The sequence below is a fragment of the Mobula birostris genome, chromosome 4 (genome assembly GCF_030028105.1).
Source record: "Mobula birostris isolate sMobBir1 chromosome 4, sMobBir1.hap1, whole genome shotgun sequence".
NCBI lineage: Eukaryota > Metazoa > Chordata > Chondrichthyes > Myliobatiformes > Myliobatidae > Mobula > Mobula birostris.
In genome coordinates, this window is record NC_092373.1 from 79,411,825 (window position 1) to 79,483,913 (window position 72,089).

The following is a 72,089-nucleotide window of genomic DNA, read 5'->3' on the forward strand; positions in this document are numbered from 1 at the left end:
TCCGCGGATAAAGCTGAGTAAGCTTCTTGGGCTTTCCTTTTCAGTACACTCTGAAGCCAAACAGCCCGCTTATCTCTCGGCCAGTCCTGACTTACAGCCACTTTTTCGAAATGAAGAAAGTACCGATCCACGTCGGTATCGTGAAATGGGGGAACCAGCCCAACCTCCTGGGTCACCCAGTACCCTCCACCTTGGTTCGACACAAGCCCCTGCTCTGCCCTTATCTTTAACTTCTCCAGCTTGAATTCCCTTTCCCTCTGTTTCTCCTCTTGCTCCAGCTGTCTCTCTCTCTCTCTCTCCTGCCTTTCTAACTCTCTCTCTTTCTCCCGCCTTTCTAACTGCTTTTCTTCGTGTTCTAACTGCCGTACCCGGAATTCGTGCTCGAGTCTCAGTTTTTCAAGCTGCACCTGTACCGTGTCTCCAGCAGGTTTTTCAATAGACACCACCTCCAGCTCGCCTTGGGGAAACACACCTTTAGATACATAGTGCTCTACGATAGCTCTGTGTATCTCCTCTCTCTTCATTGTCGACTTCCCCTTAGCAAGATTCAACCGTTTGGCCACAGCTACCAATTCTGATTTCCTGGCATCCTCTAATGCCTCCAAGGTCGGCGCCTTTATAATTTCCTCAGCCTCCATTTCTGCTGTTTGTCTTTTCTTTCTTTTGGGAATTTTGACCCACTCAATTTACTCCGTCCCAAATTTAGTGTTCAAAATCGCGGATGAGAACCCCACTTATGTTACGTACCCCGTAGCTGGGTTGCCAAACCAGCAGAAATGGATCACTCAGTTGGAGTCTGGATTACTAGAATTAAGAAAGTTTTATTAAAGAAACAAGCAACACAGTACTCTAATCAAAAGGATAATAAATGCAACAGCTCAGCAATGAGAAACATACATGTACACAGAATTAAGATAACAGGATCAATCAAGCTCTATCGTTGTCTAGGGGTAAATGACCAGTTTCAAAGTGACGCAAGGTTCAGTTCAATTTAGTTCAGTTCAGTTTGCAGTAATCGCTGCCGTGGCGATGGACAGTGGGGGGAAGGAGAGAGAGAGCAAAACGAATGAATATTCAAAACGACTTCCACACAGACCTTCGCAGTCAGCTTTCGGGCGAGTCCTTTGTGATGTCATCTGAGGTCACCGACCGTGACCCTTCTGTTTCCAGATACGAATCGTTTCCCTGCGGTGAACCTGGCACCCAGGCAAGGGTGGACACACACCAGGTTCCCGCCGATCGTGCCTTTCAAAACTTCCCACCGACTTGTGAGAGACGCACCGCTTCCAGGGTCTCGTTACCTCGGATGTCGTGTGTGTGCTGCCTTAGCGAACCTGTCCCTTTTTATCCCCCTGCTGGGGTATCGCCTGTCCATCACTTCAAACAGTTCAGGATTCAAAGGGGGAACCGATCTTGACAGCTCTCCTTCCTTCATTAACATCTCCAAATGCTGCTCCATTGTTTTCCTTATCTCTCTCTCCTGAAGACAGGTGGCAGACCAACTGCTGATTCCACTGGTGCCAGCCCAGGCCAGCTACATCTTAATCTATGTGTATTCTTGTCACACCAAATACCCTAGCATGTTTTAATGCTGTACACTTGTCTTTTCACACTCTAAGCCCTTCTCCTTGGTCAACACTGAAGCAAGTACTCATTTAGGACCTTTTTTGCACCTGACTACATGTTCCCTCCTTTATCCCTGAGTGGTTCCGCCTGATCCCTAGCTATCCTCTCGCTCTGTATGTATAGAGTGCTTTAGGATTCTCTTCAATCCCCCTAGCCAAGGGTCTTTCATGACCCCCACCTGGCTGACCTAATTTTCTTCTTGTGATTTTTTTCTAGTTTCTTGATAATCCTCAAGGTCTCTGCTTAATTTTAGCTTCCTAAACCTTACAAATAATTCCTTTTTCTCCTTGACTAATTTCACTACCTCTCTCATTATCCAAGATTCCCTTACCTTGCCATCCTTATTCTACCTTTTTACTGGAACATACTTGTCCTGAACTTTGTGCAGCTGGTCTTTAAACACCTTGCACATATCAGATGCCCAATAGCAGTAGTTCCCAATTATCTTTCCCTAGTTACTGCCTAATAATCTAATCTTTTGCCCTGCTCAACTAAATACCCTCCTTCAAGATCTGTAATTAACCTTATCTAAAGCTATCTTAAAACTTAAAAAGTTGTGGTCAGTATTCCCTACTGTCCTGCTACTGGAAGGTCAATCACCCGGGCAGGCTCATTACCTAAAAGCAAGTCAAGTATATATCCTGCTCTTGTTGCACTATCTACATATTGATTTAAGAAACCTTCCTGGATACCCTAATAAATTCTGCCCCATCGAAAAGACCACAAGACCATAAGATATAGGAGCAGAAGTAGGCCATTCGGCACATCGAGTCTGCTCCGCCATTTAATCATGGACTGATCCAATTCTTCCAGTCATCTCCCTATACCCTTTGATGCCCTGGCTAATCCAGAACCTATCTATCTCTGCCTTAAACGCATCCAATGACCTGGCCTCCACAGCTGCTCATGGCAACAAATTCCACAGATTTTCCACCTTCTGACTGAAGTAATTTCTCCACATCTCAGTTCTAAATGGACGTTCTTCACTCCTGAGGTTGTGCCCTCTTGTCCTAGACTCCCTTACCATGGGAAATAACTTTGCCATATCTAATCTGTTCAGGTACTTAACATTCGGAATGTTTCTAAGAGATCCCTCTCAATCTCCTGAGCTCAAGGGAATACAGCCCAAGAGCTGGCAGACGTTCCTCTTATGGTAACCCTTTTGCATTAAGGAGTTCCCAGTCTATATTAGGGGAGTTGAAGTCACACTTCAAGAACGCTGCTGTTTTCACACTTTTCTCTAATCTGCCTGAATATCTCTTTCTCCTTGTCCCAGAGGCTGTGGGGAGGGGGGAGCTGTAGTATGATCAATGTTTGTACGGATTTTTTTTACATTTTCTTTAAACTGGAAAGCAATGTGGTCTATATAAGCATAAGTATAACATTAAAAGCTCTGTAATACATAATGTGTCCATAATATATCATTATTTTAATATATCAGAATTTTGCTCTAAGGTGATATTTAAATTCTTAAGAATTCTTAGTTGATAGAAAGTCATGGCATTAGTGGAATAGTCTGTATCTGCCTTTAAAGTACAGGTTTAAACAAGTTTTCCCTGTCGTGATTGAGCTCTTACCAATGAATCCTGTGTAATACAAATAGTATTCCCTCATCTCTACCATGTTATAACATGTATTAGGTAACGTTATAACAGAGCTTTCTGTTCTCGACACTCCTGCTGAGTTTGGTCTGCCTGTTTTCGGTAAAGATGTTCTGTCGCTAGTTCTGCCAAGTCTGAGTACAACAACATCCAGGAAACTTGTAAGAGTTAATGCACAAACAAAGAGGAAGGATAGGTACATCTGGCTAGGGGGAAGAAGAGGAGAGAGAGAGAGACAGGAATAACAGTAAAAAGGAGAGAAGACAGACACTTGGAAGAACAGCAGGGGTTAGAAGTAGGGTGATAAAGACATGCAGAACAGACAGGACAATGGGAACAGAAAGAAACATGTGAAGACTTGTAGAGCACGAGGCATGTGTAAATCTGTCAGGACAGTGAGAGGGCAAAGAGGGAAAGCAATGGCAAGGGAGATTACAGGAAACATAAAGCAAATTCAGCAGTTGGATGAACTGTAAACTGTCTTAAAATCAGTCCTCTGAAATAATTGTTTGTTTTGAGACACTGGTACGCACTGAGCAATTCATGGCATTTAATGGTGTCAACTGAAAATGGATAGCCCCGAGTGATTACTTGGGTCCTCTAAACAAAGTGCATCCTCTCGCAGGCAATGTGATCCACTAGTCTCACTGCATCCCCCCTTCACTAAATCAGGATATGCCCACCTGGCCTCTGCAATAATAGTATTGCCACTGGCAAATAACCAACACTCTCCAGTAACTGAAAGAGTGCTGAGGCTGTTGTATATTAATACATTTACTGATGGTTTGAGAAGGTCACAGCTGCATTGCTAAGTGTCACTAACTGCAGTAATTTGAAAAGAGCTTCACAGTAATTTCAGTTGCTTTAAAATCAGCCTGGAGGTTACACAAGTGGCCACAGAAGGAGGATTTTAAATCATACAGTAAGCCACTGTCATCTTTAAAGAACTATTCAAAACACCATGAAGGCGGAACTTAAAGACAGTGCTAAAGCCATAAAGTAGGCGGTGAGTGAATTTTAAGCTGTCTTTAAGTATCTGCAAATGTAAAGGTCACCCCATCCACTTTCTGTGATTGTATTTACTCCCTAAAATGATAAATTACCAGTAGTCCAGTCATCATGGAGAGCAGTGGATAAATCCCTTCCTCAGGTTTTAACTGCTTGTTTTCCTTTAAACAAGACCATGAGAAAAGGTTGTTGCATTGTTGGAGATGCTTCTAACATGTCACTATTGGACACTGGGTGACTGTAAAATTCCCACTTGTTCAGTAATGACTACAAGAAATTTATAACCATTCCTTCCAACCCCAGCTGCAGAATATTGAACCCTTGCATTTGAAGATTTTACAGCAGAGCAAAGTAAGACAGACCACGTAGAGATCTGTAACTCCTGCTGAATTTTGATTACATATGTGGTAAACCATGTATATATGTTGTAACTCGGTTACCTGTCTGGACACACCCCTCTGCTGACTGCCCCTGTGGCTCCTCCCACAGAGTCCTGTATAACTGTGTTCGCCTTGCCCCTCCCCCTCAGTCCGGGGGCAGACACTCACTGTGGAGGTCGTATTGTACAGCGAATAAAAGCCTTTCAGTATTTTACCAAACCTCAGTCTTTTGGAGTAATTGAAGGTGCTTCAACATAATTCCTAATTAGTTAGCAGTGTCATTCCTTGAAGCCAGAAGCCTCCCTATAGCCTGAAGAGTTCTCAAAGCACAAACTTTTAAGAACTGCTTTGAATCATGATGACTCCCAGTAATTTGCATCTGTATTATATTTCAAGCATTTTGTTTTTCATTAGAAGCCCATTAGTAAGTGGAAGTAAAGTCCACGGACAATGAAGCTAAAATATAAATGCAATAAAGGTGATTAAACACAATGAAATCCAAGGGCAAAATCCAAGGTTGAAGTGAATCTTCAACCATCCACATTTAAGGCATGTTAATATTTCTAATCAAGATTAGGAAGAAGCAGAGCCCAGGTATAGGAGCCAAGCATGGGAGTTTATAGAAAGCAATGATAACTGCCTCTGCCCCTGTCCAAAAGACATATCTTTTAGAAAAAAGCACCATCAGTTTATAGGTAGACTGTACTTTCTTGTGCAAGTGTTTCAAGTGATCTTTTCCAATACTCCTGTTCAACCTGCAAATGCAAAAAAAACCTTGTGCAATTTCTCAATTTATGTAACCAGGTGATTGTTGAATGTAATTTTTAATTGTTAAAGTGCATTTGTGTATTCACCCTTATAATGCTAAAATAGATGCCTGTGCCTTTAAGCGAAAACAATAATATCATTGCGTATGTGTGGAATAGAAAGAAGTGTTGTAATGTTCTAGAATGACATCGAGTACTAGTCATATGGTGAGGAAAGATTTTCATGAATAAGGTTTCAGTGCTGGGTAGCGCGGTTGTGCTAAATTCCTTATCGGCCTAGTAGTGTGAGCAAGGAGAGCTCATTTCAGGGTCTATCCTATATGTGTTTGGAAGTTAATCATGTGCGAGCCAAAAATTGCCACTACCGTATTGGTTTCAAATATTTTGTTTCATTTATTTTCATACTGCATACATAACAAGGGTGTGGGCCAAAATTAAACTGAGATTGAAACAGCAGAGACTGTTTTTTTTTTAAATTCATTTTGTTGTTTTTATTTTGATATCCACTTTCTGCATTAAAACATCTAAAACCGATAAAGAAGTTAAAGACCTGAAATAATATTTGTTGTCCTGCGTGTGTATTTTCCCAGGTGACATATAGATCCAACAAAAGAGGAAGTTATTTACACATATCTGGTGCTTTTTGTAATATTCTAGAAGTGTATTCAGGAAATGGGGGGGAAACTGGTTTCTGTACAGTGAACACTTTCAGCTAGCAATGTAATAATGACCTGATCATTTGTGTTAACAATATTAGCTGAGATTAGATATTGGGCAAGACGTGCTCCCCTGTTCTTGTTTGAAATTAGAATATTCTGCAGCTGCCTTGGTGGACAAGTAGGGCTTCAGGGTAATGAATCACTCAAAGGATAGCATATCCAATGAAATAGCATACTCTCGGTGCAGTTCTTGCTCAAACTGTAATTTGAATTTGAATTCTTTTCGCGTGATTTTTTGTCTGAAACCTAAGTCAATGGAAAACAAACGGTGCCACCTGCTTATTATTCGCACTGAGATTCTGTGTCCAAGTTGGTTTGCCTTTGAGATGCAGGCAGAAGATGAAGCTCATCTCTGTGGGGATTGATAAAGAAATCGTTAGCAAAAATGACTTGCTAGAGTTAATTTTAGACGACTGAGATACAGCATTTGCAACATTTTTTAAAGAGCATTAATATTGCTGGTGTGAGCTCTGCTGGCAAAGCCAGATTTTTTTGCATGTCCTTGTTCTGTTTGCCCTGGTATAGGAAGTATGTCTTTAAACTGGAAAAGGTGCAAAAGATATTTAAGTGTGTTACCTGGACTAGAGGTAATAAGTTATAAGGAGAGGCTGTATTTGACTATTTTTCCCCCAAAGCAACAGAGGCTGAGGGGTGACTATATAAAGCTGTATAAAATCATGAGGAGCCTAGATAAGGAGAATGGACACAGACTTTTCCCCTGGAGGGGGGAATTCAAAATGAGAAGGCATAGGTTTAAATTGAATTGGGAAAGATTTGAATGGGTCACAAGGGACAACCATTCCATACAGAAGGTGGCATGATGCATGGGACAATTTATCAGGGGAAGTGGTAAATTACAATATTTGAAAACACATTTGGACAGATACGTAAATAGGAAAGATTTAGAGGGATATGATCCATGCTGTACAAGTCTATTACTGTAATTTTGCTGAATTTCCTTTCCATCATTGGAGGTATGTCATGGACCAACATCTTTGACAAACCCACTGTCTCCTATAGCTACCTTAACTTCAACAGCAATTCCAGTAACGAGCACGATTCAATCTTCTGACTCCTCCATCTCTGACCCAATGGTACTGATGTTGCCACCTTCCATACCAATACTTCAATCACCATGTTTCTCTTTCAAGTATTTCACTCCAAGTTGTACATGTCCCATTTCTCCAAAGCTTCTCCCAGCACCATAAGTGAGCTCCCCTTGCCCATCCTTCAGCCTGTCCAGTTCCATATTCAACAGGGAATTCTCTGCCTTTTCTGACAGCCCAACTCTGATCCAACACATACACATATACACACCCGTATCTTCCTCCACTCTCCTTTCAACATTCCAAAGGTATTATTCCTTTAACAAAACTTTGGTTTATGCCCAGTCACAAATGATTACTCCCTCCCTCAAATTGCTATGATGTCTACTTGCCCCTTAATTTTGTTCTAAACAGATCACAATAAGTAAAACATTGATTAATTTGTACTTATGTCAGCTTAGTAGACTCTTGAGGTAATCTTTTGTGGTTAAGACAGAGAATACTCAGCTGGTCATTCTCCATCGACAACAGGTTGGGCCTTACAACAGAAGGAGGAAATGTTTTAAGATACAAGGAAAGGTGGGAAGGCACAGAGAACTAACGAGGAGGTCGCTAATAGAATGGAGATGAGAACATGTAGCAAAAGGCCAATGAGCAACAAAAATATTTAGGAGAGGAGATTAAATAAATCTGAAATTACCAGTAGAGGAGAAAATCTGCTACATTAAGTTTCTTTCTTCTCCTCCTATCTTTTCCTGACATACCATTTCTTATTCACCAACCTTTACCATCATCTTTCAAACAGTGCCACCTTTACTTCTATTCTTCAGTCTCTCCTGGTCACAAGAAATCTCTTCTTGTATTATTAGTATAGGAGAAGAGTTACCTTATAACATCAAGTTGATGTAAATGTTTAGTTCCAGAAATAAACAGGATGATTCTGTTTGTTCCCCTCACATGTATAATACTAAACAGGCATTTTAATTTACCACTCTGTCATTGCTCTCAAAATCTGTTAATAACCCATAGAAGTTTGAGTTGCAGTAGTTAATCCTTTGACACATTGAGCTCAACAATTTTGGGGACTGGGTCAGATTGCCCACTATAACTGGGTTATTTTTGAGCAACATAAGATTGTGTTGAAAGTCTATCTCCTACTCAGCAGAGTGCCGACTTCAGGGCATCTGTGCTGTGCCTCTAGATTCCAACAATGCCAACGTCTTAGTTCTCAGGCTTCAGACATTTGTCCCAAGGTAGATGCAGGAGAAATTAGTAGTTGAGGGAAGGTAGTTAGTATTTCAAATTTGATTTAATTAAATCTTTTTTAATATGTGTACCATTTTAGTCATTTATTTTTTTCTCTAACAATTTTAAGCGTTTTTGAAGTTATTTCTTAACCAGGTTCTGAATTATTTCTTAACTGAGTTCTGAATGATGTCAGTGGAATTGGCATTCAATAACTAACAGCTCTTGCAGGTCACTCATGAGAGTGAGACTCACCATCTCTGAAAGTCGCCCCATGAACGTTGGCAACCATTTAAGGTTGTGGGCTGAACCTGGAACTATACTGAGAATAACAAGATGGTTCGGGCTCATACAAACAATGATCCCAATGATGCCTTAATGATTCCATTGTTACCCCAATTATAACAAATTAGATCTATCATTTCTTTACACAGACAAGAGAAAATCTGCAGATGCTGGGTATCTAAGCAACACACACAAAATGCTGAAGGAACCCAGCAGGCCAGGCAGCACCTATGGAAAAAAGTACAGTTGGCGTTTCAGGCTGAAACTCTTCGGCAGGACATTTTTTTAAACATATTTTCCTATAGTCATTGTGCTTTTAGCTTGCACCACCACCTCTTTTGTCATTGTATCTAATTCTGCCTTTACAGATCTTTGATTCTTCTCTCTCATCTCCTCCATCTTGTTCTGCATCTTAACATCTGTATTACCTTTAAAAACTTTGCCACTAGTAATGAACCTTCACTTACTTGAAATGTTAACAATGTTCCTCTCTCTCGATGTTGCATGAATTATTGAGAATTCCCATAATTTTATTTCAAAATGAACTTTTCATACTAATTCTAAACATACACTTTCAATATTAATTGTATTACTGCCTTTGTTCAGCTTGGTTAATAAGGGCACCAGTGATAGGTATAGAGTATAAGTCACCTACAGCCATTGTATCTGTGATTACCCTTTATGTTGAACATTGAGCCCACCCACAAAGGTCAATTATAATATTGATGAATGCCAATGAAAACATTGCACATTGCATTCTGGAATTTAGTTTACCTCATCCATCTTGTACGAGACAGGAGCATCTGGACAGGCTTCATATGCACATTTTTATTTTTTTACATCAGTACCACAAAATAACTGTGATAATTACATCACTCCCTCCAAAGCAAGTCCCAAAAAAGGAAACCAATCTGTTCAACTACCAATAAAAGCATCTTTAACCTGGAATTCATATCAAGATTTAAAACAGAATAAGCAGCATTTGAAATAAATAATTCTCCAGATAAAATATGGTAACAGCCACAGGTAACTTTAAATTCAGGTCATTCAGGAATTTGTGTGAACGCTCTGCATTCACATAGAATGATATTTCAATTCAACTTCCCTACCTTTCAGACAAGATGATTTACATTTTGATTGGCGTTCTATTGTTTCTGGCAGCTTTTACACATTATCATGTTGTATTGCAGATTTGTTTGTTGGTTGCTTTGTTAAATGCATCTATTGTGATTCTTATTGTGATTTTGCACCACATTTGATATTGACAGAGACTAGCTTGGTTATGCATTCCTGATTGAGTGAGGAGCTTGGGTTATTGGAAATTGGATTTTCATTGTGAAGTTCACATACTTGACAGTGAGTGTCATTACTAGACTCCTTGTTTTATATGAAACGCGTTCACTAGGCAACAGAAATGACTCCATAGCTGAAAATTAGAACTCGTTGCAGAGTTTCTACTTTATTCCTAAAAATAAAGGTTGGCAAGTTATTCATTTCATTCATTGATCCTTTATTTACCCTCTCTCTGTATCGTCTCCGTACCTATGGCTACTCTTGCTTCTTTCAACTTACTCTAAACTTAATTCACCAACAAAACCAGTTCCATGGATGGACTAAATAGTATTTCAAGAGCAATTGTATCTTGTTCCTCCAAGGTCAAAAAAAACAACAACTCATGACTGACTGTGGATCATTCTGTTTATCTCCAGAGCTAAACATTTACATTAACTTGAACTTGTAAGGTAACTTGTTGTGGCAAAACTAATCCAAAATCAAAACAAAACAAAATAATTTCTGCTAGCCTGCAACTGCCGCGGGGTTGTTATACTTGCATAATACACCCTCACCTCCAATGAAATGATTGTTCCAAAGAGTCGAAACCCTTTTTTAGCAAAGATACAATCTTGAAGTGATACTAAGTTGGGATATGACCTCCGCCAGTTCCAAACCACGAGCTGCCATGAAATAAGCAAGAATACGTAACTTATCCCCTTTGGTTTTGCCTTGTCCCCACTCATGATCACTTACCATAACAAACATAATAAGCCCTGCAGCACAGAATAAAAAGCAGATAGAGAACAGATACATAGCTCCTACATAACTCTTCATCTCGACTCGTAATGCAGGGAGATTCCTAACTTCATTCCACTTAGCTATTTAGATTACTATGCCTGCTATTCGATTGAGTGAGAATTAGAAGTAAACCACTGCCTACATTAGCTAAATCCTTTGCCTACACAGCGCTGTAGAACTTGTGGAAAAAGTATCAACTTGCTAATTACTCTTATTGTTTGGAAAATGTTTTAAGGGGACCAAAATCTCCCAGCAACCAATACCCAAGTTATTTTTAAACTTTTTTTTATATATTAAGTTACAGAAAACTGCTAAAATTTAAAGTTGGGGAAAGATAGATTCCCTACATACACAACACTGGTGAGGAGTAAAGGAAAATGAACTGCCTTTACTCAGCTATTGTAAATCCAGTCTTGAGAAAGGAGGGCAGCCTAGCTGTAATCACCAAATTCAAAATAAGCTCCACACATGGTAGTCAGTTCAACCTTTAGATTTTGACCACTGGGAGAAGGTTTATGTTTCCCTTACCATGCTTGATTACTTTGTATTAAGGAAACAGCCATATTATCAAACAGACTAACATAAGCATTTTGAAATCATTTCATTCTGGGGGTCATGGATCAAGGGTTATTTGAATGGTGTGTTATATTCTTACGCATCAAGGGATCAAATGCTAATTCACAACAAAGAATCTCCAGTGCCAGGATTTGTGTTACATGTCCCCACTGAGATATGGGCATTCTCTTGTCATCAACATATCATAGTGTAATACAAAACCCATGACCAAAGATATTGGACACATCCACTCAATTTTCACCTAAATTTTATAATGCAGACAACAGCACTAAAATACAACAGGAGAGAATTCAGAAGAAAAAAGGTGCCCAATGAAAATCTTCATTTAAATAGAAGTTTGATTACACTGTCATCAAAACTGTTAATTACTAGTATTGTAATGAAAATTACAATAAGTGCTGATATGATTGAAGAGGCTGGGAATATTGTGTTCTGCAGAAAATACAACTAGATAGTTTGCAAAATAAATAGATCCTCTAACAGTGCAGCTTGCTATGTTCAAAGTGAAACAATGCCACTGATTAACTGTTGTTCTGGTTTGGACTTTTTGGCAGCAATTATTGCAGGCCCATTGATGTTAAATTTAGACACTTCTGCACCTGCCACTGTACTTTAGCTGATGAAGAATTCTGTCATAATTTGCAACAGTCTCAAGTAACTCTGCTTCAGTATCTCATTTAGAGTAATCAAAGAAAAACATTTGCCCCAAAAGTAGTTAAATCAATTTCAAGTTTAATTACCATGCAACCATACATGATTACCCATGAATACAGCCAAACAAAACAGTGTTCCTCTGGGGCCAAGGTACAAAACACAGTGCCAAAAGTCATACATACTACAATGCATATAAAGCTCATACAAGGTAGCAATAAATGTACAGTCACTGTCATAGTCCAGTCCATGAAGTCCACATTCCGGTTCACTGTCCGGTCTGTGGACTCAGGACTCCGGATCTTCCAGCTGTCCCTTGTTTGAGTTAATCATAGACACCTGTTTCCCATCTTGGGGCTTGGAATATAAGTAGCCTTGGGGTTGAGTGTGAGCTGCTGGCTTGTTTTTGTCAAGATCCCCTGAAAGCAACCTGCTGGTGGAAGGCTAGTGTGGCCACTTGCCATCTTTAGGCTGTGTTGGAGTACCATTGCTTCATGGAGCCTTGCTGTTGGTAGTCAGAGCTATCTTTGTGGTATGGATTTGGCTGTTTTCCTGGGCCAGCTGAGTGGCTGCCAGCCACTCTGAGCTAGGTAGGGATCTGGCTGTTTCCATAGCCAGCTGAGGTTGCTGGCTGAACTGAGACTTGGAGCTTCCCTGGATCAGAGATGGAACTGTCTGTTGTTCTTCGGTGTCTGTTTGTTCTTGTCCTTGCCTCTGTGGGGTAAGCCAGGCTGTTTTGCCGTTGCCCTGCGGTGGGATCTGTCTTGTCTTGTCCTTGCCTCTGTTGGGTAAGTCCAGCTGTTCTGCTGTTACCTGACAGAAGGACCTGTCTCACCTTGGTGTGGAGATGAAGTTGAGTCCTGGCTTGTCGAAGGATAAGTCCTGGCTCTATGTTGATGTTTGGTTCCTGTTCTGTCTCTGAGCTCCAAGAACCCAAGCTCAAGGCCCAAGACCCCAGCCCGCAGCCAAGCTCAAGACCCCAGCCCGCAGCCAAGCTCAAGGCCCAAGACCCCAGCCCGCAGCCAAGCTCAAGGCCCAAAACCCCAGCCACATCCTGTCCTGAAGCCATGTCATGTCCTTGCCTGGTTCTGAGGTCCGAGCCGGATGCAAGACCCAGGTTCTGGGTCCTTGTCCAGTCTCGGGCTCGGAGTCGAAGCCCTGTCTCCTAATCCATGGTTTCTAGTCCTGGTCCCGCTTTCCCTTGCCCAAGTCTGCATTCTTGTCCCTGCTCCTTGCCTGTATCCTGTCACGTCCCTACTCTAGTCAAGTCCTGTTCCTGTACTTCAGTGTCTGTGTCTCGCATTTGGGTCTGTTCCCAGTGTCCTTTTGTGATAGTCACACAAAAAAAAAACTATGTACACAAGTCCCTCAGTGACATGTCCTGTAAATTGATGGTGCATGCATGCTGCTGGCGAGAACAAGCAGTCGTTAGCAGTCCACAGATGAATGCACGCACAGATGCACAGAATACAGTGTGTTTTCCATTGAGTAAACACTGGAGGGCAACACTGATAGACGCAGCCAGCTCCTAATCTAGAATGGATGATGTGCCACACTGCTATGACGTCTCCCCTCCTGGACTACTGCAACAGGCAGGCCCACAGCCTGAGGCCTAACCTTCACTACAACTGAGGGTAAGCAGCTGTCTTGTCAATAAGCCAGTGAATTGGGCTTGCAGTATTTTATATTACTGATGTCGACTGGGATCTTGAATTGCAAGAAAAGTGTCCAAAACAATCATTTGCTGTTTGACTGCACACTGTCTTCCTGCACCGATGCTTTTCTGTAAAATGATCCTCACCAAGTCCATTTCCTCTGCCAACCAGTAACTTGCTAATGGGGTCGACCTGCAGTACGTGAAGTTCTTAATGTTTAGCATTGTCTTGTGATTGCAAAAAATGTTTAAAAAAAGACAAAAAAAAAACATTCCACATTAAGCAGGTATCATCATTCAACAACCAGAAAACTATTTTAAGAAACCTGAAAGAAATTGATGGTTCAGATTTAGAATGCAGCTCATTCATTTGACTCAGTGAACTTCCTGTAACATATAATTGTTGCCAAGTCTTCAGCTGTCTCACGTTACAGGTAGAGCTTTCTCTGTAAACGTCAATGTCAAGCAGGCAGTTCCTTCAGCTTCTATTTTAATTTACTCCTTTGCTTCATTTGCAATTCAGTCAGCTGCCTAACAGTGAAATATAGTACTGGCAAACAAGAATGCATCATGGAAAAAAAAATGTTCTCTTGTAATCTATTAAGGTTTTATTTCTAAACCTTCACTTTCTCATTGCTGTTTTTTTTCCATGACAAAACTTACTGTCAGTTTTCTGCTCCTTTCAAGATGCTCATTCACTGTTGACTTCAGTTCAATGGAAATCATTGGAATAGTTCTCATTCAACTTGACACAATTAATACATAATTATTAATATGGGGCACCAGTGAGATAATTAAAATATGGAATATTACAACTGACCTTTGGGGTTGCATATTCTTCACAACTCAAACTGGCATAATTGGACACTAAGAGGGAAATTTTGGCCAACCCTGCAGAACGTCTGGCTGTAGCAGTTCAGCTGAACAAACTCATCCCAGGCCAGCAATCATACCATAAACCTTCCTTTGTTATAGTAGCCACTTGTCCATTGAGCATGGCAAGCTATTAGCTAAACTTCTTTTTAATAGTATTATGATATTACCAATAGTCTCATCAATGGTGCTGAATGAGGCGTAAATGTCACCTGATATTATAGTAGATTCACAAATATGTTTTCATTCAATGATATTGAAGATAATATACGTTCATTGAAGGAAATACAACTTCTGCACTTGACTGCTTTCTTTTGAGTCTGCTGCCATATACACCACCCAATTATGAATCTCATTACTGTCAGGTCTGTGCATAATGGAGAAGGTACAAGAGACTGCAGAACCTGAAATCTGGAGCAATAAACAATCTGCTGGCAGAAGTTATGAGGACTGGTCAACCCATCATTTGATATCACCCTATAGGTCCTTTGAACGAGCAGTAAATTACTCATGTTCCCATTCACAATTCCTGCACGAGAAAGATCATGCATAAAAAATGGATGAGGACAGCAACATATGCAGATGTGGTGAACTTGCCACCCCTACCCCACAAGTCCTGAGGAAATAATCTGCAAAAATTCATGCGGAGCCAAAAACAGAAGCTCATGGGCAAAGGAAGGCATGACTTTCCTCTGAGGAATCTCCTTATCTGTTGATGCCAAATGGGAATGCTCTTCACTGGCTGCAGTGCACCTTCTCCAACCTCCAGGTGTCAGTGAAGCATGGACACATCTGCTTGCCTTTGAGCTTATAGAAACACAATGCGTATAAATCCTTCAGGCAGGCATCTCATTCATCAGAGGAGCCCTGCAGCCTGCTATGAAAAATTGTGCAAATGATCAAACATTGAATGAGAAAGCATTTTGTTTATTTTAACTGCCTACAAATCTGTCTCATAGTAGGAGGATAGATCTAACTTCAGCCTCTTGATGACAACAGTCCTGCTTTTTTCCACAACAAATGAACAGAGACTGCCCCGGTCATTATCAGAATTGCTTACAGCATAGCTTGTCATCACCACATAACAGAAAAATAATTACAAAGGAAGATTCTCCACATCACCAGCTCATCCTGTTTCATTTAAATGTGGACATGTGGGGCTCTCCTTGTACAGCATCTTCTTTGCATCATCTTTTTTTGTTTGAACCACATCCCTCAGCCTCACCTAGTTCTCAGCCACAAAAAAAAAGTGGCAGCAAGACATCAGAGCCTGGGTACTCTGTAGTGAATAACTAATTTCTTCACTCCCCAAATACATTTCACCACCTACAAAGCAGAAATCCATTGGTCCAGATGACTGTGACTTAAATGGCACTTAGGAAGCTCATCCTAAATTAAGATAAAGCTACCATTTGATCAGCAAACAATCTTCTACTGTAAAATTTATTCCTCTACTCCACAATATGGCTTCAGCAATCGCCATTTACACAGAGCACAGCTGAACAATATGGCATCTTTGATGACACCTTCTGAACCTAATACCTCCACTGCCTTAAAGTAAGAGGAAATAATTCTGTTGAATTCAGAGAGACTTGAAACAGCTGACGGACCATGTAGCTTTCAGAAGGGATGTGCTCTGTTCAAAGAGCCACATGAAGCTTTATGGGCTCCTCACAAGTAACACTGGCAAATGTTTGCCTTAGAGATCTTAGTTAAGAGCAGCTTTGCCCACCATACTGACTTGAGCAGCAGGAGGCACATGGATATCAAAGATCCCTGCTATCCAGACCATCTCATCCTTTTGCTGCTGTCATTTGGCAAAAGCTGCAGAAGCCTAAGCCCCCACACCACCATATTCAAGAACAGCTCCCTCATTTCATCTTCTGTTTCTTTAGCCAAGTAGCATAGCCCTAATTATTCACTCAATCTCGCAACACAAACAATCACAATGATCACATTGTGCTACAATGGACTCCCTTTTTGTTCCAGTCATGGTCTTTCTTGTAAAAACTGTTTGATGTATGCTTAATTTGTTACATTCCTGTCAATGGTGCTCACAAGATACCATGAGCCTGTGATGTTGTTTCCTTGCACTTGTGCGTATGAAAACAACTTGACTTCGATATCTATTGCGTGTCCTTCACTTTCAGTGAGGTGACAATTCCAATCTCCCCGACTAACAATACTACCAGAGTACTTTTACTATGCTGGCTGCTGACATTCAAAATGGCATCTTCTCAAGGGTATAAAAGAAACATAAAAACGGACTGTAAAAGCTTTTATAGATATGTAAAAAGGAAAAGACTGGTAAAGGCAAATGTAGGTCCCCTGCAGACAGAAAAAGGTGAATTGATTATGGGGAGCAAGGACATGGCAGACCAATTGAATAATTACTTTGGTTCTGTCTTCACTAAGGAGGACATAAATAATCTTCCAGAAATAGTAGGGGACAGAGGGTCCAGTGAGATGGAGGAACTGAGCGAAATACATGTTAGTAGGGAAGTGGTGTTAGGTAAATTGAAGGGATTGAAGGCAGATAAATCCCCAGGGCCAGATGGTCTGCATCCTAGAGTGCTTAAGGAAGTAGCCCAAGAAATAGTGGATGCATTAGTGATAATTTTTCAAAACTCGTTAGATTCTGGACTAGTTCCTGAGGATTGGAGGGTGGCTAATGTAACTCCACTTTTTAAAAAAGGAGGGAGAGAGAAACCGGGGAATTATAGACTGGTTAGCCTAACGTCGGTGATGGGAAAACTGCTGGAGTCAGTTATCAGGGATGTGATAACAGCACATTTGGAAAGCGGTGAAATGATCAGACAAAGTCAGCATGGATTTGTGAAAGGAAAATCATGTCTGACGAATCTCATAGAATTTTTTGAGGATGTAACTAGTAGAGTGGATAGGGGAGAACCAGTGGATGTGGTATATTTGGATTTTCAGAAGGCTTTTGACAAGGTCCCACACAGGAGATTAGTGTGCAAACTTAAAGTACACGGTATTGGGGGTAAGGTATTGGTGTGGGTGGAGAGTTGGTTAGCAGACAGGAAGCAAAGAGTGGGAATAAACGGGACCTTTTCAGAATGGCAGGCGGTGACTAGTGGGGTACCGCAAGGCTCAGTGTTGGGACCCCAATTGTTTACAATATATATTAATGACTTGGATGAGGGAATTAAATGCAGCATCTCCAAGTTTGCGGATGACACGAAGCTGGGTGGCAGTGTTAGCTGTGAGGAGGATGCTAAGAGGATGCAGGGTGACTTGGATAGGTTGGGTGAGTGGGCAAATTCATGGCAGATGCAATTTAATGTGGATAAATGTGAAGTTATCCACTTTGGTGGCAAAAATAGGAAAACAGATTATTATCTGAATGGTGGCCGATTAGGAAAAGAGGAGGTGCAACGAGACCTGGGTGTCATTATACACCAGTCATTGAAAGTGGGCATGCAGGTACAGCAGGCGGTGAAAAAGGCGAATGGTATGCTGGCATTTATAGCGAGAGGATTCGAGTACAGGAGCAGGGAGGTACTTTCATATGAAGAAAGACTGGATGAACTGGGCTTGTACTAGTTGGAATTTAGAAGATTGAAGGGGGATCTGATTGAAACGTATAAGATCCTAAAGGGATTGGACAGGCTAGATGCAGGAAGATTGTTCCCGATGTTGGGGAAGTCCAGAACGAGGGGTCACAGTTTGAGGATAGAGGGGAAGCCTTTTAGGACCGAGATTAGGAAAAACTTCTTCACACAGAGAGTGGTGAATCTGTGGAATTCTCTGCCACAGGAAACAGTTGAGGCCAGTTCATTGGCTATATTTAAGAGGGAGTTAGATATGGCCCTTGTGGCTACAGGGGTCAGGGGGTATGGAGGGAAGGCTGGGGTGGTGTTCTGAGTTGGATGATCAGCCATGATCATAATAAATGGCGGTGCAGGCTCGAAGGGCCGAATGGCCTACTCCTGCACCTATTTTCTATGTTTCTATGTTTCTATAGTGCATGTTGAAGCACCCATATCCATGTTGCTTCTGTATTCAGAAATGAAGTGATCTGATGGGGACCAGATTAAAGAACATTTTGTCTTCCCTTCAATGAGACACATTCAGCTGGCTTCATAAAGGCTCCAGTTGCAAGCTGGTTTAGAGAAATTAAGTTGGAGCTGAAGGAGAAGTAGTTTATAGTGAAATTAAGGTAGGATGTGATGTCAAGAGTCCATCTTATCATATTAGGGAATGATACAATAGTCTTATAACAGCAGGATAGAACCTATTCCTAAGCTTGGCAGAACGTGATTTCAGGCTTTTGTGTCTTCTACCTGATGGGAGGTAAGGATAAGAGAGAATATGCAGGGAGGATATGATTATGCTGGCTGCTTTACAGAGGCAAAGAGAAGTGTAGATAGAATCCATGGAGAGGAGGCTAGTTTCAATGTTGTGTTGAGCTGTGTCCACAACTCTCTGCAGATTCTTGTGATCACATGCAGAACATTTGCCATATCAAGTCATTATACATCCAGATATGATCTTTTCTATGGTGCATCAATAAAAATCGGTAAGGGTCGACAGGGACATGACAATTTTCTTTAGGGAGCAATTTTCTTTGCTGAGGAACTGGAGGGATTGGTGAGCATTCTTGTCTGTAGCATACTGGAGTGCATTGAAAAACTTTTGGTTACAGCAGTGAAGACTGAAACAGTGAAGCAGTGAAGGTAAATAGGATTGTGATAGAACAAGTAATTCTAAAGGACAAAAGCAAGCTTAAAAAAAATTCTAACAATTAGCACCCGTGTGGATGTTGGGAGACGTGCATGACTGGGACAGATTAGAAGATTTAAGGAAAGAACTTGAGCAGAGATAAAGTCAATGATTGTCTGACAAGTGTTAATTTGGTGCTCAGTGATATGATTAACAGAGAGATGTCAACCCTCTCCAGTTTCAGCACATCCTTTCTAAGATAAGGGGCCCAAAACTGCTCACAATACTCCAAGTGAGGTCTCGCCTGTGCTTTATAAATTCTTAACATTACATCTTTGCTTTTATATTCGAGTTCTCATGAAATGAATGCTAACACCGTATTGGCATCCTTACCACAGACTCAACCTAGAAATTAACCTCAGGGAATCTTGCACAAGGACCCCCAGGTCCATTTACACCTCAGTTTTTATTTTGTATTTTGTCTCCATTTAGAAAATAGTCCATCGTTTCATTTCTTCTCCCAGAGTGCATGACCATACACCTCCGAACACTATATTCCATCTGCCACTTTTTTACCAATTCTCATAATCCAGGTCCTTCTCTAGCCTCTTTACTTCCTCAAAGCTACCTGCCCCTGCAACTATCTTCATGTCATTTGCAAACCTTGCAACAAAGCCATCAATTCCATCATCCTAATCATTAACTTATAATGTAAAAGAAATTGGTCCCAACACAGACCCCTGTGGAACACCACTAGTCACTGGCAGCCAACCTAAAAAGCCTCCCTTTATTCCCACTCTTTGCCTCCTGCCAATCAACCACTGATTTATCCACACGAGAATCTTTCCTGTAATACAATGGGATCATAACTTGTTAAGCAGCCTCATGTGTGGAACCTTATCAAAGACCTTATTAAAATCCAAGTACACAAATCAACCAGTTCTCCTTTGTCTATCCTGCTTGTTAATTCTTCATATAATTCCAACAGATTGGTCAGACAAGATTTCCCTTGAGGAAGACATGCTCACTACATGTTTGGCATTCATTTTCTGTTGTTATTAGGTTTGGCATTCATTTTCTGTTATTAGGTTTGGCATTCATTTTCTGTTGTTATTTGAGGAGAGGGGCAGTATGAGTGTGAGGGCAGTTTGCTGTTCTCAGTGTCGGATGTGGGAGGCCCTGGAGTCTCCAAGCCTCCCGGACGTCTACATCTGCGCCAAGTGCATCGAGATGCAGCTCCTAAGGGACCGCGTTACGGAACTGGAGCTGCAGCTCGATGACCTTCGTCTGGTCAGGGAGAGTGAGGAGGTGATAGAGAGGAGTTGCAGGCAGGTGGTCACGCCGGGGCCACGGGAGGCAGACAAGTGGGTCACGGTTAGGAGGGGGAAGGGGAAAGGTCAGGTAATAGGGAGTACCCCGGTGGCTGTGCCCCTTAACAACAGGTACTCCTGTTTGAGTACTGTTGGGGGGGACAGCTTACCCGGGGGAAGCGACAGTGGCCGTGCCTCTGGCACAGAGTCCGGCCCTGTAGCTCAGAAGGGTAGGGCAAGGAAGAGGAGGGCAGTTGTGATAGGGGACTCGATAGTAAGGGGGTCAGATAGGCGATTCTGTGGACGCAATCCAGAGACCCGGATGGTAGTTTGCCTCCCTGGTGCCAGGGTTCGGGATATTTCTGATCATGTCCAAGATATCCAGAAGTGGGAGGGTAAGGAGCCAGAGGTCGTGGTACATATAGGTACTAATGACATAGGTAGGAAAAGGGAAGAGGTCCTGAAAGGAGAATATAGGGAGTTAGGAAGGGAGTTGACAAAAAGGACCGCAAAGATAGTAATCTCAGGATTACTGCCTGTGCCACGCGACAGTGAGAGTAGGAATGCGATGAGGTGGAGAATAAATGCGTGGCTGAGGGATTGGAGCAGGGGGCAGGGATTCAAGTTTTTGGATCATTGGGACCTCTTTTGGCGCAGGCGTGACCTGTACAAAAAGGACAGGTTGCACTTGAATCCTAGGGGGACCAATATCCTGGCAGGGAGATTAGCGGGGGCTACTGAGGTGACTTTAAACTAGAATGGTTGGGGGGTGGGAATCAAATTAAAGAGGCTAGATGTGAGGAGGTTAGTTCACTACAGGGGGATGGGAACCAGTGCAGAGAGACAGAGGGGTGTAAAGTGAGGGTAGAAACAAAAAGTACTATGGAGAAAAGTAAAAGTGGCAGGCTGACAAATCCAGGGCAAGCATTAAAAAGGGCCACTTTTCAGCATAATTGTATAAGGGCTAAGAGAGTTGTAAAAGAGCGCCTAAAGGCTTTGTGTGTCAATGCAAGGAGCATTCGTAATAAGGTGGATGAATTGAAAGTGCAGATTGTTACTAATGATTATGATATAGTTGGGATCACAGAGACATGGCTCCAGGGTGACCAGGGATGGGAGCTCAACGTTCAGGGATATTCAATATTCAGGAGGGATAGACATGAAGGAAGGGGAGGTGGGGTGGCGTTGCTGGTTAAAGAAGAGATTAACGCAATAGAAAGGAAGGACATAAGCCGGGAAGATGTGGAGTCGATATGGGTAGAGCTGCGTAACACTAAGGGGCAGAAGACGCTGGTGGGAGTTGTGTACAGGCCACTTAACAGTAGTAGTGAGGTCGGAGATGGTATTAAACAGGAAATTAGAAATGTGTGCAATAAAGGAACAGCAGTTATAACGGGTGACTTCAATCTACATGTAGATTGGGTGAACCAAATTGGTAAAGGTGCTGAGGAAGAGGATTTCTTGGAATGTATGCGGGATGGTTTTTTGAACCAACATGTCGAGGAACCAACTAGAGAGCAGGCTATTCTGGACTGGGTTTTGAGCAATGAGGAAGGGTTAATTAGCAATCTTGTGGTGAGAGGCCCTTTGGGTAAGAGTGACCATAATATGGTGGAATTCTTCATTAAGATGGAGAGTGACATAGTTAATTCAGAAACAAAGGTTCTGAACTTAAAGAGGGGTAACTTTGAAGGTATGAGACGTGAATTAGCTAAGATAGACTGGCAAATGACACTTAAAGGATTGACGGTGGATATGCAATGGCAAGCATTTAAAGGTTGCATGGATGAACTACAACAATTGTTCATCCAAGTTTGGCAAAAGAATAAATCAAGGAAGGTAGTGCACCCATGGCTGACAAGAGAAATTAGGGATAGTATCAATTCCAAAGAAGAAGCATATAAATTAGCCAGACAAAGTGGCTCACCTGAGGACTGGGAGAAATTCAGAGTTCAGCAGAGGAGGACAAAGGGCTTAATTAGGAAGGGGAAAAAAGATTATGAGAGAAAACTGGCAGGAAACATAAAAACGGACTGTAAAAGCTTTTATAGATATGTAAAAAGGAAAAGACTGGTAAAGGCAAATGTAGGTCCCCTGCAGACAGAAAAAGGTGAATTGATTATGGGGAGCAAGGACATGGCAGACCAATTGAATAATTACTTTGGTTCTGTCTTCACTAAGGAGGACATAAATAATCTTCCAGAAATAGTAGGGGACAGAGGGTCCAGTGAGATGGAGGAACTGAGCGAAAGACATGTTAGTAGGGAAGTGGTGTTAGGTAAATTGAAGGGATTGAAGGCAGATAAATCCCCAGGGCCAGATGGTCTGCATCCCAGGGTGCTTAAGGAAGTAGCCCAAGAAATAGTGGATGCATTAGTGATAATTTTTCAAAACTCGTTAGATTCTGGACTAGTTCCTGAGGATTGGAGGGTGGCTAATGTAACTCCACTTTTTAAAAAAGGAGGGAGAGAGAAACCGGGGCATTATAGACCGGTTAGCCTAACGTCGGTGGTGGGGAAACTGCTGGAGTCAGTATCAAGGATGTGATGACAGCACATTTGGAAAGCGGTGAAATGATCGGACAAAGTCAGCATGGATTTGTGAAAGGAAAATCATGTCTGATGAATCTCATAGAATTTTGTGAGGATGTAACTAGTAGAGTGGATAGGGGAGAACCAGTGGATGTGGTGTATCTGGATTTTCAGAAGGCTTTTGACAAGGTCCCACACAGGAGATTAGTGTGCAAACTTAAAGCACACGGTATTGGGGGTAAGGTATTGGTGTGGGTGGAGAGTTGGTTAGCAGACAGGAAGCGAAGAGTGGGAATAAACGGGACCTTTTCAGAATGGCAGGCGGTGTCTAGTGGGGTACCGCAAGGCTCAGTGCTGGGACCCCAGTTGTTTACAATATATATTAATGACTTGGATGAGGAAATTAAATGCAGCATCTCCAAGTTTGCGGATGACACGAAGCTGGGTGGCAGTGTTAGCTGTGAGGAGGATGCTAAGAGGATGCAAGGTGACTTGGATAGGTTGGGTGAGTGGGCAAGTTCATGGCAGATGCAATTTAATGTGGATAAATGTGAAGTTATCCACTTTGGTGGCAAAAATAGGAAAACAGATTATTATCTGAATGGTGGCCGATTAGGAAAAGGGGAGGTGCAACGAGACCTGGGTGTCATTATACACCAGTCATTGAAAGTGGGCATGCAGGTACAGCAGGCAGTGAAAAAGGCGAATGGTATGCTGGCATTTATAGCGAGAGGATTTGAGTACAGGAGCAGGGAGGTACTACTGCAGTTGTATAAGGCCTTGGTGAGGCCACACCTGGAGTATTGTGTGCAGTTTTGGTCCCCTAATCTGAGGAAAGACATCCTTGCCATAGAGGGAGTACAAAGAAGGTTCACCAGATTGATTCCTGGGATGGCAGGACTTTCATATGAAGAAAGACTGGATGAACTGGGCTTGTACTCGTTGGAATTTAGAAGATTGAAAGGGGATCTGATTGAAACGTATAAGATCCTAAAGGGATTGGACAGGCTAGATGCAGGAAGATTGTTCCCGATGCTGGGGCAGTCCAGAACGAGGGGTCACAGTTTGAGGATAGAGGGGAAGCCTTTTAGGACCGAGATTAGGAAAAACTTCTTCACACAGAGAGTGGTGAATCTGTGGAATTCTCTGCCACAGGAAACAGTTGAGGCCAGTTCATTGGCTATATTTAAGAGGGAGTTAGATATGGCCCTTGTGGCTACGGGGGTCAGGGGGTATGGAGGGAAGGCTGGGGCGGTGTTCTGAGTTGGATGATCAGCCATGATCATAATAAATGGCGGTGCAGGTTCGAAGGGCCGAATGGCCTACTCCTGCACCTATTTTCTATCTTTCTATGTTTCTACAGCCTATTTTATCATGTGCCTCCAAGTACCCTGAGACTTCATCGTTGATAATCAACTCTAACATCTATCCAACTACTGAGCCTCATACTAACTGGCCTATAGATTCCTTTCTTCTGTCTCTTTCTTTTCTTGAAGAGTGGCGAGAGATCTGCAATTTTCCAGTCTTCTGGAACCATTCCAGAATCTGGTAATTCCAGAAAGATTATTACTAATGCCTCCACAATCTCTTCAGCCACCTCTTTCAAAACCCTGCGATGTACTCTATCTGGTCTTGATGACTTATCTACCCTCAGACTTTTCAGTTTCCCAAGAACCTTCTCCCTAGTAATCATAACTTCACATACTTCATGACCCCTGACTCCAGGAATTTCTGCCATGCTGGTAATGTCTTACACAGTGAAGACTGATGCAAAATACTTATTCAGTTTGTCTGCCATTTCCTTGTTTCCATTACTACCACTCCCGCATAATTTTTCAGTGTTCTGACACCCACTCTCACCTCCCTTTTACACTTTATATGTATGAAGAAACTTTTGGTATCTTCTTTAATATTATTGGCTAGCTCACTTCCATATTTCATCTTTTCCTTCTTAATGAATCTTTTAGTTGCCTTTTGTTGTTTGTCAAAAACTACCTAATCCTATAACTTCCCATTAACTTTTGCTCTATTATATGCTCCCTCTTTTGCTTTTATGCTGGCTTTGGGTTCTCTTGCTAGCCATGGCTGTGTCACCTTACCTTTAGAATACTACTTCCTCTTTGGGATATACATATCCTGTGCCTTCTGACTCACTTTCAGAAATTCCAGCCATTGCCGCTCTGCCGTCATCCCTGCCAGTGTTCTTTTCCAATCAATTCTGGCCAACTCCTCTCTCATACTTCTGTAATTCTCTTTACTCCACTATAATACTGATACATATGACTAGCTTCTCCTTCTCAAATTTCAGGGTGAATTTGATCATATTATGATCACTTGCTCTTAAGGGTTCTTTTACCTGAAGCTCTCTAACCAATTCTGGTTCATTGCACAACACCCAATCCAGAATAACTGATCCCCTAGTGGGCTCAACCGTGAGCTGTTCTAAAAAGCCATCTCATAGGCACTCTAGAAATTCCCCTTCCTGTGACTCAGCACCATCCTCATTTTTCCAATCTACTTGCCTATTAAAGTCCCGCATGACTATCATAAATTTGCCTTTTTGGCATGCATTTCAGGCTTACTGATTAAGCAAGTTTTGAATTTCGAGAAATGAGTTCTGCTAGTCCTGTGAATTGTAGCTTGAAGTAGTAAGTGCAGCACGCACACTGAAATAGTCAGTGATGTGTCAGCAGTTCACAATGAAAAGATGAGGAGAAGTAAGAAGTCAGACAAAGGAGTCCATGTGATAAAAACTTTTGAAGATCTGTCTGCTCTATTGTGAGAAGTATCCTGAACAAAAATCAAGGTCGAGGAAGAAGAGCTTATTGTAATGTTTAGTTCAACAGCAGTGGGAAGGGTAGCATCAAGAATTACGAAGTTAGCTCAGCATTTAATAACATCATTCCCACAATCATGATTGAGAAGTTGCAGAACCTGGACCTCTGTAGCTCCCTCTGCAATTGCATCCTCAACTTCTTTGCAGGAAGACAACAATCTGTGCGGATTGGTGTTAACATACTCTCCTTGCTGACGATTAACACTGGTTCATCTCAGGGATGTGTGTTTAGCCCACTGCTCTACTCTCTATATACACATGACTATATGGCTAGGCATAGCTCAAATACCATCTATAAATTTACTGATGATACAACCTTCGTTGGTAGAGACTCAGGTGGTGACAAGAGGGCGTACAGGGGTGAGATATGCCAACTAGTGGAGTGATACTGAAGCAACAACATGGCAGTCAACATCAGTAATACGAAAGAGATGATTATGGACTTCAGGAAGGGTAAGACGAAGGAACACATACCAATCCTCATAGAGGGATCAGAAGTGGAGAGAGTGTGTAGCTTCAAGTTCCTGGGTGTCAAGATCTCTGAGGATCTAACCTGGTCCCAACATATCGATGTAGTTATAAAGAAGGCAAGTCAGCAGTTATACTTTATTAGGAGTTTGAAGAGATTTTGAAATGTTAACAAATACACTCAAAAACTTCTATAGATGTACCGTGGAGAGCATTCTGACAGGCTGCATCACTGTCTGGTGTAGAGCGGCTACTGCACAGGACCGAATGAAGCTGCAGAAGGCTGTAAATCTAGTCAGCTCCATCTTGGGTACTAGCCTACAAAGTACCCAGGACATCTTCAGGCAGCGGTGTTTCAGAAAGGCAGCATCCATTATTAAGGACCTCCAGCACCCAGGGCATGCACTTTTCTCACTATTACCATCAGGTAGAAGGTACAAAAACCTGAAGGCACACACTCAACGATTCAGGAACAGTGTGTTTCCCTCTGCCATCCAATTCCTAAATGGACATTGTATCTTTAGACACTACCTCACTTTTTTTTAATATACAGTATTTCTGTTTTTGCATGTTTTTTAAATCTACTCAGTATACATAATTGATTTATTTGCATATTATTACAACTATTTTTGTTTTATTTATTATTATTATTTTTTCTGTACTAAATTATGTATTGTATTGAACTGCTGTTGCTAAGTTAACAAATTTCACGTCACATGCTGGTGATAACAAACCTGATTCTGATTCTGATTCTGCTTAGGAATTGAAAAATCTGAAGGACATGGTGCATATCCATCAAAGATAGGTTGGAGAGTCAGAAATGAAGACAGAAAAGTTAAGAAAAAACCCAAGGCATCATTGTATATATGAGTTGTTGGGGTTCTCAATTCTTCATCCCTGAAAGGAAGAGTAAAATTTTCTTGAAGAAGCACAGGATGACATTCTGCCCAGGGTAGTGAGTATAAATGTGATGCTAAGACCCAGAGCAGGCACACATTGAAATAACTGTAATGACCAATGGGTTCAAAACATGACGGTATCATTTCTATTGGAGTCCTTTCCAGTTAAAGAGTACATTTCCAGTGAGCCATGGTTTGATAGATGGATCTCTTGCCCTCCTGCTTCTGGAGAATGGAGCTTAACAATCCAGTCTAGATTCAGACACTGAGGAAAAGAGGTCTGTTTCTGAAAAGCAAGTTTGCCTGTAATCAGGTCAAAGACGAGAAGGAAAGCAGAAAACAGTGAAGATGAACAAGATGAATGAAATCTTGTTGAAAAGTAAAGCAAAAGAGGGAAGAGAAGAGACAATGAATTAAACAAAAGCAAAATCACAGTGGATGCTTAAAATCTGAAATAAAAGCAGTAAATGTTAAATACTTAAGTATATGCACAAACTTTCCTGTTATGTAAGCCGCAGACGTTAATAGAAATCCATGAAAATGTCTGACAGTACCTGTATTTGACAATGAACTAGAAAATAAATTCTTCAGAAAAGGACAGAGCTTGATAGTTGAAGTACGTCCATCATATGGGTGTAATGTTCATTACTGATAAAAACCCTCTCTTGGCACACTTGGTCTCATTTCTTCAGATATAAACTACTGGGGATTAAAAAAAAAGAATTTCTTTACGTAAAGGGTGTAAAAATCTTAGGCAATGAGGAGCAACTGTGTTAATCATCAAAACTATGATTGATCTTTTACCTCTACTCCATTTCCCTGCACATTTGGCCCATTGAATCTCTGTTGGTTCTTGGAGCAATACATCGATCTCTTTCTCTTGGTAATTTCCCTGTAACCCATGACCTCTCATGCACTAGTTACTGCTCCCCAGTTCTTCTACTATCCACCTGTACTGGAGGTAATTTGCAGTGGCCAATTCCCCTACCAAACAACATATCGTTGAGAAATGGGATGAAACTGGAGAATCCAGGGGTAATTAAGGTGGTCAGAGGGAGAATGTGCAAACTCCACACAGGCTTCAGCTGAGGATAAAATTCAACTTGAGATACAGGAGCTGTGAGGCAACAGCACTCCTTGTTGTGTAATTGAGCTGCACTTTCCCCCTATCCCCCAATTCCTTTAATATGCAGAAATTTATTTTCAGGTCAGCTATCTGTTTTAATTAAACCCTGTGACTGAGCCTGCACAATTTTCTGGGTTAGAGAACTTCAAAGTTTCACCATGCCCTACATGAGTTAAGAGTTTATTGATTAACTTTCTCCTAGGCCTTGATACTTCCTTGTGCAATTAATTTGTTGCTTTCCTCATTCACAGACCCCAGTCAGTTTAGATTGGCAAGATCTCCTCCACATTCACCATCAGCATAGGTGCACCACAAGATGTTTTATACTTATAATTGTGAGGCTAAGTATAACTCCAATGGTATATTGAGTTTGCTGATGGGACTACTGTAATTGGCCGAATCAAAGGTGGTGACAAATCGGTATGTAAGAGGGAGACTGAAAATCTGGTTGAATGATGTTTCACCAACAGCATCTCACTCAACATAAGCAAAACTAAAGAGATGATTATTGACTATGGGAGAAGAAATCTAGAGGTCCATGAGCCAGTCCTCATTAGAGAAGATCTGTGTCTTCAGATTCCTTGGTGATATCATTTCAGAGAATCTGTCCTGGGACTAGCACGTAAGTGCCGTTACAAAGAAGGCATAGCAATGCTTGTACTTTCTTACACGTTTGTGCAGATTGGCATGTCACCTAAAACTTTGACAAACTTCTATAGATGCACAGTGCAGAGTATCCTGATATCACAGCCTGGTACAGAAACACCAGTGCACAAGAATGGAAATGACTACAGAAAGGTAGTGGATACAGCCCCGTCTATCACAGAAAAGCCCTCCCCACCATTCAGCACATCCACAAGAAGCACTGCCACAAGGAAGGAGCATCCATTATTAAGCACCAAGCCATGTTCTCTTCTCACTTCTGCCATTGGGAAGGGGGTTCAGGCGGCTTGTGTCCAACACCAACAGCTTCAAGAAGTTTTTCACTCTTCAGTTATTAGACTCCTGGACCAGCGTGGATAATGTTACTCACTTCAATGCCGAGCTGATTCCATAACCTGTGGATTCACTTTCAAGGACTCTACAGCTCATATTCTAAGTATTATTTATTTACTATTTATTTATTTGTTTATTTTGTATTTGCACAATATGTCTTCTTTTGCACATTAGTTGTCTGTTAGTCTTTATGTGTAGTTTGTTTATTGTTTCCATTTTATTTCTTCAACTGTGAATGCCTACGAGAAAATTAATCTTGGGCCAGTGTATGGTGACATGTAATGATTTTGATAATAAATTTTTTGTGCACTGTGTACCTTCTCTTCATCTTCATCCTGTATGGTCTAACTGTTATTCTGTGACTGATCCCTTATTTTTTTCTTTCTGTATCTCTATTACATCCATCACTTCCCTTCTCCATTTCACTTTTGGAGAATAATCTGGCATTTAATTAGATTAGATTTGTTTATTGTCATGCTCACCAAGGTGCAATGAAATGCCTTGTTCTTATAAAGCTTGCAGAGAAAACAATAAATACAACAATAAATGTAACAGATTTAAAAGCAAAACAGCAGTGGACAGTTTACTACAATCTGAAGTAGTGGAAGCTAAGACTAAATTGACAATAGCAGATTGACCAAAAGATGCGTGAAGACTGGGTGGAGGTTGTTCTTAATGTGTAAATGTCTGGGCTTTCAAGCTCCTGTATCTTCTCCCAGAAGATAGAAGAGAGGAAAGGGAAAGGCCAAGATGGCAGGCATCCTTGAAACTAAACATTCTAAGCTAACATGTCCTGGCTTAGACTCCAGTATATTAAAAATTGTTCTGTCCACTTAAAAGGACTCAGAATTACTTGAACACTTCCTACTTCATCCTGTTCCTCTGCTCCATCTGTCAAAAGCAAAATTTCCCAGTGGCCAAATATTTTAATTTCCATTCCCATTCCCTTTCTGACATGTCAGTCCATGGGCTCCTCTTGTGTCACAATGTGGCCACTCTCAGTGTGGAGGAGCAACACCTTATATTCTGTCTGAGTAGCCTCCAACCTGATGGCATGAATATTGATTTCTCCTTCCAGTTAAGAAAAAGTTTCCCACTCCTTCCCTTTTTCTTCTATTCCCCACTTTGTCCTCTTACCTCTTCTTACCTGTCCATCAGCTTCCCCAGTGCCCCTCCTCCTTCCCTTTCTCCTATGTTCAAATCTCCTTTCCTTCTTCTCCAGCCCGTTACCTTTCCCACCCACTTGGCTTCACCTTCTTGCTATCCTCCTTCCTTCCCTCCCCCCCAACTTGTTTTTCTGGGATCTCCCCCCTTAGTTTCCAGTTCTGAAGAAGACTCTCAGCCTGAAACATCTGCTTATTAGTCTCCATAGATGCTGCCTGACCTGCTGAGTTCCTCCAGCATTTTGTGTGTGCTGCTTTGGATTTCCAGCATCTGCAGACTTTAGCATGTTTATCACTTCCTTCAGTTTCCCATTCCCCTGTGGAAGGCACTCTTTTACATTTCTAATCACTGTAATTTCCAGCCCATAAGGGCAAGTGTAAGTATAATTAATGACTTGTGCTATTTGTTTGCAGCAATACTCAGGCTATTGACTCTTGGCACAATCTTCCGTAAAATTTGTTGGCTAATGTGGATCGATTTTTGAATGAAAGTGTTGGACGAAAACTAGTACATATTCACAGTTCATTAGTTATCTGTCTATATAAAATGAATGACTAGAGAATGTGTATGGTTAAGGAACAATGAATGAATAAGAATTGCTAATAATACCTAGGTTTTTCACATTGCTTTTCATTAGTGCCAACAGCTTCCCATTTCTTTCCCACGCTTTCCCTAATATGTTTTTTCCATATTATTTAATATTACAAAACTAATCCTTTTCCAATTAATGCTCAAAAACAGTTCTATTTCTATCTTTAATATCTTTATTTTTCCCTTTCAGGGTTCTTTGGAAGGCCCTGACCTGGAGTTACACGCTGACTGCAGTTCATTGCGGGAATGGGAACTGCTCTCAGGGTTTCATAACCGGCCATTGCTATTCGGCACACCAAGCACTCAGCCTAAGAGTTCGGCTCGGATTTGGAAGCCTAGGATCTCGGGCCCCTGGAGACGGGTGGATCGAGGGTTGGAGACGTGGTAGGAGACCCATGTGTCATCGGGGGAGTCGGAATATCTGCTGTGTGCCCGAAGACCCGAGATCTTTGAGATCTTCTGGCACAGAACTCGAAAAAAGCAACTTAACGGACTCGTAACTTCATAAACCAGCGAGTTTTTTTGTTATATCTCCCTGCTCACTGGGAAAACGGAGATACCTTCTTCTCCCTTATTGGGGAGATAGAGAACCTGTGGTATGTTGTATACCGGGTGAAATGCGAAGTCTGCAAGTCTGTGTCTTTGCTATTGCTTTGCACACGCTTGAGTGCTCGGTGAAGTGTGCTGTTGCTTTTTTTTTGCCAGTGGGGAGAGGGGAGTTCTTGCTTGCTGCCACTAACGCGTTGGAGGGAAGGGAGTTGGGGGGAATTTGGGGTTCTAACATTTAACTGTCATTCATTCTTTGCGGCACTTCTCTGTTTTCATGGAAGGTTGCGAAGAAAACGGTTGATATTAAATTGTGTTTGAACCTTTGAAAAAAACAGACCGAAGGAACTTCACACCTTTTAAAATTGTTAATATGTATGAAGAAAACAGGTAGTGTCCTCTAAAAATATCTGACTGATTTTTATATCTCATCATGATTATTGCTACATTAAACATGGTATTGCAAAATCAAATGCAACTTTCTCAAAGTTCAAAGTAAATCTATTATCAAAGTGCATGTATGTTACCATATGCTACCTTGAGATGCATTTTCTTGCAAGCATTTGTCAAAGTCAAAGTAAAATTTATTATCTGACTACATACATGTCACCACATACAACCCTGAGATTCTTTTTCTGCGAGCATATTTAGCAAATCTATAGAACAGCAACTAAACAGCGATCAATGGACAACAAACTGTGCAAATAAATAAATAGCAATAAATAACGAGCATGAAATAACAAGATAAAAGAGTCCTTAAATGAGTGTAGTTATCCCCTTTTGTTCAAGAGCCTGACAGTTGAGGAGTAGTAACTGTTCTTGAACTTGGTGGTGCAAATCCTGAGGTATTTGTACCTACTACCTGATGGCAGCAGCTAGAAAAGAGCATGGCCTGGGTGGTGAGCATCTTTGATAATGTATGCTGCTTTCCTATGGCAGTATTTCATGTAGATGTGCTCAATGGTTGGGAGGATTTTACCTGTGATGTACTGAGCCAAATCCACTACCTTTTAAAGGAATTGCCACTCTAAGGCATTGATGTTCCTATACCAGGCCATAATGCAAACAGTCAGTACACTTTCCACCACACACGTATAGAAGTTTGCCAAGGTTCTTGATGACATGTCGAGTCTCTGCAGGCTCCTGAAGAAGTAAAGGCACTTTACTTTGTGCCTTCTTAGCAATTATATTTCTTTAATGGGTCCAGGACATTTTTTCTGAGATAGTGATAACTAGGAATTTAAAGTTGCTGACCCTCTCCACCTCTGATCCTCCGATGATGAACCTCTGGTTTCCCTCTCCTGAAGACTACAATCAGTTCCTTGGTCAGGAAATGATAAAGAAATACAATAGAATTTTTGTAAAACTGTTCATGAACAAAGACTGTCAGTGTGCAGAAGAAACCAGACTGTGCAAAAATAATAAAAAATAATACCAAGAACAAACGTTGCTAAGAGTCTTTGTAAGTGAATCTGTAGGTTGTAAAATCTTTTTAGAGTATTGGTGATTGAAGGTATCCATTCTAGTCCAGGATCATTGTAGGATAACAACTATTCCTGAACCCAGTGCTGTGAAACTTTAGGCTTTAGTACCACCTGCCAGATGGTAGTATTGAAAAGAGAGCACGGCCTGAATGATAAGAAACATGCACAAAGTGCGGGAGGAACTCAGCAGGCCAGGCAGCATCTATGGAAAAGAGTACAATCAACTTTTCAGGCACAGACCCTTTGGCAGACTGGAGAAAAAATTCTGGGGAGTAGATTTAAAAGGTTGGTGGAGGGGAGAGAGAAACACAAGGTGATAGGTGAAACCTGAAGGGGGAGGGATGAAGTAAAGAGCTGAGAAGTTCATTGGTGAAAGAGATACGGGACTGGAGAAAGGGGAGTCTGATAGAAGAGGGCAGAAGGCCATGGATAAAAGAAAAGGGGGGAGGAGCACCAGAGGGAGATGATGGGCAGGCAAAGAGATAAAATGAGAGGGGGAGAAGGGGACGAGGAATGGTGAAGGGTGGGTGCGGTAGGCATTACCAGAAGTTTGAGAAGTCAATATTCATGCCATCAGGTTGGAGGCTACCCAGATGGAATATAAGGCGTTGTTCCTCCAGCCTAAATGTGGCCTCATCACGACAGTGGAGGAGGCCATGGATAGACATATTGCATTGGGAATGGGAAGTGGGATTAAAATGCGTGGCCACTGGGAGATCCTGTTTTTTCTGACGGATGGAGCATCAAAAATTTCATTCAACTGGTCTTCCTTGTTTGTGTTAGGACTGGCCGGTTCTGATGTATCTCCTGTATTCTTTAGTGTTTCAGCTGATGTGTTCTGATTCGCACTGTGTCAGTAAGTTTTTTCCCTGCAATATTTCCATTCATCTCCTGATATTTATATTCCTCCATCCGGGCATTCTTCACTCCCTTGTAGATGGCATTGATGCACGTGAACAAGCTTCGTTCCTTCCCTCTCTTACATGTTCCTTTTATTCCCTTCAACCTCTTTCTCAATGTAACATAAAATCTGCCTTTTTTTAATCACATTTCCAGTTCTGATGAAAAGACAGCAATCTGAAATATTAACCCGGTTTCTCTCCATTTGGCTCTACAAAGGGATACAAATGGAGGAAAATTAAAAACAGAACTGCAGTGGCTTGAAATCCGAAATGAACACAGAAGTTGCTAGAAACACTCAGCAGGTCAAGTAAGGTCCCTAAAAAGAGACAGTTAATATTTCAAGTCTGGACCTCTTAATTATTCCAATGAAGGTCCCAGACTTTAAGCATTAACTTGGTTTCACTTTCTGAAGATGCTGCCTGACTCATCTTGTGTGTCAAAGAACCCAGAGCAGTACAGCACAAGAACAGGCCATTTGACTGACAATGTTGTACCCAACTAGCTAAAAAGCAAATCATAAACATGCAAACACTAATCCCTACAACCTATGTGATGTCCATACCCCTCCACCTTCCTTACATCCTTGTGCCTATCTAAACGTCTCTTAAACGCCTCTGATGTATTATCCTCTACCACCATGTCAGGCAGCACATTCCAGGCATCCACTACTCCATGAATAAAAACCATCCCCCTTGAACTTACCACACCACCCCACCTTCAATGCATACATCCTAGTATTAGACATTTCGACCCTGGGAAACAGACACTCCCTGTTTACTCTGTCTATGCCCCTCATAAATGTGTAAACCTTTATCGGATCTCCCCTCCGCGTCTCCTGCTCTAGAGAAAATAACCCAAGCTTATCCAACCTTTCATGAGGGTACATGCCCTCTAAACTGGGCAGCATCCTGGTAAACCCCATCTGCACCCTCTCAATGCCTCAACATCCTTCCTATAGTGGGGCAACCAAAACTGTATGCAATGCTCCAGATGTGACCTAACCAGACTTTTATAATGTTTCAACATAACCTCTTGAGTTTTGAAGTCAGAGCCCCGACAAATAAAAGCAAGCATTCCATGAGCTTTTTTAACCACCGTATCAACCTGTGTAGCCACTTTCAACGAGCTATGAACCTGGATCCCAAGATCACTTTGCTCAGCAACACTGTTAAGGATCTTGCCCTTAACAGTGTACTCGCTCTTCGTATTTTCCCTACCGAGATGCAACACTTTTATCACGATTAAGCTCTATCTGCTATTTCTCTGCACATATCTGCACTGATCTATATCATGTTGTATTCTTTGCCAGTCACATCTCCATCAATCTTGATATCATTTGCAAACTTACTAACCCACTCATCTGCATTTTCACACAGGTCATTTATGTACATCACAAACATCAGAGTTCCCTGCAGAACACCACTAACTACAGAGCTCCAGCTTGAATAAGTCTCTTCAACCACTACCCACTGTCTTTTATGTGCAAACCTGTTCTGCATCCAAACTGCATTACTAAAATCCATGTATACACAACCACTGCCCAACTCTCATCAATCTCTCTCGACACTGTCAAAAAATGCAATCGAATTGTTAAAGCACGACCTGCCAGGCACAAAGCCATGCTGGCTCTCCTTAATTAGGCCATGATTTTCCAAATGCTCGTATACCCTGTCCAATTTCCCTACAACTGATATGAGACTTGTGGTCAATACTTCCCAGGATATTTCTGTGTTCCCCTCTGAGGTAGAGATGAAACATTCACCACTCACCAGTCCCCCCAGGACCTCCCCTGTGGCTAAAGAGGACGCAAAGATACTGGTTAAGGACTCAGCAATCTCGTATCCTGCATCCTTCAATAACCTGGTTAAATCCTAACAGGCCCTGGGGACTTATCCACCTTAATACTCATGAGGAGGTCTAACACTTCCTCCTCTTTGACCTCTAAACACCCTAACATATTTATACACTCAGCATTGATCTCTTGGTCCTCCATATCCTTGATAAATACTGAAGCAAAGTTCTTATTAAGTACCTCACTCACATTCTCTGCATCCAAGCTAATGTTCTCCCTTAATCCTTGAGTGATCCCACTCTCTCTCTAGTTTTCCTCTTGCTCTTGATTTTTGTATAGAACGCCCTGAGATTCATCTTAATCCTACTTGCCACGGACTTTTCATGGCACCTCCTGTCTTTCCTAATTTCCTTCTTTAGTTCTTTTCTGGCTTCTTTATACTCCTCATGTGCTTCATTTGATCCCATCTTCCAAAGCTTTATATACTTTTTCTTTTCCTTCTTGGCTAAATTCATCATCTCTGGACATCCAAGGTTCTCTTATATTTTCATCCCCATCCTTGCTTCTAACAGGAACATACCTTTCCTGCACTCTGTGAAATTGATCTTTAAGCACCCTCTACAGTATATGTCTGTTGTGGACTTACAGAAAAAAGTGTTCCCCCATTAACTCTACTCAGTTGCTGCCTAATTCCCTCATGATTTGCCCTACTCCAATTCAAAACTCTTCCACAAAGACCATACCTACCCTATCCTGACAGTTAAGGAGTTGTGGTCCCTGCTTCCTAATTGTTCACCCACAGAAATGTCAGTCACCTAGCCAGGCTCATTACCCAACACCAGGTCCAGTATAGACCCTCCTCTTGTTGAGTTGTTCACATATTGATTTAAGAAACTTTCCTGGATACACTTAACAAATTCTTCCCCATCTGAACCTCTTTGCACTAAGATGGTGGTCCCAGTTTATAACAGGGAAATTGAAATACCCCATGATAACAAGCCTATTATTTTTACACATTTCCTCAATCTGATTTACATATCTGTTCCTCAGTGTTCCGGTGACTATTAGGGGGTCTGTAGGATAATCCCATCTGTGTGATTGCACCCGTCCTATTCCTGAGGTCTACCCACACGGACTCAGTGTCTGACCCCTCCATTTTGTCTCCTCTGAGTGCAGCTGTGCTATTGTTTCTGATTAGTAGTGCAATTTCACCCCTCCCATTTACCTCCTCCTCTTTCTTTTCTAAAACTTCAAAAACCTGGTACATTAATCACCCATTCCTGTCCTTCGCTCAACCAAGTTTCAGTAATGACTACAACAACATAGTTCTGTGTACTGATCCATGCTGAAGTTCATCATCTTTGCTCATTATACTCCTCGGATTAAAATATATACACTTCAAACTATCCAACCCATCATACCCATTATTTTGATTTTAGTTTTCAATACATTCCGGTCCAATCCTTAACTTAATGACCTAGTGCTCTGGTTCCCAGCCCCCTGCAGAGTTGGTTTAAACTCTCTGGAGTAACCTCTACAAGTCTGGTCAGGACATTGGCTCTCCTCCACTTCAGGTACAACGTGCACAGGTTCCCCCTTCCCCAGGAAGGTTTCCAATGATCCAAAAGCTTGCAATCCTGACCCTGGCACAGTCTCCTCAACCAGTCATTCATCTGTGCTATCACCCCATTCCTACCTGCATTAGCCATGGCATTTCGAGAAATCCAAAAATTACTACCTTGGAGGTTCTTCTCTTCAGCCTCTTTCCTAACTCTATATACTCACTGTGTAGGACCTCTTTCCCTTTTCTGCCGATGTCATTGGTGCTAATGTGCACCATGACTTCTGGCTGTTCACTCTCCACCTTGAGAATATCCTGCAGCTGCTCCAATACATCAAGGACTAGCACCCAAGAGGCAACAGAGCATCCTGGTGTCTCTTTTGCGGCCACAGAATCTCCTTTCTGTCCCCATAAGTATCAAGTCCCCTATAATTACCACAATGTCTGACTTTAGCCTTCCCCGTCAAGCCTCAGAGTTGGCCACAGTGTCACCAGCCTGGCTGCTGCTGTTGTGCCCTGATGGGTCATCCCATCCAGCGGTATCCAAAGATGTGTACTTATTGCTCAGGGGAATGGACACAGGGAAACCCTGCACTGACCTGCTAATCACTTTACCTCTCCTGGTGGTCACTAACTTACTGTTCGAAGCCTGTGCTCTGGGTGGGACCACCTGTTCAAAAGTTTTGTTTATAATATCTTCAGCCACCCGAATAATCCTGAGTACATCCAACTCCAGTTCCAACTCATTGACCCAGTCAGTCAGGCGCTGAAGTTGGTGCACTCTCGAAAATGTACTCATCAGGAAAACAGTCAGCTCTTCTGAATTCCCACATATGGCGGGAAGAACATTGCATCCTGACTACTCAGTATTGAGAAAAAAGGCTTATTCCTTCTTAAGTGTGCCTCCGCCTGTTCATGCCAAAGCCTTCCCGCTCTATCAATGGCACAAACAATGGCTGCTCCAATGATGGCCACTCTGCTTGAGCCTACCTTCCTTTTACTTGCAGCTGAGTTTAAGGCTCCAACGCCAACACTTACCATGTCTGTGCAACCCAAAAAAGACTCTCCTTGCCCAAATCTGCAACTGTTATACTCTCTCTCCCAAATTCCGTGGGGCTCTGACACTGACACTCACACGCCCCATGCCTGAGCACTGAAAAAAAAACGGATTTATCTGAGTCTGCTCTTTTTATAGTCGCACTCCAAACTTCAGTAAGCCTCTGATGCCTACAGTTATTACGCCTGCGTAGCCAAAACAGAAACGCACACACGTGGAAAATGGGAGACAATGAAGACTGGCCAACCTTGGGTGACTTCAACAAACATACTTACACCTGCATGAAGACATGGGTTTCTTTCATCCTGATAAAAGTACTTAAGAAAATATTCAGTGTTACACCATTCTGTTATTCTAACTACCATGCATTTTTATTTCTTGTTCAGTTCCTTCAGATGACTGGGTGTGTGATGAGAGGGAAGTGAACAGATAACAAATCATGAAGGGCTTTTGAGGGCTGAACTGTTGGTCAATTCTGTTTCTTCAATTATCTGATTCCTTCTGCCATTCTACAAATGTAGAAGAGCAAGCATCTTTAATTATAAAGGTAATCACAATTATTTACTTCACACATGTTGGTGATATAACATATTTAAAGTTTAGAAACTACCTTTAATTACTATTCCTTACATATCTGTGGATGACAACATAAGCTAATAAAAGCATTGTTTTATACAGAGACAGATGCTTGAATGTATTGTCATGTGACCAGCAACAATGAATATAGAATTGAATCAAGTTTTAAAAAAACAAACATGAACATTTATTAAACTCTGCTTAACAATAGCGAAAAGTATTCACACAACTAACTTAACCAGAAGTTAACTGCTACACGGCAACTCTGGAACAGTTCCTAAAGTGGTAAATTCGAAAACAGTCTTAAGTGGGTAAATTCGAACACGGTCTTAAAACGGTAAATTTGAAAGTCCAAGTGATTTACACAATCAATAAGGAGAGACTTCGCTGGAAACAAATTTCTTCAAAGATGTGGCGTAACTGTGGATTTTGTCCAAATGATTCACGATGAAGGAAATAAAACAGCTTAAAGGAACTGACCTTTTCTTGGCGAATGATCACTGCAAAAACCTTCCTGATCTTACAGGGGTTACCACAGATGCAGATCACTATTTCTGAATGAAGATTCAATAAGGTCAATCCTGTATTAAACTGCCAAATGACTCCAACTTTACTCGATCCTTTGGGTTCCCATACTTTAGCAAGGTCTTCACTTTCCAATACTAGACTGTAAAGATAAATCAAAAATACCCCAAGCATACTGGCAGCAATTGGTGAAATTGCCAGCACAATGACTTTACCTTACAATAGAAAGTAAAACTCCACTTTAAAATGAAACTGCATCATGAGATGAATACGCAGCATAACAGAGTAACTGACAAATTAAACAATGAACTAAACTGCATAACAACAGGGATTTCCCGTTATATACCTGTTGAGAATATGTCATCATGTGACCTCACACTGGTGGGAAAATCACATCACCCCCACCATCACAAGATCAGTACATCATGTTCACAAGATACTCAATAACATCATGGTCATAAGACAGTCACAAGATACCCACGAGGTATGGGACAGTATACAAGCTCTAAGCATTCAATATACTTGACTGTGTTTTATTTGCTGACCTCTCTTCAGGGAATTAATTTTAAAAAGTCACAAGTAGCCTCAGGATTTCCAACTTTGAGCATGGTCAGGCATTTCACGTATTATCACCCTATACAATCTGTATGCAGATGTTGTGTGAATGCATGACAAAAGATGCCTTTTGCACTCATGCAATGTAGCCAACCACTGAAGCTCAGGCAAGTGTAATGAGTACACAGAGTAACTTGCAGTATGCCAGAGGTCCGTGAATGTCAGCGAGTGAGCGCCATTGCTATTACAAAGGAAAAAGTGCTGGACAGATTCAAAGGTGGATAAGTCACTTAGACCAGATGGCCCACATCCCAGAGTCCTGAGAGAGGTGGCTGAAGAGATAGCAAGTGCATTGGTCATGATCTTTCAAGAATCACTTGATTCTGGCATGGTCCCAGAGGATGGGAAAATTGCAAGTGTCACTCCACTCTTTAAAAAGGAGGAAAGCGAAAGAAATGAAATTATTGGTCTGTTATCCTGACCTCAGTGGTTGGGAAAGTGTTGGGGTATATTATTAAGGATGAGGTTTCAGGGTACTTGGAGACTAATGATAAAATAAGTCAAAATCAGCATGGTTTCTGAAAAGGGAAATCTTGCTTCACAAATCTGTTGAAGAAGTAACAAGCAAGGTGAACAAAGGAGATATAGTGGATGTCATTTACTTAGATTTTCGGAAACCATTTGATAAGGTGCCACACATGAGGCTGCTTTACAAGATAAACTCCTATGACGTTACAGGACAGATACTGGCACTGATAGAGGAATGACTGACAGGCAAGAGGCAGTGAAGGGGAATGAAGGGGGCCTTTTCTGGTTAGCTGCCAGTGACTAATGGTGTTCTTCAGGGGTCAGTATTAGGACCGTTACTTTTCCCATTGTTTGTCAGTGATTTAGATAATGGAGTTGATGCCTTTGCAGCAAAGTTTGCAGATGATATAGAGATAGGTGGAAAAGTAGGTAGCGCTGAGGAAGCAATGCGAATGCAGCAGGACTTAGACAGATTGGGAGAATGGGCAAAGAAGTGGCAGATGGAATATAGTGTTGGAAAATGTATGATAATGCATTTTGGTAAAAAGAACAATAGTGCAGACTATTATCTAAATGGGGAGGAGGTTCAAACATCAAAGGTGCAGAGGGACTTAGGAGTCCTCATGCAAGACTCCCAGAAGGTTAATTTACTGCTTGACTCTGTGGTGAAGAAGGCAAATGCAATGTTGGCATTTATTTCAAGGGAATAGAATACAAAAGCACAGAGATAATTCTGAGGCTTCAAAAGACGCAAGTGAGGCCACACTTGGAGTATTGTGAACAGTTTTGGGCCCCATATCTCAGAAAGGATGCGTTCTCATTAGGAAGAATCCAGAGGAGGTTCCGGAGGATGATTCCAGGAATGAAGAGGTTAATATATAAGGCGTGTTTGGCAGCTTTGGGTCTGTACTCACTGGAATTTGGAAGAATCCGGGGCATTTCATTGAAACCTACCGAATGTTGAAAGGACTAGATGAGGTGGATGTTGAGAGTATGTTTCCTGTAACCATATAAAAACCATATAACAATTACAGCACGGAAACAGGCCATCTCAGCCCTTCTAGTCCATGCTGAACTCTTACTCTCACCTAGTCCCACCAACCTGCACTCAACTCATAACCCTCCATTCCTTTCCTATCCATATAGCTATCGAATTTAACTTTAAATGACAACATCGAACCTACCTCAACCACTTCTGCTGGAAGCTCGTTCCACACAGCTACCACTCCCTGAGTAAAGAAGTTCCCCCTCATGTTACCCCTAAACTTTTGCCCTTTAACTCTCAACTCATGTCCTCTTGTTTGAATCTCCCCCAATCTCAATGGAAAATGCCTATCCACGTCAACTCTATCTATCCCCCTGATAATTTTAAGTACCTCTATCAAGTCCCCACTCAACCTTCTACGCTCCAAAGAATAAAGACCCAACTTGTTCAACCTTTCTCTATAACTAAGGAGATGAAACCCAGGTAACATTCTAGTAAATCTTCTCCGTACTCTCTCAATTTTGTTGACATCTTTCCTATAATTCGGTGACCAGAACTGAACACAATACTCCAGATTTGGCCTTACCAATGCCTTGTACAATTTCAACATTACATCCCAACTCCTATACTCAATGCTCTGATTTATAAAGGCCAGCATACCAAAAGCTTTCTTCACCAACCTATCCACATGAGATTCCATCTTCAGGGAACTATGCACCATTATTCCTAGATCCCACTGTCCTACTGCATTCTTCAATGCCCTACCATTTACCATGTATGTCCTATTTTGATTAGTTTTACCAAAATGTAGCGCCTCACATTTATCAGCATTAAACTCCATCTGCCATCTTTCAGCCCACTCTTCTAACTGGCCTAAATCTCTCTGAAAGCTTTGAAAACTTATTTCATTATCCACAACACCACCTATCTTAGTATCATCTGCATACTTACTAATCCAATTTACCACCCCATCATCCAGATCAGTAATATATATGACAAACAAGATTTGACCCAGTACAGATCCCCGAGGCACACTACTAATCACCGGCCTCCAATGTGACAAGCAGTTATCCACCACTACTCTCTGGCATCTCCCATCCAGCCGCTGCTGAATCCATTTTACTACTTCAATATTAATACCTAACAATTGAACCTTCCTAACTAACCTTCCATGTGGAACCTTGTCAAAGCCCTTACTGAAGTCCATATAGACAACATCCACCGCTTTACCCTCGTCAATCTTCCTAGTAACCTCTTCCAAAAATTCAACAAGATTTGTCGAACATGACTTTCCATGCACAAATCCATGTTGACTGTTCCTAATCAGACCCTGTTTATCCAGATAATTATATATACCATCTCTAAGAATACTTTCCATCAATTTACCCACCACTGGCTTCAAACTCACAGGCCGATAATTGTTAGGTTTACTGTTAGAACCCTTTTTAAACAATGGAACCACATGAGCAATACACCAGTCCTCTGGCACCATCCCCATTTCCAATGACATTTGAAATATTTCTGTCAGAGCCCCTGTTTTTTCCACACTAACTTCCTTCAAGGTCCTAGGGAATATCCTGTCAGGACCCGGAGACTTATCCATGGTGGGGGTATCCAAAACTAGAGTGCACAGCCTCAAAATTGAGGGGTGACCTTTTAAAACAGAGGTAAGGAGGATATTTTTGCCAGAGTGTAGTGAATCTGTGGAATGCTCTGCCACACACTGCGTTGGAGGTTGAGTCCATGGTTATATTTAAAACAGAAGATGATAGTTTCTTGATCAATCAGGGCATCAAAGGATATGGTGAGAAGACAGGTGTATGAGGTTGACTGGGATCCGGGAACAGTCATGATGGAATGGCGGAGCAAACTCAATGGGATGAATGGTTTAATTCTGCTCCTATGTCTTATGGTCTTATGGTCTAACTACTGGAACACTGTCAGAAGACTGAAAACTATTCGGCTGGTGATGTTCAGAATGTCCATTGCTAATGGGATAGTGCAGCCACTTCAAAGGAATGCCTCTCAGTTTGGTAGCAGATATAACAATGAAATCTCTGATATGAATATATACATATAAAATCTGCCACTGGTTGTTGCATTTAAATCCAAATTCACAACTAATTAATTATTCAGAAGAAATCCCTTGGTAGAGTAGAAATGAACTCCATTTTACAGTGCTTGTATATTTTTCCAAATTATAGTTTGATTGAATAAGCCACTTCTATTGTTAATCTTGCAACTGCAATGAGCTAAGTCCTAAGGACATACCCCCAAAACAATCTTGTAATTATTTGATTGGAAATGGATGCTCTTGGATTGGGCGTGTAGGATGAAGATAAAGGTTTGTCCAGGAATGCTGTGCAGGACTCATTGTTTCATTCTTAATACTAATGCTCCCTTTGAAAGACTTTTCAGTATGTTAAAAAAAATAGAACACATAGTGCATTGGTAATTGTATGTTCCTTGTCTGATTGTTTTTGTATAAAGTGGATGTTTTGTAGCCTTCAAATGCAAATTTAGCTGTAGTACAAATTTTGGTTGATCTTCTGTCCCCTCCCTCTGCATGCTGTCAGCTCCCATTATGTTATGCAGGACTTAAACAGTTCCTTAACCCCGTTTCTATTGGTTGACAGATATATGAAAGACCTTGCAAAGAATCTGGAATCAATAACAGTTAAAAACTGAAGTTTGGCAATAAAGAGTCATAACAATAGTTGTGACTTGAATTTTTTTGGACAGCCGTCCTTAAATTAGTGGTTCAATTGTCTTTAAAAATGAAGAATGCATTGTGCATACTAAAACTTCAGCCAATTCAGCATGTTCTCTGGGTCTTTTATTAGGTATGACATATGGTCAAGCTACTGTAAATGCCAGAGGGAGAAACAAAAAGGCCAGTTTTATTTTTAGGAACATCAGATCAATTTTGCTTAAGAGAACATCAAACTTAGAGCATTAAAGCACATTACAGGCCCTTCAGCCTTTGATATTGTGCAGCCTTTTAACCTACTCTTAGGAACAATCTAACACTTCCCTCCATAATTGCCCTCCATTCCTCTGTCATGCACGTGCTTGTCTGAGTGTCCGTTAAACAACTCTAATATATCTACCTCTGTCAATACCCCCTGCCCGGGCAACCTATTCCATATTCTCTGTGTGCTTAAAAAAAACTACATCTGACATCCCCCTAAACTAGGGGTGGCCAACCTTTTACATTCAATGCATCAATTTTTTTCACACACGAGTTCAGATGCGCCATACAACTCTTGTACCTTCATTCAATTCTTGTAAAAATATGTCAATACAGACATATTTAGCATCTTTACATGATATATTGATTTACTATAAAAACAAGATAAACATTACTTACCTTAATGAGACTTTTAACAAAAATATATTTTGTCTTCTTTTGATTTCTTCCTTTTTCTTAATCACATATTATTTCTGTAACTCAGACCAAAGCACTAGATTCAGTTTTCCTTCTATTTCCGTCTGATGTTCTGTTTTATAGTGTCTATTAAGATCATGTCTTCTATTGTGTGAGAAAGTGTTTTCACAAACAATGCACAATGGTTTTCTTGACGGACCCACTATAAATAAGAACCAATTTTCCCACTGTTCATTGAATTCATGATTACTATCACTTTCTACTTTTCTTTTGCTCATTTTCTTTTGCACTGAGATGGGAAACTGAATATAAAAACAAGGCTTAATTTTTGAAAAAGTACAAGACTGCAAATGTTCACAAAGGACGATCAAAGCGCAACTCCATAGCGCACGAGTGTCAATTGTAAACTGACTGGCAAAAACCCGCGACGCACCACTGGTGCAGACGCCTGGCGCCTCAGGATCAAACGTGCATTGAACAGTTATGGAACGACTGTAGAACAGAGGTTCTTCTTTCCTACAACACACATAAAAATGCTGCTGGTGAACGCAGCAGGCCAGGCGGCATCTATAGGAAGAGGTACAGTCAACATTTCGGGCCGAAATCCTTCGTCAGGACTAACTGAAAGAAGAGTTAGTAAGAGATTTGAAAGTGGGAGGGGGAGGGGGTGATCCAAAATGATAGGAGAAGACAGGAGGGGGAGGGATGGAGCCGAGAGCTGGACAGGTGATTGGCAAAAGGGGTATGAGAGGATCATGGGACAGGAGGCCCAGGGAGAAAGAAAAAGGGGAGGGGGGAAGCCCAGAGGATGGCAAGGGGTTTAGCGAGAGGGACAGAAGGAGAAAAAGGAAAGAGAGAAAAAGAATGTGTGTATATAAATAAATACATAACGGATGGGGTACGAGGGGGAGGTGGGGCATTAGTGGAAGTCTGAGAAGTCAATGTTCATGCCATCAGGTTGTAGGCTACCCAGATGGAATATAAAGTGTTGTTCCTCCAACCTGAGTGTGGCTTCATCTTTACAGTGGAGGAGGCCATGGATAGACATATCAGAATGGGAATGGGACGTGGAATTAAAATGTCTGGCCACTGGGAGATCCTGCTTTCTCTGGTGGACAGAGCATAGGTGTTCAGCGAAATGGTCTCCCAGTCTGCCTCGGGTCTCACCAATATATAGAAGGCTGCATTAGGAGCACCGGACGCAGTATATCACCCCAGCCAACTCACGGGTGAAGTGTCGCCTCACCTGGAAGGACTGTCTGGGGCCCTGAATGGTAGTGAAGAAGGAAGTGTAGGGGCATGTGTAGCACTTGTTCCGCTTACCAGGATAAGTGCCAGGAGGGAGATCGGTGGGGAGGGACGGGGGGACGAATGGACAAGGGAGTCGCGTAGGGAGCGATCCCTGCGGAAAGCAGAGAGAGTGGGGGAAGGGAAAGATATGCTTAGTGGTGGGATCCCATTACAGGTGGCGGAAGTTACGGAGAATTATATGTTGAACCCTATTCCTAGTGGGGTGGCGGGAGGATGGAGTGAGAGCAGATGTGCGTGAATTGGGGGAGATGTGTTTGCATGCAGAGTTGATGGTGGAGGAAGGGAAGCCATTTTTTTTTTTAAAAGAGGATGTTTCCTTCGCCCTGGAATGGAAAGCCTCATCCTGAGAGCAAATGCGGCGGAGACGGAGGAATTGCGAGCAGGGGATGGCATTTTTGCAAGAGACAGGGTGAGAAGAGGAATAGTCCAGATTGCTGTGAGAGTCGGTAGGCTTATAGTAGACATCAGCAGATAAGTTGTCTCCAGAGATAGAGACAGAAAGATCTAGAAAGGGGAGGGAGGTGTTGGAAATGGACCAGGTAAACTTGAGGGCAGGGTGAAAGTTGGAGGCAAAGTTAATGAAGTCAACAAGCTCAGCATACGTGCAGGAAGCAGCGCCAATGCGGTCATCGATGTAGCGAAAGAAAAGTGGGGGACAGATACCAGAATAAGTTTGGAACATAGATTGTTCCACAAAGCCAACAAAAAGGCAGGCATAGCTGGGACCCATACAGGTGCCCATAGCTACACCTTTAGTTTGGAGGAAGTGAGAGGAGCCAAAGGAGAAATTATTGAGAGTAAGGACTAATTCAGCTAGACAGAGCAGAGTGGTGGTAGAGGGGAACTGGTTCGGTCTGGAATCCGAAAAGAAGCGGAGAGCTTTGAGACCTTCCTGATGGGGGATGGAAGTATATAGGGACTGGACATCTATGGTGAAAGTAAAGCAGTAGGGGCCAGGGAACTTAAAATCATTGAAAAGTTTCAGAACATGAGAAGTGTAACGAACATAGGTAGGAAGGGATTGAACAAGGTGGGATAAAACAGTGTCGAGGTATGCAGAAATGGGTTCCATGGGCAGGAGCAAGCTGAGACAATAGGTCTACCATTCTTTCCTAGTTTGACCCATTGAACATTTTTTTTAAAATTGAGAACAGATTACTTTGAAAGAAGATAACATTTGCCAAAAGATGTGCATGAAATAATAAAATCGCTAAAATTAATTGCTAAGTTTTAGATTTATTCTCAGTAAAAACCCATTTCTGGCTCTGAGCTACTTGAATTCCTGTTATAGATTTTTTTTTCTACAAATCGGTTTTTGGTTAATGCTTTTTGCATGAGTAGGCTTACTTTTTTATTATCACTGGAGTGCAATGCGCCGCTTCTAGTCATCCAATGCACCACTTTTGGCACATATGCCATAGGTTGGACATCCTTGCCTTAAACTTTCCCCTTCTTACAAGATGGATGCAGCTGTTTACCTTAAAACAGAAGCCAACCCATTCTAGACTATTACTTAAAAGGGTAAGTTAAATGAGAATTCAAGCCAATAGTGTCAAATGATATTGTAAGCAATTTTGTTTGAAGTGTATGCTAATTAAATTTGTTGCAGTGTACATAATCAGGAATATTAATACAATTCAGAAACCTGTTTGTGCACTCAACTAAATAGTTTAATTGTACATAAAAATGAACAAATTAATTTAAGATATTTATATTTCAAATGTTTGCACTTCTGTCACACTCTTCACATAAAGAAAGTCTTATTAGCCCTAGAAAATAATAGGCAGGAGGAGAAGATGGCAGCGTGCCGCGCGTGTGCAACTCTCTGATGAAAATGACATCGTATCCGTTAAATAGGGGCCGTGGACAATTCTGATTTGATGGACACAGATGTGAAAGCACAGAGGAACATCTGGAGAAATTTCTGAAGTGCCGGTTCGCTGCCGCTGTTACTGCACGATCGAGAATCTTCCGGAGGGAAGGCCTCAAAATCCCCGGCTTTGCCTGCTGCTGGCGACCAAGACTGAGGTCGAATCGCTCGGATAGAGATGGTGCTCGGTACTCGGTGTCAGAGGGCTGATCGGAGGCTCGAAGTTTTCGGATGAATCAGAGTCGGACTGTGGTCGGACATGGTAAGGAGAGTTTTCTTCCTTCTCCCGTCTGCGTGAGATGTGGGACTTTCAAGAAACTTTGAACTGTTTTACTGTGCCATGGACTGTTCTTCATGAAGTTATGGTATTTTTGCACTGTTGTAACTATATGTTATAATTCTTGGGTTTTGTTAGTTTTTCAGTCTTGGTCTGTCCTGTGTTTTGTGATATCACACTGGAGAAATATTGTATCATTTCTTAATGCATGCATTACTAAATGACAATAAAAGAGGACTGCCTGTCCTCATAATCTAATCTAAAAGCTAAGCAAGACCAAGGAATTGATCATGGATTTTAGAAAATGGAAGTTGAGAGAATGTCCACCAGTCCTCATTGAAATCTCAGTTGTGGAAAGGGTGAGGAGCTTCAAATTCCTGGGTTTTAACAACTCCATAGATCTGTATTGGGCCAAACTCATTGCAATCATGAAGAAGGAACATCAGTGGTTCTACTTCATTAGGAGTTTGAAGAGATTTGGTATGTCACCAAAGTCTCTTGCAAATTTCTAGAGATGTACAGTGGAGAGCATTCTGACTCTTCATATCACAGTATGTTACCTCTTTCTAAAGATTTGATTTAATTTTTTTTACCAGCAAAGCCACTCCTCCTCCTCTTTGTACCTGCCCATCCTTTCGATAGATTGTATATTAATTCTATTAATCTCCCAACTACAATCATCTTTTTACCCACAATGTCATACCTACCAATATCTAACTGCACTGCAAGATCATCTAACTTATTTTGTCTACTGTGTGTGTGCAAATATAACACCTTGAGTTTTATATTTGTCATCCTTTTCAATTTTGTCCCCCTTTTATACTGCAAACTATGCCATTAGCTGCAATTTTGCCCTATCATCTGCCTGTCCCTCTTGATAATCTCACGATTGTTACGTACCCCGTAACTGGGTTGCCAAACCAGCAGAAATGGACCACTCAGTTGGAGTCTGGATTACTGGAACTAAGGAAGTTTTATTGAAGAAATAAACAACACAGTACTCTATTAGTAAGGATATAAATGCAACAGGTTAGCAATGATAAAACACCCATGTACACAGAACTAGGATAATAGGGTCAATCAAGCTCTATCACAGTCTAGGGGTAAGATGATCAATCATAAGTGACAGGGTTCAGTTTAGTTCAGTTTGCAGTAATCACCATCGTGCCGTTGGAGAGAGAGGGAGAACGAATGAATATGCAAATCGGATTCCAAACAGACCTTTGATATTCCTCACAGTTAGCTTTCGGGCGAGCCCTTTGTAATGTCTTCTGAGGTCACCGACTGTGACCCCTCCGTTCCAGACACGATGGTTCTTCAGCAGTGAACCCGGCACCCAGGCAAGGGCGGACACACACCAGGTTCCCACCGACCGTATCTTTCCACCCTGTGCATCTATGGCTGGTCCCGCGACCAGACCTCCAAAACTCCCACCGACTTGTGGAGGCGCACCGCTTCCAGGGTCTCGTTACCTCATGGTGTCGTGTGTGGTGTCTCAGTGAACCTGCCCCTTTTTATCCCCCTGCTGGGGTATCGCCTGTCCATCACACTTCAAACAGTTCAGGGTTCAAAAGGAGCCGGTCTTGACAATACTCAGACCGGTGTCTCCTTCCATTAAACTCTCTCGTCTCTTCATTAACATTTCCAAATGCTGCTCCATTGTCTTACTTATCTCTCTCTCCTGAAGACAGGTGGCAGATCAACTGTTGATCCCACTGGTGCTAGCACAGGACAATTAACATCTTCGTCTATGTGTACTTTTGTAACCCTCTTTCGTCACACTATACACTACCTCTGCTTGTAAACCAACATCCCTATCGTCAGCTCTATCATTTCAGTTCCCATCCCCCTGTCAAATTAGTCTAAACCCTGCAAAGATATTGAGCCCCCTTGGATTCAGGTGTAGCCCATCCCTTTTGTGCAGATCATATCTTCCTCAGAGGACATCCCAATGATCTGGACATCTGAAACTCTCACTGCACCAGTTCCTCAGCCATTAATTCATCTGCCAAGTCATCCTATTCTTGCTTTCACTGGTTTGTAGCAGCAGCAGCATCCAGAGATTGTTACCCTGGATGTCCTGCATTTTAGGTTTCTACCTAGCTATCTAAATTCTCTCTTTAAGACCTCCTCTCTTTTCTTTTCAATGCCTTTTGTGCCAATATGTACGATGATGTGCGGCTGCTCAACCTCTCCCTGTAAATTTCATGGACACAATCTGACACGTCCCTGATGCTGGCACCTGGGAGGCAACATACCATCTGGGTTTCTCTATCACATTCACAGTCCCTCCTATCTACTCTTCTAACTATGGAAACTCCTATCACTATTGCACTCCTCCTCTGCTCCTTTTACTTCTGAGCCACAGTGCCAGAAACCCGGTCGCTGAGGTTCTTCCCCCTACACTGCCCCACCCCTGGGTAGTTCGCTCCCCCCCCCCCACCACCAGCAGTATCCATATTGGTATACGTGTTATTGAGAGGAACAGCCATAGGATTACTCTGTACCAATGCCTATTTCTCTTCCCTTTCTTGACAGACACATATTCACCTATCTCCTGCAACCTAGGAGTGACTACCTCCCTGAAGCTTGAATCTATCATCTTGCCAGATTCCCTTCCTGGCCAATTATGGATTGTCCTATCTGTAATGATGGATCTGTCATAATATTCTTCATACTCAAGTGCCTCACTTGATCCTAACTGCTTATATCTGATATACAGTAAGCCTCCTCCTTCTTAACTAGCTCCTCAATGTCCCTCCCTTGTAAACCAAGATTTCATAAACTTGTTAGCCTTGCCTTTTATTCTAATAAGATCATACAGATTCTGTATTCTCAATATTTCACTTTTGAAGGTCTCCCACTTACCAAACATCCCTCTGTTGGAAAACAGCTTGCCTCAACCTAAGGACCATTCCTATCCTTTTCCCTAATTATCTTTAAATTATTGAATTTATGATCACGAGATCCAAAGTGTTCCCCTACATGCATTTCTGTCATCTGTCTTGTCTTATTCCCTAAAACAGGTCCAGGATCGCACACCCTCTAATTGCAACCTCTACACATTGATTAAGGAAACTTTCTTGAACAGACTTTATTTGACAAACTCTATACCGTCAAGTCTTTTCACAGTATTGGAGTCCCAGTCAATATGCAGAAATTTAAATTCACCTGTCACAACCTTACTTTACTGTCTGCTATCTCTGTACAAATTTTCACTTCTAAGTCCTACTAACTTTTAGGATGTCTATAATATAAACCCCATAATGTAGACCTCCCTTTCTTATTCCATATGCCTCAGTAGATGAGCCCTCTAATAAGTTCTCACTGAGCATAACTGTGACATTTTCCCCGACTAATAATGTCAACCCTCCCTCTTTAATGTCTCCCCCCTTGTTATCATGTCTAAAACAACAAAACCCCAGGATACTGAGCTGCCAGTCCTGCCCCTCCCACAACTAAGTCTCACTAATCTCTACATCATTGTGTCTCTCCGCGCTTTAAGTTCATTGGCCTTACCTACAATACTCCTTGCATTCAAATATAAGCAACTCAGTGCCAGAAACATGAATGCTGTGGCTTTCCACTGCTGGGATATTAGCCAACCCCCCACCCTGCCCCCAACAACAGTATCCAAAATCATATACTTGTTATTGAAGGAAATGCCACTGGGGTACACAGCTCTGCTGACTGCCTATTCCCTTTCCCTCTCCTGATGGTCACCTGTTTACCTGCATCCTACAACTTAGGAGAAACTGCCTCTCTATAATTCCTGTCAATCAACCCCTTTGTCTCTTGAATGGTCCATAGTGTTTCAGCTCCAGCTCTATCTCTCTAACACAAGTGACCCTCATCATCTGGGACATACCCTCTTTTCGCTACCACCATCAGGAAGAAGTGCACAGAAGCCTGAAGAACCACATTCAATCGGTTAGGAACAGCGTCTTGCCCCCATCATCAGATTTCTGAATGGCCCATGCACACTACCTTATTGGTCTTTTTTAGCATATTTATGTATTTGGTAACTTAAAATAATTTTATGCCTTTGCACTGAACTGCCGCTACAAAACAACAAATTTCATGTCATACAAGACAGTGATTATAGTCCTGCCAAAGATGTTGCCTGGCCTGCTGAGCTCATCCAGCATTTTGTGTGTGTTACTCAGATTTCCAGCATCTGCAGATTTTCTCTTGTTTGTGATTGGAACATGATTCTGGTCTTATCAGAGCATGGAAGATGAAATGTCAGAAAGGTAAAAAATAACAAACTTGAGGAAAGTTCTGCTGAAAGGAAAATAAAAACTACTGCAAACTCTCAGCACATTAGGCTCGATCTGAAGAAGGAGAAGCAGTTAACATTTTAGACCCAAGACCATTTGTAAAACTGAAAAAGAAAAGTTTTCAGAATGTATTGGAAATCATACAGTGACGCAACAATTAGACAAAGGTCCAAAACACAAAGGATTTGCCATTGGTAGAACACAAGATGTGAGATGCACCAGCACTGTCACGGATATTGGAATATATGAAAGTCAAAGCTTGAAATAGGTGAGGATGAAGGATATAAAAGCAAGGGACATCTTGAGTTTAAATTATGGGACAGCGTTGAGCATGATCTTGTTGAGATTGTGATGTCAGTATATGACATCATGGTGCATAATAACAAAATGAATTACAACTTGCATGGAGAGAAATCAGGAAAGTAGTTTGGGATTTGATCTTGTGTTTTGTGCTAAAGATTGTGGACAAATTTCAATTGTCATAGAGGCAAAGTAGAAAAATAACCAACATACAGATGTGGTATAGAAGTAAAAATACATTAAACTCCATGGTTCAATGAATAGATAAGTAACAGGAGTAAAATTACAGCTGTAAATGCTGAAGGTAATGAAGAGTATAGAGTGCAATGAAGAAGAGAAAGATCAATGAATATAAACAGAACCTGTAGATAAACCTAGAGAAAATAGTGAGGATTTCGTAAGCTTACTTAACATTAAAAAAATTAAGAGGAGATATTGTCATTAGGAATTGAAGTAAAATACCTGATGTAGAAGATGTTCATATTAGCATAGGAAAACTTCATCTGTAATAGCTTTTTTATGTTTTAATTCTGAAATGTGATTGAATTGTGGTCTACATAACCAAACTCCAAGGTTGACCCACTAAAGGTTAGCTAGTATTGCCACTGTGTGTACTCTATACTGTAGGAAAAGGATATACCAGCTGCAGCACACAATGTATTTGTGTGGTATCACAGCCAAGGTTAAACACCCAACAGTAGGTTCAAGTTTTGAGAAATGAGTGTGAGATCTATGTAAGGTTGAGCTGAAGGTTGTATTTGATTACTGATTTTGATAGCTGAGTAATGGGCATCCCTAACATCAAGCCTCAGATCGCACAACCATTTCAGATCACCAGGCCACATTATCTGTCTGCCTGTTGTCAGATTCTGAAAATAAATGCTTTATTCACAGCTCCAGGAGGTCAGACAAAATGCTTCAAGAGCATTCAGAAAGTATTCTTTGAAGAAAATAATCATCGATTCAAGTCTCCTTAAACCATCAGAGGAAGAGTCAGAAAGACATCAAGCACTTGGAGGCTCTCCGATGAAGATGCGGTGCAAATTCAGCATTTCCCCTATAACTCTCATTAATCTTTACAGCGGCACCTTAGATTCTGTCCAGATGCATCACAGCTTGTTATAGCAACCACACTACCCAAGACTTCAAGAAATTGCAGAGCATTGTGAACACAGCAAAGTCAATTGCAAATCTCAGTTTCTCCTCCATTGACTCTGTCTAGACTTCTCCCTGCCTCGGGAAAACATCAACATAGTCAGAAATCACTCTGGCCCTCGTTATTCTCATCATTCTCTCTCCTACAACAGCCACCCCACCCCATCCTTCCATTAGGCAAACAATACAAAAACTTGAGAGAAAGAATCACCAGGCTCAAGAACAGTGTCTATTCTGCTGTTATAAGACTTTTGAATGAACTTATTATAGAATAAACTCTTGGTCTCTCAGTATACCTCATCATGAGCCTTGCACTTTATTTGTCTCCATGCACTGCAGTTTGAAACTGTAGCATTATATTCTGCATTATTTTAAAGGTTTTCCTTTGTACTATCTTGATGTATGGAATAATCTGTCTAGATGTCATGTAAACAAGTTGTCAACAGTATCTCAGTACATGTGCCAATAACAAATAAATTACCAGCTATTTATCTATCCTCCTCCCCCTGTGCAGCTCCACTTATGGCAGAGTCTTGGACTTTGCTTATCTGTGAACTCTGGAACAGAAGCAAGTCATCCTCACTCTTGAGGGACAGTCTAAAATGAACCGATGATGCTCAGAGTCATGTGGTGGTGCCCAGATCAGCACCTGGGCTGGAAGCGTAGTTGGTGGAAAACAAGGTCAAATTCAAAGTAAATTTTATTATCTAAGTATGTATATACAGTGTGTGTCCATATACAATAATGAGATTTATTTTCCTATCTCTTCCCACTTTCCCATTCTCTAGGGCAGGAGTCCCCAAACTTCTTTGCACTGCAGACCAGTTTAATATTGACAATATTCTTGCGGACCAGCCGACCTGGGGAGTGGGGGGGGGGGGGGATAAGATTGCCAATGGACAAGAGTAGCAGTCAAATACGTTGAGCTTACCCCAGGAAAGACTACCATGACCATGAAGCCTTGCACGGGCACCAGTGCGCTACACATCGTTTTTGGCAATCCTTTCCGGGGAGGGGCGTTAATCACAACCAGAATATAGGTGATAAATGGCTAATACACTCAATTTCTCAATTTTGTTTCTAAAAGGGTTTATCTAATGAATTTAATATTAAACACACAGAGCATATTCTCCTCAATGAATACATATAAGTCAATTATCAGGGGAGGACAGGGGAGCTCGAAGTAAGCGTTGAATGAACTTCCAGTAGAAGTAGTAGAGGCAGGTTCGATATTATCATTTAAAGAAAAATTGGAGAGGTATATGGACAGGAAAGGAATGGAGGGTTATGGGCTGAGTGCAGGTCGGTGGGACTAGATGAGAGTAGTGTTCGGCACGGCCAGAAGGACCAAGATGGCCTGTTTCCATGCTGTAATTGTTATATGGTTATACAAGTCACTTATAAGTCAATAGCATCATAACATTTTAAGTAACGTTTGGATATTAAACACACAGCACATATTTTCCCCGTATGAACTTATAAAACCATTGCAATACACCAATATCGCTGAATCAGTGGGAGCCCTGGGCTTGTTTTCCTGCAACAAGATGGTCCTATCGAGGGGTGATGGGAGACAGCGATACTCGAAGGGGGTTCCTTATGTCCAGTCTATCCCACAGTTTAGTTTTCATTGCATTCATTGCAGAGATATGTTGGAAATGGAAGCAATATTTTCAGTGCTTTCGTGGCTATCTCAGGATATTCAGCCTTGACTTTGATCCAGAATGCCGGCAGAGATGTAATGTCAAACATACTTTTCAGCCCGCCGTCATTTGCAAGCTCGAGGAGTTGATCTCCTTCCCACACTGACATGGATGGCACGCGGGTAATGACCTCGCGTACGTTCAAGCTCAAAAGTGCGTGACAGGGAATGAGGAAAGGTGCATATCGCCAAATCATGTCATTTACTCGTGACCTGGTAGCACATGCTTTGCAGCCCGGTACCAGTCCGCGGCCCGGTAGTTGGGGACCGCTGTTCTAGGGTCTGCCAGCTCAGAAAAAGAAATCCCTTGCAAAATGCAGGGATGTTCAGTTACTGTGAGCTAACTATAACTGATGTCAATCTCTTATGATACTATCTCCTTGCCAAGGGATGTAGTTACTCAATACAGTGTTTGCCATTGGAAATGCATATTATTTACCAGTCAGCACAAAAGTGGCATTGTGGCCTGTATCTGGTTCAACAGGCAAGGGTTAATCATTCATCATAATCATCCCTGTGTGTCACATTATGGGAAGAATGTGGAGGCTTTGGAGAGGGTGCAAAAGATGTTTATCAGGGTGCTGCCTGGTTTAGAGAGTATAAGTTGTTCATACATGGTCTACTTTCCCTGGAGGATCAAAAACTGAGGGGAGACATGAAAGAAGTTTAAAAGAGTATGAGAGCCTTAGCTAGGTAGACCAACAGAATATTTTTATCCCCAAGGGTAGAAATGTCAAATACAATAGCACACACATTTAAAATGAGGAAGGAAATTTAAAAGAGATGTATAGATCAGGGTTTGTTTTTAGCAGCATGGTGTGTGGCTGGAACAGGCTGCCATTGGAAGCAAATATAGTAATGTTGTTTAAGAGGCTTTTGGAGAGGAGAAAATAGAGGGGTGAGGCTCATACATAGGAGGGACAAAATTAAGTTCAATTTAGCATAATGGTCAGCATGGACCTAGTGGGATGAAGGGTCTGTTCCTGTTTTATTGTTTTAATGTTCTAATCTATGCACACACTTCTGGGGACTGATCTCCAGTAACGGAACCTTTTGATATCTTTGGATTCTTTTTATTTGACTGAAATGAGATGGTAGGCTATTTCTATTTTCTACGGGATTATTCTTGAGGAATTAACATAAACTTGTTTAATACGCTAATCTTTAAATTAGTTACTTACATCACCTGCAGTTCAAGACCATTCCAGTGATTCACCCCATGGGCATGTATGCTTTTTATTTTTAATCACCTTGGATTAGTGCCCTTTCAGATAGTTGAACTGCTACATACTGAGCAGAAATGTTTTTTCTGTTAATTGCAAAGGAATTTTTAAATCCATGGGCCATGGGCAGTCAGGGGAAGAGGCAACAAGGAGATATGTTTCCTCATTCAAAAAAAATTATATTTCTTAGAATTTTTCCAGTCCACGAGTCACATTGGTGGGATTAGGTGTACAACGCATCACTGGAATAATTCTTCGGAAGAAATTATGTTTGCAATAATTCATGTAACAGCATGTCAACATTTGCAGTCATACGAGGGAAAAGTGAAGTCCTACATGGAATTGAGCAAGTTGATCCAACACTCCAATTCTGCATGGTGAGCATATTTATTTGAATAGTAGAGAATCAGAATAATGCATTTCCATATAAATGGAAGCCATCTTAACTCAGAGCCACCTGCCATGAGACTTGATAGAGCTACCTGAGAAGCTGATGTTTATTTTGCAATTATTATTCTGTTATCTAAAAGCTCTAAATCTCTTTAATCATACTGTGGAACTGTAAAGCACTGCAGACCGATTCAAGTAATATCACAATACTTTTAATTATGAAGCAAGTGTTTGCATGAATGTGCTTTCTCTCCTTAGATTTCCAGTAATTTAATGGGAAGATCAACTACAAACCCATCAATAAAAGACTTCATTTACTTTGCAGTTTGACTTTGCCCATCAGTGTAAATTTCTTCTTCTGTTCAGTTTCTCAATATATTCTGATCATGATCATAAATCCCCATATCTTCTGCTAAATTAACTTAATTCTACTGGCTGTAATTTGCTGTTGCTACAAGAGGGAAATTTCAACCACTCCATTTGGATAAATCCAGATAAAGAAAGTTAAATCTGACAATTTAATTATTTCAAACTGGATTCCTGTGGTATCAAGCCAGAACTCAGTCTGTGGATAAAGGTTAAGGCACTTAGGACTGAAAAGAAAAGTATCGCCAGTCGGACAGTGGTGAACCTTAAAAATTCTCTTCCCCAGAGGCAGTGAAGATCAAATTGCTCATATATTTAAGGGGATAAGTCAACCTCTAGACACAAAAGGAATCAAAGTGTATGGCACTGGACAAGAATATGGTATTGTGATGGAAGGCAGGATTGAAGGAACTTTTCCCCATTCCTATTTTTCTATATTTCCAAGTATAGTTTTCAAATTCCGGGATAAAATGGGACTAAAACCAGACCAATTTTTAGATTGTTCCTTATTTATAGTGGCTATGGTCCCACTATTCTTGATGTCCCATTATGTGTGAATAATTTCATGCTAATCCTATTTCAGGATTTCTGAAAACTTGTGAGAAAAGACCTTCACTTTGCTAGCTTCAGCTGTTTCATTCTATTATACAGTACCTCAGGTAGTGCATCTTAGAAGAACAGCTAGAATCTGCTGCATAGATATTAGTGGAAGATTAAAAAAACACTTCCTCTGGTTCTATTGCTGTTGTTTGCTTTCAATTCTGATTTATTCTGACCCCCTGTAATGATTCATCCAGACCTCAGGTAAAGTCGGCTGCTGAAAAGACTGTGGACCTAATTTTGATCTCCATGTGCAAGCAAGGTTAATCCTGGAAACACAATGCACACATTTAGAACAGAACAGTCCAGTCCTGGAAAAGGTGTTTCGACCCATTGTAACAATGTCCGACACTATGCCAAATTAAACTAAATCTTTTCTATCTGGTCATGATGCATATTCCTCAATTCCCTGCATATTTATGTATCCATCTAAAAGCTTTCTAAACTCCACGATCTTCTTCTACCACTAGCCTTGCCAACCCATTCCAGCCACCTATCATTCTCTGTGTTTTTTAAAAAAAACTTTCTCTGTGAATTTCTTTTAAATTTTAGCTCATTTAACTTAATTGTATATCTTCTAGACAGCGGGGAAGGGAAAGATTCTATCTGCCCTATGTTTGCCTGTCATAATTTTATGAACTACAAGATAGTCTCCCCTCAGATTCTTTTGTTCCCGGAAAAGTAGTACAAGTTTGTCTAACTTCAATTTATAACTCCTACTTTCTAATACAGACAATATCTTGGAACACCTCTTCTGTACTCTTTCCAAAGTCTCCACACTCGTCCTGTAATACCAACATTGTACACAATGCTCCGTTGCAGCCGAAACAAAGAGTTTGCTGCAACATCACTTCCTAACTCTCATAAACATGGCCCACATCAATGAAGGCAAGCATGCCATACAGAACCTTTAATACTCTATCTACATGTGTGGCCATTTTCCAGTTCCCAAGGACTTGGAACCCAAGATCCTTCTGTACAGCAGTTCTGTTAAGGGTACTTCCATTAACTGTATACTTTTCCATAACATTGCACATCCCAAAGGGCAACACCTCACACTCGCACAGATTAAACTCCATCTGCCATTTGTCTACCCATATTTAGAACTAATCTATATTGCTGTATCCTTTGACAATCGTTTTTACTGTCCACAATTATACAATGTTCTGTGTTGTCTTCTGCAGAACACCACTCCAACAAGAATAACACCAGAATCATTATTCCCTGTGTTCTATGGACAAGCCAGTTCAGGATCAGAATTAGGGTTAATACCACTCTCCGGTGAAAATGATATCGTATCCGTTAAATAGAGGCTGTGGACAATTCTGATTTGATGGAGACAGATGTGAAAGCACAGAGGAACATCTGGAGAAATTTCTGAAACGCCGGTTCACTGCTGCTGTTACTGCGCAATCGAGAATCTTCCGGAGGGAAGGCCTCAAAATCTCCAGCTTTGCCTGCTGCTGGCGACCGAGATTGATGTCGAATTATTCAGATAGAAATGGTGCTTGGTACTCGGTGTCGGAGGGCTGATCAGAGGCTCGAAGTTTTTGGACGACTCAGAGTCGGACTGTGGTCAGGCATGGCAGGGAGAGTTTTCTTCCTTCTCCCGTCTGCGTGAGATGTGGGACTTTTGAGAAACTTTGAAATCTTTTACTGTGCCATGGACTGTTCTTCATCAAGTTATGGTATTGTTGCACTGTTGTAACTACAGTATATGTTATAATTATGTGGTTTTGTTAGTTTTTTCAGTCTTGGTATGCCCTATGTTTTGTGATATCACTCCGGAGGAATATTGTATCATTTCTTAATGCATGCATTACTAAATGACAATAAAAGAGGACTGCATGTCCTCATAATCTAATCTAATATGTCATGAAATTTGTTGTTTTGTGGCAGCAATACAGTGCAATACTAAATGATAAAAAACTATAAATTACAATAAGTATATATAAAAAAGCAAATTAAATTAAATAAGTAGGGCAAAAAGAGAGGGAAAAACACTGAAGTTGTGTACATGTGTTCATTGTCCATTCAGAAATCTGATGGCAGAGGAGAAGAATCTGTTCCTGAAGCATTGAGTGTATTTTCAGACTCCTGTAACTCCTTCTTGATGGTGGCAATGAGGAGAGGGCATGTCTTGGATGCTGAGGGTCTTTAATGATGGATACCACCTTTCTGAGACATTGCCTTTTGAAGGAGAACTCGATGCTGGGGAGGCTTGTGCCAATGATGGAACAACTTCCTGCAGCTTTTTCTGACCCTGTGCAGTGGCCTTTCCATGCCAGATAGTGACACAATCAGTTAGAATGCTCTCCACAGTACATGTGTAGAAATTTGTGGGTGTCTTAGGAGAATTCCAATGGACCACAAACTGCGAATGAACTGTAGCTGCAGTCATGCATTTTTTGTAATTGCATTAATCTGTAAGGTCCAGGATAGGTCTTCAGAGGTGATAACACCCAGGAACTTGAAACTACCCACCCTTTCCACTTCCTGAAGTCCATAAACAATTCCTTGGTCTTGCTGACGTTGAGTGACACCACTGGACCAGCTGATCCATCTCACTCATGTAGGCCTTCTCATCACCATTTGAAATTCTGCCAGTGATAGTTGTATCATCAGAAAAATTATAAATAGTGTTTGAGCTATGCCTAGCCACACAATCGTGGGTGTAGAGGGAGAATAGAGCAGTGAATTAAGCCTGCATCCTCAAGGTGCTCCACTGCCGATTGTCAGTGACAAGGAACTGTTATTTACAATTCGTACAGACCGTGGTCTTCCAGTGAGGAACTCAAGGATCCAGTTTCAGAGGGAGGTACAGAGGCCCAGGTTTTGCACTTGTTGATTAGAACTGAGGGTATAATTGTGCTAAACTCTGAGCTGTAATCAATAAACAGCAGCCTGGTGTATTGTCCAGGTGACCCAAGGCCCAGTGGAGAGCCAATGAGATTGCATCTACTCTAGACCTATTGTGGAAAAAGGCAAATTGCAGCAAGTTTAGTTTCTTGCTTAGGCAGAAGTTTATTCTCTCCATGACAAACCTCTCAGAACACTTTATCAAATACAGTCTCTCTCAATCAGAATTGTTATTTTCTCCTTAAAACAGCCTTCTGTAGGTCATACCTGGACTTCTAGTATAGTTTTGGATTAGCAGTCTTGAGTGCCACAGACCTAGCCCTCAAGGACCATGAATCTCCTGATTCATCCATGGTTTCTGGTTTGGGCAAGTCTGGTACATTCTCGAAGACATGCACTTATCCACATAGGTCTTGATGAAGTCAATGGCAACTGTGGCATATAGTATTCATTCAGACTCGAAAATAAATCCTTGAATATTGTCCAGTGCACTGACTCAAAGCTTTCCTGTAAGCGTTCCTCCCCCTCCCTTGAACATACCTTCTTGGTCCTCGCCACTGGTGCTGCAGACTTAGTCTCTGCCTATACATCGACTCAGACCATGAGGCCCGCATTGGGCATTTTCATGTCTTACAAGGCACTATACGCTGGGACTAAAAGTACAGACATTCCAAGTGCGTGTGGGGGATAGCCGCTAAGCATTCTTGATGGTGATATTGCAGCTGTCAATTGTATTGGATCCTCTAGATCCATAGCTGATGTATTGGTGGTAGTTCGTCAGAGACTTCTTCAAACTGGCCTGGTTGAAATCTCCTGCAGTGATAGGTAAGGTATCATGGTTTGCAGTTTCATGCCAGCTGATTACATTGTTCAGCTCCAGTGCCTTCACGACGTTGGCCTGATGTGGAATGTATGCCACTAACAGGATGATAGCAGAAAACTCCCTTGGCAGACAAAATGGACAAATGACCAAGTCACGATGGATCCCATATATCTTAGCCTTTTCATCGCCCTACCATGAGGGACGACAAGTTATACTATGGTACATTTAGAAAGTGTCCACTGCCCCTAATCTTATCAGTCATATTCTTCACTTTGTCAAAAACTCGATCAAGTTTGGAAGGCATAACCTTGCCCTCTGTCCCGAATCAGGCTATGCTTTTCCAAAATGCACATAAATCCTCTTTTTTGAATGAAATAAAATCATTAGAAGCAGGTGACACAGGATTAGAATGTGTAGGATCATTGTAGGTAAAACTATGAAACTGCAAGGGTAAGTTATATACAGACCTTCAAACAGCAGCAAAGATACTATAAATTGAAACAGAGATAGAAAATGCATGTCAAAAAGGGAATGTTATGATAGTCATGGGGGTTTTCAAAATGCAGGCAGATTGGGAAATCAGGTTGATGCTGGATTCTAAGAGCAGGAATTTATAGATTGACTATGAGATTTTTTTTTGGAGGGCATATAGTTGAGCCTGCTAGGGGATCAGCAATTCTAGACGAGGTGTTGTGCAAAGAACCAGAATTGATTAATGAGCTTAGGGTAGAGGAATCCTAAGGAGGCAGGGAGCAAAAAATGATAGAATTTACCCTGCAATTTGAGAGGAAGAATTTAAAGTCAGATGTAGTTGTATTACAGTGGAGTAAAGAGTAATTAAGAAGGCATGAGAAAGGAGTGAGCCAAAATTAATTGGAAGTGAACACTAGTAGGGATGATGGCAAAGTAGCAATGGCTGGAGTTTCTGACAGCATTCGGAAGGTGTAAGATAGAGACATCTCAAGGAAGAAGTATTCTAAAGGCAGGATGATGCAACCGTGGCTGACAAGAGAACTCAAAGCCAACATAAAAGACAAAGAGAGGGCATATAATAAAGCAAAAAAATAATGGGGGATTAGTGCATTGGGAAGCTTTTAAAAAACAACAGAAGACAACTAAAAAAGTTATAAAGAAGGTGAAGATGGAATACGAAGGTAAGCTAGCCAATAATATTAAAGAGGATACCAGAAATATCTTCAGATATATAAAGTGTAAAAGGAAGGAAGATATTGGACCACTGGAAAATGATGCTGGAGAGGTAATAATGGTGGATAAGGAAATGGCAGATGAACGGAATAGGTATTTTGCATTAGTCTTCACTGCAGAAGACACTAGCCGTATGCCAGAAGTTCTAAAGTGTCAGGGGGCAGAAGTGAGTGAAGTTACCATTACTAGGGAGAAAGTGCTTGTGAAACTGAAAGGTCTGAAGTTAGATAAGTCACCTGGATTAGAGGGTCTACACCCCAGGCTTCTGAAAGATATTTTGAGGACACTGTGGTGGCGATCCTAATGATTTTTCAAGAATCACTGGATTTTGGTATGGTTCTGGAGGAATGGAGAATTGTAAATGTCACTCCACTCTTCAAAAAAGAGAAGAGGCAGAAGAAAGGAAATGATAAGCCAATTAGCCTGATCTCAGTGGTTAGGAAGATGTTGGAGTCAATTATTAAGGATGTGGTTTGGGGGTACTTTGAGGTACATGATAAAATAGGCTGAAGTCAACATGGTTTTCTTAAGGGAAAATCTTGCCTGACAAATCTGTTGAAATTGTTTAAAGAAATAAGAAGCAGGATAGACAAAGGGGAATCTGTGGATGTTGTGTACTTGGATTTTCAGAAGGCTTTTCGTAAGGTGCCATATGTGCAGCTGCTTATCAAGATAAGAGCCCATGATATTACAGGAAAGATTCTAGCATGGATAGAGCATTGGCTCATTGGCAGGAGGCAAAGAGTAGGGAGCCTTTTCTAGCTGGCTGCTGGTGTCTAGTGGTGTTCCATAGGGGTCTATGCTGGGACCACTTCTTGTTATGTTACATGTCAATGATTTGGATGATGGAATTGACGACTTTGTAAACAAGTTTGTGGACAATACAGAGGAGATAAGTGGAGGGTGGAGTAGTGTTGAGGAAGCAGACAGGCTACAGAAGGACTTAGGTAGATTAGGAGAATGGGTAAAGAAGTAGCAGATGGAATACAGTGCCGGTATGTGTATGCTCATGCACCTTAGTAAAAGAAATAAAAATATAGACTACCTTCTAATTGGAGAGAAAATTTAAGAATCATATGTGCAGAAGAACTTGGGAGTCCTCATGCAGGACTCCATAACAGTTAATTTGCAGCTTGAGTCAGTGGTGGGGAAGGCATTCATTTTGGGAGGACTAGAATATAAAAGCAAGGATGTACTGTTGAGGCTTTATAAGGCACTGGTGAGGCCTACTTCTGCTCCTCTATCTTATTGTTTTAAGAGTTCTATCCAATAACTACTCTAACACTAATGTGAGTTTCATCAACCCATAATTTTTTTGATATCTTTATTTGCCTTCTTGAACAATTGAGCAGAATTGGCCAGTGTTCAGTCCTCTGGGGCCTTGTCTACTGCTAGAGAAAATAGAAAGGTCTTTGTCAATGTCCCAGCAATCTCGACATTTGCCTTTCATAAACTGGGACATATACAGTGCTTTGTACAATTATTCAACCTCCAACTCTTTGTTCACATAAATGAGTGTTACAATCAGGGAATTTGATCAATTTAACATTGAACAATGTGATGGATCAAGATTTGCCCATTCCTCCTTGCAAGATTGTTCAAGCTGTGCCAGGTTCGATGGGGAACAGTGGAAGACAGCAATCTTGAGGTCTTGCCAGGGTGTTCAATTGGGTTAAGGTCAGGACTCTTACTGGGCTACTGAAGGACATCGATTTTCTTAATTTGAAGCCATTCCATGAATGTGTGCTTTGGGTTGTTGTCCTGCTGAAAGATGATGTTCTCCACTGTTTAAACTTTCCGGCAGAGGTTGGCAGTTTTTTACCCAGGATCCCTCTGTATTTAGCAGCATTCACCTCCCCATCAATCGGCACCAGATTTCCAGTTCCCACTACTGAAAAGCATCCCCACAGCATGTTGCTCTCTCCACCACACTTTACGGGAGTGATAGTATTTCCTGGCTGATCAGCAGTAATAGATTTACATGTCATGGTCCGGTCTGTGAAGTCCTCATTCCAGTTCACTGTCCGGTCCGTGGATTCAGGATTCTGGGTCTTCCAGCTGTCCCTTGTTTGAGTTAATCATAGGCACTTGATTCCCATCTTTGGGCTTGCGATATAAGTAGCCTTGGGATTGAGTATGGGCTGCTGGTTTGTCTTGTCAGTCCCCCTTGGAGCAACCTGCTGATGGAAGGCTAGTGAAACCATTTGTGATCTCTAGGCCTGGTTGGAGGACCACTGCTTCATGGAGCCTTGTTGCCACTCATTGGAGTGGTCTTTGTGGTATGGATTCAACTGTTTCCCGGGCCAGCTGAGTGGCTGCCAGCCACTCCAAGTTAGGTAGGGATCAGGCTGTTTCCATAGCCAGCTGAGGTTGCTGGCCGAACTGAGACTTGGAGCTTCCCCAGAGCAGAGATGGAACTGTCTGTTATTCTTTGGTGTTTGTCTCTTCTTGTCCTTGCCTCCGTGGGGTAAGTCAGACCGTTTTTCCGTTGTCCTGCAGGGGGATATGTCTTGTCTTGTCCTTGTCTCTGTAGGGTAAGCCAGGCCATTTTGCTGTTGCCCTGCGTGGGAGGGGATCTGTCTTGTCTTGTCCTTGCCTCTGTGGGGTATGTCTGGCCATTCTGCTGTTACCTGATGGAGAGACCTGTCCCACCTTGGTATGGAGATGAAGTTGAGTTCTGGCTTGTCATAGGATAAGTCCTGGCTCTATGTCTATGTTCTGTCCTGTCTCATGTTTGTGTTGTGTTAAAGATGAGTCCTGGCTTATTGAAGGATAAGTCCTGGCTTTATGTTGATGTTCAGTTCACAGTCTGTCTCTCAGCTCCAGTCTCCGAGTTATCAGCCTCCGGATTTCAAGACGAAGACCCCAAGCCTCAAGGATCCCAAACCAAGCTCAAACTCCAAGAACCCAAGCCTTGAGGATCCCTAGCCAAGCTCAAGACCCAAGACTTCAGCCTGCAGCCAAGCTCAAGACCCAAGACCCCAAGCTTCAAGAATCCCAAGCCAAGCACAAGACCCAAGACCCCAAGCCTCGAGGATCGCAAGCCAAGCTCAAGACCCAAGACCCCAAGCCTCAAGGATCGCAAGCCAAGCTCAAGACCCAAGACCCCAAGCCTTGAGGATCCCAAGCTAAACTCAAGACCCAAGACTCCAAGCCTTGAGGATTCCAAGCCAAGCTCCAAGAACCCCAAGCCTTGAGGATCTCAAGTCAAGCTCAAGACCCAAGACCCCAGCCTCAAGCCATGTCATGTCCTTGCCTGGTTCTGGGGTCCAAGCCTGAGGCAAGACCCAAGTTCTGGGCCCTTATCCAGTCTGGGGCTCGGAGTCCAAGCCTTGTCTCCTGGGTCATGGGTTCTAGTCCTGGTCCCACTTTCCCTAGCCCAACTCTGCGTTCTTGTCCCTGCACCTTGCCTGAATCCTGTCACGTCCCTACTCTAGTCGTCCTGTTCCTTGTACTTCAGTGTCTGTGTCTCGAATTTGGGTCCGTTCCCAGCACCCACATGTGACATTACATCAACGTACCCTTAGAGTTGAGGCCAAAATGTTCCACTTTAGTCTCATCTGACCACAAGATCATCTTCCACATCTTTATAGTATCTTCTAAGTGACACTTGTCAAAGTCTTTACGGTAAGGATATGTTTTTTTTTCAGCCAGGGCTTATTTAATAAATAACCTTTCTGTACAAGGCCTTACAGATTGTGGAACCATGAATTTCATCTCTAGTTGCAGACACTAACATCTGCAGCGGACTCAGAGTGGCATCACAGTAGCCTCTCTTACAAGTACCATTCTTGTTGGGCGACTAAGTTTGGAGGGGCAGCCTGACCTAGGAAGAGTGGCTGTGGTTTAATATTTTTTTCAATTTTTCACGATGGACTGCACTGAGCTCTGAGATATGTTCAGTACCTTTGAGATGGTTTTGTACCCTTCCCGAGATTTGTGCTTCTCTATTATCATTTCCATGACTTGCCTTGACTGCTCTTTTGTCTTCATTTTGGTTTAATCTGTTGAAAATCTACCATACTGTTGGAATTTACAGAGAGAGGTGGTATTTATTCAGGTGATCCTCCAGTTTTCTACAGAATAAATTGTATGAGGTGGTAAAGTAGTATATAGTATTGCACTTAATAAAAGAGCATAAATACTTTTTCAACCTTGCAATTTAGTTTTTTTATTTTTGGTTTATTGATGACAGGTTTTGGAATTTTTCTTTTGATTTGTCATGGTGTGCAGTATTTTGTAGATTAGCTTAAAAATCCTACTTCAATATATTTTAAATTTGGAAAATGAGACAGTAAAATTTGAAAGTAGTTGTGGGGTTAAATACTTTTTCAAGGCACTGTACCATCAGGCCCTGGGGACTGAATCATTTCAATGTTGTTCAAGACCATCTGTACCACCACTAACTTGATTTCAAATTGCCCTCGTTCATTAACATGCCCCAAACTAATTTTGCAGTCTTCCATGTCTTTCTCCTTGGCAAAATACAATACCTATGCAGAGTACTCTAATAGTATTTCAGTACCTCTCCAACCATACTAATTCCACCATAACTTTTCTCCTTCATCCTTGATTGGTCCGACCTTCTCCTAAGTTATCTTCTTGTTTTCTATACAAATATAAAATTCCTTGAGGTTCTCTTTAATCCAACTTGTCAAAGACAGTTCATTGCAACTTTTAGCCATCCTAATCTTCTGATTGAATTCTTTCCTGTTTTCTTTATATTTAACAAAGCTTGTGTCTGTTTCTTCTAAAACTTTCATATGCTTCCTTTCTCTTTTTGAGTAAACCCACAGCCTCTCTCCTTCATAGCAAGGTTCTCTTACCTTGCTATCATTTTCCTTCCTCCTTTCTGAAGCATATCAATCCTGAACTTTGATTAGCTGGTCTTTAAAAATTCCCATGTCAGATGTCAACTTGTCCATTTACACTGGCTCCTAATTAGCTCCTCATCTCTTGTCTAATCACGTCATAATTTGCCTTCCCTCAATTTAGTAGTCTTCCCCAATGTCCAGTGTGGTTCTTTCTCAAGACAGAATATCCATGTACTCTTTCAAGAAACCCTACTGAATGCACCTAAGAATTTCTACCCAATCTAATCCTCTTGCACCGAAGTCTCAGTCAATATTGATGAAGTTAAAGTCACCCATTATGAAAACTTCGACTTTTACATCTTTCCATAATCTGTTTATATATCCATTTCCTTTGTAATACCCAAAGTATAATCCCATCAGAGTAGTTGCACCTTTCTTATTTTTGAATACTTTTCATATTGCCGAAGTGGCTGGGCCCTCCACTTGGTACTCTCAGAGCAGCTATGACATTCTCCCTGATCAGTAATGCAAGTTCTTCCCTTCTTTTACATCCCTTTCTATAACATCTAAAACATCTAAACTCAGAAATCCTGAGCTGACCATTCTGTCCCCGATGGAGTACCTGGTAGGGCTCTGAAAATGTGTGCCAACGAGCTGGCAGGTGTGTTCAAAGACATTTTTCAATCACTCATTGCTACAGTTGGAAGTTCTGACCTGCTTCAAAAGGGCAACAATCGTACTCAGTGCCCAAGAAGAGCAGGGTGACTAGTCTTAACCACTATAGTCCAGTAGCACTTACATCTATGGTGATGATGTGCTTTGGGAGCATGTTCACAGCTGGAATCAACTCTTGTCTGAGCAACTGCAATTTGCCTATTGCCACAGTAGGTCTACTGTGGATGCAAACTCATTGGCTCTTCACACAGCCCTGGAAGACCTGGACACAACTAATTCTCGTGTCAGTATGCTGTTTATTAACTACCGCTCAGTACTTAACGCAATTATTCCTATAGTTCTGATTGGAAAAACTCCAAAACTTGGGCTTTTATACCTTCCTCTGCAACTGGATCTTTGACTTCCTCACTGGAAGATCACAGTCTGTGTGGATTGAAAATAACATTTCCATCTTGCTGACAATCAACATTGGCACACCTCAGCGATATGTGCTTAGCCCCTGCTCTACACTCTCTGCAGCAATGACTATGTGACTAGGCAAAGCTCAAATGCCATCTATAAATTTGCTGATGACACAACTATTGTTAGCAAAATTTCAGATGGTGACAAGAAGGCGTGTAGGAGCAAGATATATCAGCTGGTTGAATGGTGTCACAACGACAACCTTGCACTCAGCACCAGTAAGACCAAAGAAGCGATTGTGGACTTCAGAAGGGGTAAGACGAGGAAACACACACCAGTGCTTATAGAGGGATCATAAGTGGAAAGAACGAGCAATTTCAAATTCCTGGGTGTCAATATCTCTGAGGATCTACCCTGGGCCCAACATATCGATACAGTTACAAGGAAAGCATGACAGTGGCTATATTTCATTAACAGTTTTAAAGGATTTAGTATGTTATTAAAGACACCTGCAAATTTCAACAGATGAACTTTTGAAAGCATTTTAATTGGCTGCATCATTGTCTGGTATTGGGAGAGGGGTGGTGTTACTGCACAGGATCAAAATAAGCTGCAGAAAGTTGTGAACTCAGTCCATCATGGGCAAAGGCCTCCATAGTATCCAAGATATCTATAAGCAGTAATACCTCAAAGGTGGCATCCACCATTAAAGATCCACATCACCCTGGTCATGCCTTGTTCTCATTGCTACCATAAGGAAGGAGGTACAGGAGCCTGAAGGCACACACTCAATAATTCAGGGTCTAAATATATAAAGTAATTCACAGTTTTCATTATGGTATCTTCCAATGCACTGCTGCCATAGGCATGTGATACTTAACCTGATTGTAATTCTAAATTTCTGTGATAGCCACAACATTATATTTCCACGTATCGATCCATATTCCAAGTTAATCTGCTTTACTGATAAGATTCCTTTCATTGAAATAAACACTTCAGCTAAATAGTGCCACTATATCCATTTGATTTGTCCCAGCTTGCACTTCCTCTCAAGCTTACTGGCAATTACATTGACCTTCTCAATCATTCCATTTGTTGACCTGCTATTTCATTCCCTTCACCTGCCATTCCAGTTTAAACCTCCACAAGTAGCACATGAGAACTACTTGTGAGGATTTTGGTTCTCTTCTTGTCCAGGTCACACTTGCTCTGAAAGAGAGCCAAATATCCACATGCCAAATGTCCTTCACCCTGCGCCAGCTCTTTAGCCATGTATTGAACAGCTCCATCTTCCTACTTCTTGCTATGGCAGCATGTGGCATTGGTAGTAATCCCGAGAATACAGCATTGGAAATCCTCTTTCTGATTTACTACCTCACTCCCTAAAATCACTTTGCAGGACCTCATCTTCCTTCCTGCTTATATCATTGAATATTCATTAGAATGACTTGGCAACACTACAAGGAGAGTTTTGGATACAAAACGCTGGAGGAACTCAGTGGGTCAGGCAGTATCTATGGAAAGGAATAAATAGTTGACATTTCAGGCTGAGACCATTCCTCGGAACTGGAAAGGGCAGGGGAAGCATTCAGATTAAGGAGGTGGGAGGAGGAGAAGGAGTACAAGCGAGAAGCTGATAGGTGAAGTTAGGTCGGGGGGGGATGAGGATGAAGTGAAAATCTGGGAGGTGATAGGTGAAAAAGGTAAAAGGCTGAAGAAGAAGGAATCAGATAGGAGAAGAGTTGGACCATGGGAGAAAGGGAAGGTGAAGGGGCACTAGAAGTTGGTGATAGACAGGCGAGGAGAAGAGATCTTTTGATGTATGCTGCCTGACCTATAGAATTCCTCCAGCATTTTGTATGCTTCACCCTGGATTTTCAGCTTCTGCACAATCTCTTTGTGCTGAGGAGAGTTTTGGTTCTCCAGCCTATGGCGTCTCCATTTGCACATTCCACCAGCTTTTTTTAACTCCATGACCACAATCTATAATGTTTAACAAGGAGGAAAGCCTCTTAAGTACTGCTTACGAGTATAGAAATGAAAGCTATTATCCACACTTTAATTTTCCTGTTAAGACAGGCACGTTATTGCGAACCCCAAAAATGGTGACAAATACTCACTTTCTTTTCAATATTTTTATTGGTTTCTACATAGAAGAATACAGAGTACAAGAAAGTGTATATAAAAGGTCAAAAAAGGATTTTTTAATAACTACCAATTACATTATATCTATTCATAGTAACAATCTCATTACCCTGTATTCATGTAAGTTAATCAATAGTTATATTGAAATATACTAACTTACTACATAAAAAAATCTAACTCCTACTAACCGAAACTGTTTATTAAGGAGAAAAAAGGTAAAATACCTTCTCGTATAATAAAATATTAATAATAGCCAACATCTGAATTTAAACAACGAATTGAGGGTTTTGAAAGTTTTGAAAATAATTCAGAAAAGGTTCCCACAATGTTTGAAAGTCTTGACGAGATTCAGAAATTGAACAACGAATCTTCTCTAAATCTAAGCATGACATAACATCGCATAACCATTGAGCATGAGTAGGAGGAAAAACATCTTTCCATTGAAATAAAAGCACCCTCCTAGCTATAAGAGAGCTGAAGGCCAAAGTATGTAAATCAGATGTCCTCAACTTGATATCTTGTCGTGTAACAATACCGAACAGGGCGATCAGAGGATTAGGCTTAAAATTGACTTTGAAAAGTAAAGAAAAAGTTTGAAAAACTTCCTTCCAATATTTTTGAAGACATAGACAAGTCCAAAACATATTAATTAATGAAGCTTCTCAGTTATTACATCTGTA